This window comes from Dryas octopetala, chromosome 5 (assembly GCF_963921425.1).
Source record: "Dryas octopetala chromosome 5, drDryOcto1.1, whole genome shotgun sequence".
NCBI lineage: Eukaryota > Viridiplantae > Streptophyta > Magnoliopsida > Rosales > Rosaceae > Dryas > Dryas octopetala.
In genome coordinates this window covers 7,173,322-7,244,306 of record NC_141370.1, presented here as the reverse complement: position 1 = coordinate 7,244,306, position 70,985 = coordinate 7,173,322, and the positions used below count along the sequence as shown (strand labels likewise).

Genomic DNA, 70,985 nt, shown 5'->3' with positions numbered 1-70,985 from the left:
CCTGTTAAGAGCTTATTCGCATTCTGTCTCATCATGGTTTTGGTTAAAAGTTCAAGACTACTTTATGAGAATTGAGAATGCCATGCATGTTTTGCGCATTGATCCCCTAGGTGGGATTTTCATAGAGTTCCCAAGTACCTTGCTTTTTTTAATGGCAGATGCGTCATTTCAAGGGATATATGCACGTCACTAATCAATTGTGTGCAAGGAAATCAAAAAGTGCCCAAAATGTTAAGCTTCAGTAGACAATTCATTTGTTTTATCTCATGGTACCTAGTTGGGTGGTTCCAACTTTGACTGCATTACGTATGTGGTATAAATTAATCAATCATGATCATTTATAGGCAGTATGTTTGTATTACATTATGCATTTTTATATGTACAGTAACACTTTATCTGTCGAAATTACATGTCTTTGCCTGAGAAACTTAGAACTTACTGCTCTCCTCTTTCATCAGGGTCTAGCATTGGTTATGCACAAAAACCGTGAAGGTCCAGCTGTTTTTGTGATGCTTAACAACGCTTTAGAAATTGCGCAACGTGAAAAAAGAGTCATTGAGGAGAGGAATATAAGAATTCTGATTGCACAGATGCATGTTGTAAAGGTAACTCATAATCAGTCCATCCTTTCATTTCCTAAACCCATTGACTGGAGGGTGGGGGTATTGGATGTCCTATGAAAATTATCACTCTATTAAGTGCTTGGAATTGTATTTAAAAGATTTTAAAATTGAATTGCTTGTAGATAAAAAATTATTGTTAATCTATTGCCACATAGGTTAGTGAAAATCACAATAAATATGGTTTTTTATTTGTGATATTTATAGGTTTATGTCTTCTAGGGACAATTGGAAGAAGGCTTGAATAAATTTAGAGATCTGGTCAAAGAGGATCCTCGAGATTTTCGGCCTTACCTTTGCCAGGTGAGTTCATGTTATTTCACTTGCTGCTGCTGGTTAGACTTTGATTTTCATTAAAATAATAGTTGACTATCATCCCAACAACTTAAGCTTTTATTACCATGTTAACAGAACAAGAGATCCTAAGTTCAAATCCCTGCAATTGCAACCTCCCAATTTATGTTGAATTTTACATGTTGGGGCCTCTAGTGGTATAGAGAGTCCCATGTCTGAGGAAAAATTTTGGAATATAAAACAGTGGTTGGCCCATGTCCTAACAACTTTAGTTTCTAGGAATAATGGAAAAATCAACAAAACTTAACATTTCTAATATGATAAACCTCCTTTCTCTTAGTGACTGATAGCTATTATGCTTGATGTACTTGTAATTTTCCTGTTGGTTATTTTAGTTTAAACAGTCTGTCACCTAGGTGGAATGGAGCACCTCAACTTGTGTTTGTCTGCATTACATTTGTTAAGACAATAGATTTAGTAGCAGGATTGATTAGTGTTTCTAGAAAGACACTCCACCTAGTACGTGTTGCTTGGTGCCTGTGTTACCCAAGTCTGTTAGGAGTTTAGATAGCATATTGTCTTTTCAAAATCAAGGACGAAATATTCCCTTAAAAATGCTACTCTGCCCATGTGTCAGTATAGAGTCTCTCTCGCGCAAAGATTAGTCTACTAAAACACAGAAGTTCTGAGCATAGACAAGTCATGCTTTTATACCAGTTTGAGGAATTATTCTGCTTTCTTTATGGTAAATGGTTCTTTTCCAAGCATACCATGTATTGCAACTTGTTTTTCACGTAATAAGATATTTACTTACCATTTTGCATGAACGGAAGAGGTGGGTTTTAGTTAGCTTTAAAAGTGCAGGTTGCAATTCGTGGGACACTGGAATGATGGAATTGTTTTTTGCTCCAGGTCTTAAACCAAAAAATAAAAGAGAGAAGAAAATAAATACCCCCAAGTGTTCTCAGAAAGTTTGTTGATCTGTGAGAACAGTGTTGATTGCATACAACTAAGGTGTTTAAACAGACTAAAAAAAAAAATGTATTTAAAGGCACAATGATTACTAAATATTGGAAATTTGTGGCAGGGAATTATCTACAGTCTACTTAATCAAAAGAAGGAAGCTACAGAGCAGTTTGAAACATATAGGGCCCTTGTTCCTGAAGAATTTCCACAAAGGGGATTTCTTGATGATGTTGTGTTGGCAGCCAAAACCAAACCCGGGGAACAGTTTCAGAAGGAGTTTGATGCTGAGTTTTCATACCGGAAGTAATGCCAACAATTCTTTCCTCTGGGATATGCACCATTGGGGTGGGCACAGTCCGGTTCAGCTTGGTTCACCCCTGAAATCATGAATTGGACCGGAGATGCCTAGTCAGTTCGGTTTGGTTCTAAAAATAAAAAAATATGAGAAAAAACCAAACCAAATCAAACCAGATCATTCAGATTCCGGTTCGGTCCAGTTTTGGGCCCCAAGCAATTTGTTTTTTTGGGCCTAAGCCCAATAAATTAGTAAATTACTAGAACTTCCTGGCAAAAAAAGAAAATCAAATTATTAGAACTTGACCAAAAAATTAGCTGGTTGAACCAGTTTTTGAGCCCAGCCATTTCTATTTAAATACTAATTGATGAGAAGTGGCCAAAAAAAAAAAAATACTAATTGATGAGTACTAAAGTCTTGGTCGCTTTCTTGAGGCCCCTTCTGTGAATCCTTGTATGCAGTTAATGAGTATTGGCAAGAGCCAAACTAGATTCATTATGATAGTACTGAATTTACTCGCAACACACTTCTCCGTGTGTGAGGCAAGGCTTCCGACCTTTGCGTGGGTGTGCCACTATTCGACTTGGAGTAGCCGAATAGAAAAATATGCAATTAAAAATTAATGAAAATAACTTTGTAGCACCAAATGAAAAATATAACCTCTAAAATTGATTGAATGATAGAAAAAGGAACGGAAAACCTATCTAGGTTCTTGCATATGATCAACTAAGACTTTGGGCATGAACGACAAAAAAATAAATAAAAATAGAGCAACACAACTTAAAAAGTTGACTAGGCTCATTTTAATTCGGTCTAAAATTTTTCTAAATTATAAATTTCTAAATTTTGGGATATTACAAAACGACATTGTGGGGATTCTATTGTTAGAGTTCCTAGTTAGTTTGGGAATATTGGTTAATATAGAAAAAGAGAAGGATCTATGATGCTCTATTTGGACAGGGACCCTCATACAATATTTAGAGAAGGATCTATGATGCTCTATTGGTTCATAGTCGGGTGTATGGACGGCGACCCCTCCTCTTTGGACAGCGACCCTCACGGCCTCACTTTTCTCAGGCTGAGAGAAGCCGCCCACTGTTAGACTGGGTCAAACCAGTTCAATAGCTAGCTTAATTTCTTCCTTTTTTTTTTTTAATATGTTTGTTGCCTAGCAAAAAAGACGTTGTTTTTGGCCAGGCTTTTTTTTTTTTTAATTCATGCTAAAAAAAAGTCGTTTTGAGCTAGAACTAGAAAAAAAAAAAAAAAAAAAAAAAAAAAAAAAAAAACTCTTCAAAACTTATTAACACATATGTGTGCAGTGTGCCCCTTACTCAGTCACTCTCATTCCCTTCCTTAATAAAACTTCCCTAAACCCACACCACACACACCCAACCCACTAACCCAGCCTCTACCATTGGAACAACCTGCCTGGTCCCTAAAAGTCCAGATTTTGGCGGAGCTTCTTCAAGTTAGGGTTTTTTGAGGTTTGATTTTGGGTTTTTAGGGTTTTGGTATTGGGTTTTTTTTTTTTTGGATTTGGGATTTTCAATAATTTGGAGTTCATGCTCTCTAGCAAGTATAGAATTTGGGTGTTGCTCTGTAAAGGAAGTTCATATAGTCCTTGAAATTATTCACCGAATGCTCAAAAAATGTGAAAGAAATTTGAAGCTGCAAATTTGGTACTAATTGTTGGGTAAATTGTGTACTGTTTTTAAGCTGCAAGGTACTCATAAATGAGTACAAGCTTGTACTCACAATCAATCACATGAGTGCATGATGGGCCCCACTACCTTCTTTCTCATGGTGGTGGACCTCATTATGAGCTCATGTGATTGGTTATAAGAACAAACATAGTACTCATTTTTAAGTACCCAAGTATTTTCCATTACATAAAAGGGATAATTTAACAAAAGGACTCATAATATACTTATTGTTGAAGTTGAAGATATGATATTCAATTTGTTCCAATTAAGAATCTCAAACTTTTTATTTGGCTCAATTAAGGATTTTCGATCAAAAATCCCAATTTTGAGCGAGCAAAAACGTCTCCCCACCCCCACCTCCTCCCTTCTCCAGTCATCAGCAGTCCCTACCATCGGCGACCCAGGCTCGACAAGAACTACTCTCCTCCCACAAATTCGATCATCGACGACATCAACGGCGGTATGTTCGTTGATTGAGGTGCCCACCCAAGAGTATTCTGACTATAAACCACATGCATCCGGAAGGAGTCTGCGGATGTTTCCCCTTCTAATATATGTAGATAATATATTAAGTTTTTGGGAGTTGGAAGGAAGATGAATGTTGTTTGATTGAGGACCAAGTTTCCATGGATCAAATGGTTTCCAAGGTTCAAATGGATTCCAACTCTCCATTGATGGATAGGAGCACTGGTTATACTGTGCGGTGTTTGGACCCAAATAATATAGATATCATGTATCTATCTTCCAATTACAATATTGTGATGTGCAACATTCTTGGAAGAACAGTAGAGATAGCTGCAGATGTTCCAATGGTTGATTCTGATTGTCTTTGGACATGATTCTACACATTTGTGCTCCCATTGTGGCCTACAACAGTTCCTACACTAGTGGGGATATATGCTTGGAAGCTGCATAAAGAAGACATCGCGAGAAGTGCAATGCATGCAAATAAAGGGGCGGTGATTGCTTCAGTTCCAAAGAGAGAGACTGGGGGAGTTGGGAAGAAGAGTGTGGGTGGTGCTAAGCTGGGGTTCGATAATGAGAATATACTTGAAGTTTCTTGGTTAAGTGAAGATTACACAGCAAAGAGGTTGAGAGACTTGTTCTCCAAGTTCGGTGAGGTGAAAGATATTGTCATCAAGGGTTATAAGAGTGGTTTGGCCCAGTACTGTCATGTTTACACTTTCTTAGTTTGACTTCTTTTTTCCTAATGCTGTAGTTACTTATCATAGGTGTTATTAATTGTAGGTTGTGGCAACAAGAACTGTGTCTGGTGATCTTTCTAACCCGTGGTTGGTTCTGCCTGTTCAACCAGTTTCAGTCACAATGGCTCCAACAGCTCCGAAGTCTGGTGAACCTGATCTTGGGGTCGGCTTTCAATCATTTGAAGATGCTGTTAATTTTGAGGAAACTCCAATAGGTTTGACTTTGGTTCAACCATTCTTCATTGGACTTGGTAAATTTAAGTCACTAGCTTGACATGTTAATGTCACTAACAATTAGCGTACCGGAAAGCTTCAATGAGGCCTCTTTTCTTATCATAGAAAAAGTTCTCCCATTATTTTAGGGAAACTTAGAGTTTCAATCTATTTTATGAGTCTTTCTTAGACTAAGACCGGTAGTGATTTAGGGTTTTTAATTAAGTCCTTTTATTTTTTTTTTCTTTAACAACTTTATGTTAGGTTTTTAACTCCAAGATTTTTGGTTTCGCTCAAAATCTCGGAGTTAAAACCTAACATGTAGCCTCTATAAAACCCACTCTACACCCTAGGAGGGGAAAAACCCTTCAAATTGGGGGAAATACCCTTCAAATCGGAGAATGACTTTATTATGAATTAAAAAGATTTTCTTATAAATTATTATGAATTAAAATAATTTTTTTATAAATTTTAAAACACCCCCGGTCTCCATCTAAAAACTATTTTTTTTAAAGGATCTAAGTCTAATTATCTCTTATTTTTACTGTGCTGTTGCTGTTGCATTTTTGTATTAAACGTTTTTGTTCTACAATTTTACAAATTAACCTTTTATCAGCTTTGAAAGAATTTGGTAGTTTCTCTTATCAAAGAAAGAAAAAAGGGATGTAGTAGTTTTAAGGCAATCAAGTTGGTTTTTCTACTGTAGGCTGCGCAGAAGCAAAAATGATTCAGAAGCATGAAAGGATGATGATACCAAAAGCACTATAAGCAGAGTTGGAATATAGAAGGGACTCAGAGGGGCCACAGCCCTGCAAACTTACCGTGTAGAGTGGGATGAACTCTTACTAATGTCATTATTAGTGCCTGGATTGCTCTGGCTTTAAAGGGACCAAAGTATATAATTTGATTCTCATCTTTGTAAAATTGTACTATTTGTGTGAAGTTGCTGTTTTATTTTGTCTTTACCGTCATCCAAACGTGTAAGCTTGATTTTTAGAGCTAAAATGACAATGCCTTATAAAAGTTATAATTCAAATGACCATATTATTAGACTATACAAAGAGTTATTCCAAATTATAACTCAAATCTTTGGAGAAAAGAGAAGCATACATTTGACTGGTTTGTATCATACGCACAGTAAGAACTAATGCCATATGATATGAAGTAACACATGCTTTTACATTGTCTTAATTCTCTTGCCGGTACACAAAAGCCTTACTGAATTTTCTAACTCTACAAAGCCCATTTACGAGAATGCTATAAGTAACATGGTTGGGTTCACGTATTAATCAATATTCGATTGATTGGTCTGAGGTTATCGACAAAAAAAAGTCACTTCTTTTCTTTTTGTCCAAGTTACTTCTTTTTTTGTCCAAGTTTCTTCTCTTTTTGTCTAACATTCATCAATTTCACCAGCTTACACAAGTGCATCAAGCATGCAATTATATGTGTAAACATTAGGTGTCAAACCTTTCTGCATTAACTCTTCCATGATTAGAAAAGCTTCATCAATTCTGCCCGCTTCTCAAACCCATCAACAAGACTACTATATATAAGTTATTCAATTCTACTCCTTTTGACTTTGCTTCTTCAAAAAGTATGTATGCTTCATCAAGCCTATCAATCTTGGCAAGTTTATCAATGACAAAACCATAAGTAATTAACAACAGTGGGTTGGTGACCCTTAGTTTTCATTTCCTACAGCATCTGGTAAGCTTTATTCACCTTTCCACATTTGCAGAATCCATCAATGATGGCATTATAAGCACGGGTGTCCAAAACACAGCCTTGGTCCTTCATTTGCTATTTCAGCTTCGTCTTTGTTTTTGTTTGTTTCGTGAGAAAATGTAGGTGACAAAATAGAAAATAGTTGCTCATTCTGAAGGAATGGGTACTTGTAGACTTGTAGTTTCTTACACTTGTGCCTCCTTCGTCTGAAATTTTTAAAAATAACATGAATTAATGAAAAAAAATATATAGAGAACTTGAAACAAATAATAATAACAAGATGAAAAGGAGGTAAGTCTTGTAATCATGTCAATCGCACTAAACACTAGATAGTTAATCTAACTTGAAATACAAAAAAAAAAAAAAAATACATAGCCACTACAAGAGAAAAGGGTTTGGGAGAGGAACGAAATTCGTCGTCCAAAGCAGAGAGTTTCGTCGCCCAAACATTTGGGCGACGAAATTGGTTCGTCGAGCGTTTGGACGCCCAAAAGGTGACGCCCAAGAGTTTGGGCGACGAACTCGTAAATTTCGTTGCCCAAAGACACCTAGGGCAACGGATATTTTTCGTCTCCTAATACATAAAATTCGTCGCCCAAAGCATGTTTAGGCGACGAACAAATTTCGTCGCCCAAAGCTGGTTTGGGCGACGAAATTATCCGTCGCCTAAACAAGATTTGAGAGAGGAATAACTAATTTCCTCGCTCGAACGTGCTTTAGGCGACAAATATCCTTATTCCTCGCCCAAAGCATGTTTAGGCGACGAACAAATTTCGTCGCCCAAACATTCTTTGGGCGAGGAATAAGGGTGTTCGTCACCCAAACCATCTTTGGGCGACGAAATTTGTTCGTCGCCTAAAGATGGTTTGGGCGAGGAACAAGGTAATTCGTCGCCTAAACCTTCTTTGGGCGACGAACTAAATATATTTGATTTAAAAAAAAATTTTTATTTAAATTATATATATGAATTTAATATTTTTTAAAAAAATCTTTATTTAAAAACTATATAAAACAAAATTAATAAATTTATATATCCAAAATATCCATACAAAGTATAAACAATTTAATTAATACATACATACAAATAACTAATGGCCCCCTAGGTCAGTAGCATCATCGACACCGGTGGAGGAGTCTGGCATGCACTGGTCAATGTTGGGCGGCAGCACAAACCCAGGTACAATCCTGGCCAACTGGCCAAACATCTGCTGCATCTGCTGCACCTTACTCGTCAGCTCCGCATATGCCGCTCTCGATTCTTCTAGTTGACCCTTCAACAGCTGCACTTCAGTGGTCAGGTTAACTAATTCTGCAGATGGCTGAGATGGAGACCCGGCGCTGAGATCACGAACCCGACCCGCTCCCATTCCGCGTATCTCCCTACCACGCCTAACACCCAGTGTCTCCGTCATAATACGAAGACCGGCATCGCGATCGGGGACTGAGATCGACTCCAACGGAGTGTCCGGAGGGTACTGGCTAGCCACCTCCTCCAAATAACTCGCCTTCTTGGCGAGCATCTCAGCCTTCAAAATATTATACACAAGTTAGGAATTAGGAAATCAAATACAAATATTTAAATTTGTGAAATAAAACTAAAATATAAAAAACTAACGTGCTTCGCCTTGCCCTTGTCGTTGCCGGGTCGGGCATAAACATCCCCGTAGTTGTCGACCTCCGGAAATTGCGAACCAGCCTGAAAAAGAATGTAATGTTGACAAAAACTCAAACAATACTAAGGAATATATATATATTAAATTAAATAATATATAGCGCACCTGACGATACGACTCCACCCGGTATGAGAAGGGCATGGAACCACCATGATGATCAATCCTTGCGGGCGCTTTCCGGTTCTGAAGATTGGCATTCGACTTCCTCTGCTAAATATTAAGCAAATTGTAAATGCACATATTAGTGCATACACAATAAAGGAATAACATAAGAAAAAATAATTTTGAAGTCCTAAAATGATATAACATACCAAAAATTCCGAACTCTGAAAATGAGTGCACAACCACTGCCACTGATCAAGCCGAGCTGCCATCTCCGGAGGAGGGCTGGCCAATGCCTCAGCTGCCGATCCAAACATGTTATATTCTCTGTGTAGCTCGTGCTTCCATTGTGTGTAAACTTTTCTCAATAACTTCTCCATATACCTAGCTACATCCGGATCCTCCATCCGAATGTCATAGTTTACCTGAAAAAAATGCAATTATCAAATTGTTAGAAATGATCAAATTAATCATTTTATATTAATCGAAATATACTCACAGAAATGGAGCCCATAATGCTCCTCTTGATGGCGTCATCAACCTTTTCCCAACTGGGGAAAAGCATGGGGCATTCACCACGGATAATCGATCCGACAAAGGAAGCAAAAGTACTATGGACCTCCTTGCTCGGTCGTAGGTGATCTTGCTCAAGAACGATTCGAATCCTCTCGTTCGTCGTGCGAGTGATTCGCGACGCCTTCAACCCTCTACTTATCCCCCTCGTGGTTTTGGTACCTAGAAAAGCAAATATAACATATTAATTTCATAGTAATCTTATAACATCTAAATAAAATTAAACATAAACACAAGTGATGTGAAAACATTTTTCTTACTCTCTGAAGATGAGGCAGTACGAGTAGATGATGCAACATTATCATATGCACCATAACGGCACTACAAGAAAAACCTTAATATATATCAGTGATAAACCGATATCTATTTAGGTTTTCAACCGATATATTGAGTGCTGATATCTATTCTCCCATTTTACATATCGGTTATGCACTGATGTCTATACTATATTAGATATCGTATTTGTTTGAAAATCTGATATAATATCCCACCATCGTTATCAGATATTAATCATTTCTGATATCTTAAAAACTGCATACCGATATATAAGATACTTATGATATCATTAGTAATTTTGAAACCGATATAAAAAATGTATTCAATATCGTCTTGGTACTTAAAATCAGATATAAAATAAGTATAGCATATCGGTTTTATACTTAAAATCGGATATAAAAGGTGTATAACTTATCGGATTTGTACTTAAAATCGGATATAAAAGGTATATTCAATATCGGTTTTGAACTTAAAATCGGATATAAAAGGTGTGTATAACATATCGGATTTGTACTTAAAATCTGATATAAAAGTATTCTTTAGATATCGGTTTTTTATTTTTTAAATGATGTTGAAACTTCATTCCTTATCGTTGCATTTTTACATAATCTGATATGCAATAGGCTTCTAATATTGATAAAAATTAATTAATAAATATGCATCCACGCAACAATTACTAAGTTTCTAAAGTAATCCAACTTAAATTAAATTTTTTCATTCATGTAAATGAATCAAACATCTAAACTCAGTAATGAATTTAACAAAATAAGATTACAAATCCATATAGATTTATGGATAGCCCTCATCATGTATACCCCAAAATCACTATCCATCTCTAGCTAGCTAGATCCTAATTAAACACATGCCAACATGTACAAAAATAATGAAGGCATGACAGTGTAATTCAACTAGGCCTAAATTCTGCCTATACAAAAGATTTGAATGTGAACTAGCTAGTATATATCTTCATATCTACAACAAAATGCTCAAAAAGGTACCAAAAACATGCATGTGACTACTAAATAAAATTCATGGAAACATAATCTCCCCACTCAACCCGGACTTCATTTATTTGTTCCTGTGTGTAACTGCTCCTCTTGCTCTTCAGATTACTCCACTGAAAACAAAAAAGAAAAGTGCATTAATTAATAAATCTATATGAGCAAGGATCCCAAAGGGCATTAAGAAAATATAGGCCAAAAGCATTAATAAGATTGCAGCAAGTATTGAATTTAGATGGCTAGCTGCACATATATATGATTCAGATGGCCTACATTTCGCAAACCATCAGCCTAGAGTTCAGCAATAATGCAAGTAAAAAATAATGGACTTAGAATTATGATAAGTCAAGTGTTTGATCCCTTCCAATGAAACCAAAAAAAAAAAAGGAAGACGAAGAAAACTAATATGTGAAGTCACACGCTAAAAATGCAACATATTCTACAGAGTATGTTATTTTACAAAAACTGCATATTTTTTTTTTCTTATAAGAAACAACTTTCATTAATTAAAAATGAAAGGTACAAGCTAGCAGAGGACAAGGAGTCCGCTGATCACAAGTCTAAACCTGAGAGAAGAAAATAGACAAACTACACAAGAACTGAAACTAAGCAACACCAAAAAGAACAGAACCACATGAAATAGTTATTTTACAAAAACTGCATCTTGATACTAATTCCATGTAAAACATTGTACAAAGTATCACAAAGAACAGAACCACATGAAATAGTACTACTCACATATACATGAGCTTTATAATCAACAAAACTTCCTTTTTTGATTGGAAACAAAATATTATTTCAAGTACAAACTTTGTGACAAGTTGTCCACTGAAAATAGTAACACAATGAAATCTAGGCTACAAAACATTACAATTTCTTCCTTCAAATGGGAGAGGAGATCCTATCAAGGCAAAGATACTTAATCTATTGAAAGGGTAAAAAGAAATTACATTGTTCGGTCAACCAAAAACCACATTAGTGGAGATTCATTGATCATTGTTAACTGGGTCAGAGAAGCACACAAGGGACGTTCAAGGTGGAGATCATAGTAAAGGACAGATTACCAGAAGGATGAAGCTGTTAACTATGGCTTCAGTTTTTTTGTGAATACTTATGTACATGATAAATAAATGCATATATTATAGAATGTTGACCCCCACAATTTAAATTTTTGGGAAACAAGCAAGAGTAGTGATAGTATGTTCAAATTTTTCTTTCTATCTCTTTTCTTGTTTTTTCTCGGCCATGTGGATTTTCTTTTTCCTGTAATTTATGTGCATGACTCATAAGTCATGTCCTTTTGCAAAGGTAGAAAGTTTATGGGATCAAAACTTCACTTCACAGTTGACAAGCTTTTAACTATATTATATACATCTGCACATACAAACAGACCCAATGCAGAGTTGAACCTGCTTAGCATGTATTGTGTATCTGATAAGGCACTGCAATCTAAAAATGACTTGCATATAAAAATCAAACAAAAAATTATGTGTACCCTATGAGGCCGCAAAGAGGATACGATTGACCTTAGAAACACAGAAGAAAAATCTCAGCAAATCTAGTTCAGCTGTTGAAAATGCAGCTAAAAATTTTGTGTTGATTGATCCAATTGAGGATGCACCTTAGAATAAAAAGGCATCCAACAAAAAATAATAAAGAAGATATTTAGAAGTCCCTCTTTTCATTAACAAATATATATCTTCCAAACTTCTTGGAAATAGATTATGATTGTGCAAGATATACTCACCATAAAGAAAATCAGAGTCAAGGGATTCAGGCCATTTATATTGACCTAAAACCTAATAAAAGATAAAAGATTTCATAAGATACCGGCAATAACATTGTAAATTTAGAAAAGTCACTAAACAACATCAGTTGCATAAACTACTTAATAGTGAGGAAGAATATGATAATCAATGATGTAATAAACTGTTCCAGAGATTTGATGACTGAGAATTTCACTTCCATTACCTCCTGCAGCCGCCAAAGGCCTATACACCTTTGAATTGCAGCAATCAGAGAGCATAAAGCAATAACATGTTGAGGTTGCATCATCTTTGATATATCCTGAAAATGAGGTCCCTGCAAAATCAGCACCGTGTCTTTAATATATGCCACTCCTAAATCTAAAACATCATATTTTCATTTTGATTGAGCTCCAAGCATATGTATCCTCAAAACATATCCGATAAATTCAGAATATCATGCCTGTGACACATGCAGTATCAGTTGTACTTTCTTGTTGTTTCCTCCTAAAGCTGCTGCAAGGGCTTCTTTAGGACAGACATAACCAGAGAATCTGAAGAATCCAATATCCCACAATGGAGAGACCCATTTTGCAACATTTCTAGGAAAAAATCCAAGTTGAACGCAATCTACTACAAGAAACAAAGCAGTAAGACTACTTGGGTAGCTAACAGCACGAACGGTCACAACTTAAAACCACATTCACACATTTAGAGGACTTGGGACAGATAAACAGAATAATTGTGATGCATGCAGTCAGAGCAAAACAACCCACATTCACACAATTTTATGATTAATTCTTCAAATAATATCCAATACCAAAAATATAGAATAAGAAAATCTTACAACATGAGGGTGTTTCTGGAACAAGCAATGTGAATTTTACCTCCCTCGGAGAAATCGTTGGGGTTCGGAACAAGAATGCTCACTGCATTTGCATCTGCAGGTACATTTGTGTTTCTTGTTAAAACAATTGATAACTTGTTTGCACTTTCACATGATTTCCTTAGGAATGAAGCCAGTTTCTTAAGCTTTGCACCATTTGTGTCTGTTGCATTGTGAAAGATGTAGCTTAGACCAACCACAGATGCTTCAACTGAACCAAGGAATTTCACACCAAAAGACCCTGATGCACCATGATCAGCCTGACATGAAAATTATTGACAGAATTAAAAACCAAGTTTAATCAAGCAGCCATTAAGAGACTAACATGAAGTCTTCCCTATCAATACTGATGAAATGCATCCACTAATAAAATTGAGTTTAATCCATCTAAAGAACTATCATTTATCCTTGAGAATATGGGATTTACTGAATTCCCTACCCGAAGGGGAAATGAAATGATGAAAGACTCATGATTTAGATGGAGACAAAAGGGAAAACACAGAAAAAGCTTGCACTCACATAAGGGGGGAGGTGGAAGTTTAACTTCCACGAAAAACACTGAAACATATTCCTATCACTTTATCCCATGGGTCAGATGACTTTCTGTGTAAACTTTCAAGCAAATGGACCAATAAAATGATAAATATCTGTGATTATAGATAAGGAAATGTTAAAGTGGCATTGACATTTGTTGACATTTGCAGATCAGCTTCCCATTCAAACAAGAAGATGTAGGATCACACACTTTATATATGAAAGAACTTACACGTACAAAGTGCCTAGATTCTAATATATAGGGACTTTTATAAGAATGAATTCCAGGTACTGAAGCAACCAAACGTCCCATTGCCCCTCCAAAATCATACTTTGCCAACTCAACAATCCACTGGGCCTGACTAGGTACGTCAGTCAATAAAGATGCCGTAAATCCAGCCAGCTGAGAAGCAAAATCTGATTTTGTGTCTTGATTTATTTCCCCATCTTGAAATTGAGTAAATAGGGATGAATAATCAGGTGCCCTTCTACGAGGGAAATCTTGCCACCAGATGGTATTGGTCACTGTGTTCCACTGCCAAGTTGCTTGATGAGGGAATGAACCACTTGGTTCTCATTACATATAGATTGACAATTTCTACCATTTTCTTGGCTCCGATTAGCTACTTTTGGGAAAGGCCATATCCCAGCACAAAGTCAAAATACAAATCCCTGAGAACAAAACTTGTAAACATAGCAAGATAGTTTCCTAGCAAATCTTTCTCAGTAACAGATCCTCCTAGTGAATTAAAGACGTGACAATATCCTGTTCCAAAGAGAGAGAAATTGAAAACCAAGAAAACCCCTAATTTCGAGAAGCAAACGAACCTATGAAAATCCCTAATTTGAAGAAAAACCTAAACAACAACAAGAGCGAAGAGGACAGAGAGATAGCGAGAAGAGGACAGAGATAAAGAGAGAACCCAGGAGAGATGAGACTGAGCTTACCTTTTGACGCCGCAACCCAGGAGGATGAGATAGTTCGTACTTGACCGCTGACGGCAACTTCGACTTCGGCGGCAAGGTCTGAGTGAGAACGAGACGCGTGAGAGAGACAGAGATCGAGAATGGCGGCAATCGAGTGTGTGTCTTAGTTTGTGTTTGAGAGGGTGAGAGAGCTTGAAGGAGATGTTTGCGCGCATAGAAGGGAATGTGTGTGTGTGGATATCGTGACTGGGGTTGGAACACTTAGCCAAATTTTTAAGTTAGGGGAAAAAAATTCCCCCGTGTTTTTTTTTGGTGAGATATAGATATCAGATTTGACTTTTACATATCAGTTTTTTAAAAAACTTAATCAACAGGGAAAAATTAAGATATCGGAAAAAAAAAATAGTGATATGTTAATGAGTTTAGATATCGTCTACAAAATTAACCGATATCTAAAAATATACGATATCAGTTAATATAAAAACTGATATTAAAAAAGTGATGTCTATTACAGTTTTTCTTGTAGTGCGGTGACCACGTCGGGCCCTCCGTGCCGACTGAATCGCAGACCCAGTACTAGATGAGAGATCTGGGAGTATCGCCGGGGTCGATTCGCTCTGGGCTATGAGGTCGGGTTGTACTGCAGGGGCGGGCTGGGCTGCTGGGGCGGACATGGATGCTGAACTAGACCTCCGAGATCCACCCCTGTTCGAGATCAAACTCATCTGCACAATTCAATAAATATTTATGTTAGTAAAAAAGAAAACTAAAGTAATAACTTACTAATCTGAATCATCATTATCACTTACTAATATGAATCACCATTATCAATTACTAATCTGAATCACCACTAGAAATACTCATTTCATCATCATCATCATCGATACCATCAACATCATCATCTTCATATTCATCTTCATCTTCATATTCATCTTCATCTTCATCTTCATCTTCATCTTCATCTTCATCATCTTCATCATCATCATCATCGATGAAATCATTAACATCAATTCGGGGAAGTGGCCTAAGATCAATTGATAAGGCATCGATCTCAATTGGAGGAACGTCATGTATCTCGACTTGTTGTATGATAACATCATTGTTGTATGGATTGGGTATGGTTGAAGATGAATCCTCTTGATAGGCCACGTCATCCTGATTTTCTTTTTCCGGAATATCCCATATATTTCGATTCTGAATCATCTGAGCTACTTTCCAACCCACACCCGCCTTAGGGTCATCCAGATAACATACTGGTTTTGCCATTGTGGCAAGAATAAATGGATCATTCTCATACCATCGAGTGTTTGTATTCACAGATATTAAGTCGTAATCGAGTTTAATAATGTTGTTCCTATTCGGGTCTGTATTAAACCAATGACACTTAAATAACACAACTTGAAAGCGATGCGAGTACAAGACTTGATGTACACTCGTCAGCTTGCCGTAGAAATCAACCGTGCCAGTCTCTAAGTTCTCTACACAAACCCCGCTATTTTGAGTGCTCAAGATGACATCTCGTTCTACAGTTAAAAACTTGACTCCATTCACATTACATCCGGAAAACGTTTCAACCCATTGAATACCACTCGCCAAACTCATTAACTCCTTGTATAACGGCGAATTATCATCAGTCAGCTTTTCCATTTGGTAAAAGACAATGGAATTAATATATTACAAAAAATTTACAAACACATGAACGAACTGATCATTATTGTCAGTAATCACTTACATGTTCCTTAAACCATTTAGGAAACAATTCCCGATGCTTTTTCTGTACACGTTCCATGTCCCATCTTGGATAGTCGCGCTTCATTAGTTCCTCATGCTCAATGCGTAAAGAGTCAACTTCTTCGCAATTGTTGAGTATGAACCAATGAGCCACCTCCATATCGTGTTTCGAGAATTCAACAGCTGATTTAGGGGCTTCGCCAAATGGTCGTGTAATTTGAGAAAAGACAGAAAGTGTCTCATTTTTTTCACCACCGTCGTCGTTGCGTTGGGGCCGATTGAATGACGTCTTAACACTGCTGAGATACATTGCACAGTACGTGATGGATTCATTTGCAATGTATGCCTCTGCTATGGAGCCTTCGGGGCGTGCCCGGTTTCGGACGTACCTTTTGTAATTACCCAACATTCTGCAAATGTAATTACATAGTGAGAAAACTTTTATGAGTAACATAGAGCTGAACTTGGAGAATAGTAATGAAATAGTTTAGGAATTGTTACCTTTCTATTGGGTACATCCACCGATAACTGACCGGCCCAGCAAGAATTGCCTCTTGCGGTAAATGTATCATTAAATGAATCATTATATCAAAAAAGGCCGGTGGAAATATTTGTTCAAATTTGCATAGGATGTACACAATCTCATCTTTCAATTTTGACATGTCCGATACGCGCAACGTCTTAGCGCAGATATGTTGAAAGAACCTCGACAACCCAACAATCGGTTCAACCACATCTTCGGGCAAAAACTTTCGAATACCCACCGGAAGCAGACGTTGCAATAAAACATGACAATCATGACTTTTCAAGCCCAAAATTTTTCCAGAGTCGATTTTCACATTTCGAGAGATATTGGCCGCGTATCCATCTGGAAATTTGACCGATGCAAGAAACTTTAAGAATTCTTTCTTATCCACAGGCTTCATGGTATAAAATGGATGTTTCTTTATCATTTTATCACCTTTCTTCGTTAACCACAAATGTTTCCTGATGCCCATTTCTTACAAATCTTGTCGAGCCTTAATTGTGTCCTTTGATTTTCCCTCAATGCCCAAAATTGTCTCCACCAAACTTTCGCACACGTTCTTCTCAATATGCATTACATCGAGATTGTGCCTGATTTTCAACTTGGACCAATACTCCAACTCGAAGAATATCGACTTGTTTGTCCAATTTAGATGTGCAGGTGACCTTGGCATATTTCGTTCTTTGTTAGAGGGATGTTTACCAATCCGGCCAAATTCTAAGTTATTCAACTGCCTCAAGATGTCATCACCAGATAATTCTTTAGGTTTCACGCCCATCTCATTTTTTCCGTCAAAGGCCTCCTTACTGTGACGCCATTTATGATCCTCCGGCAACCATCTTCGGTGGCCCATATAACATACTTTACCACTGTGCCAAGCGGAAGTTATATCTTTATTACAAGTAGGACATGCCATATAACCCTTGGTGCTCCAGCCTGATAAATTCCTATAAGCTGGGAAATCATTTATTGTCCACATGACTGCCGCACGCAAGGAAAACATTGTTTCGGTGGACTTATCATATGTCGGCACACCATTTTGCCACAATTCTTTCAACTCATCAATCAACGGCCGCAAATATACATCGATCTCCTTGCCAGGGGATTGCGGTCCTGGAATTAATAGCGTCATAATTGTGAATTCTTTTTTCATGCATTTACAGGGAGGCAAATTATAAGGAACCACGACCACTGGCCAAGTGCTGTGAGATGTGCTCATATTTCCGAATGGATTAAATCCATCAGTAGCAAGTCCTAATCTGACATTTCGTGGATCTGCTGCAAAACTCGGATATATCTTGTCAAATTCTTTCCATGCGCTTCCGTCTGCAGGATGTCTCATCACATCATCCTCAACCCGCTTATCTTTGTGCCACCTCATGTCACTTGCAGTATGTGTCGACATGTACAATCGTTGCAACCTTGGCTTAAGTGGGAAATAACGCAACACCTTTTGCGGAATCTGTTTCTTTCTCTCTACAGACTTGTTCTTATATCTCGGTTCATTGCACACAGGGCATTTATCCTTCCCTTGGTGTTCTTTGTAAAACAATACACAATCATTCTTGCATGCATGAATCTTTTCATATCCCAAACCGAGATCTTTCAACACCTTATTCGCAAGATAATGGGTTTCAGGTATATGATTGTTTTTTGGAAGCATTCGTTTCAAAATCCCCATCAACTGATCATAACTTCGATTCGAATGTTGATTAAGTACTTTCCAATGCATTAACTCCACAACAGCAGTTAGCACTGAGAACTCTTCACAACCAGAGTACAATTCCCGCTGAGCTTGTTTCAACAATCTCTCGTACTTATCAAACTCTTCTCTTTGGACTTCGGGCAACCCATCATCTTCATCCATATTATCGCTCTCTGTATCATCCTGACTGACTTCGTGATCTAGCGATGCATATGGATAAGCATCGTTTATTATGCCCATCACTTGGTCATTATCATCAGCAATAGATTCAGTAGGCTGCAGAATTGTTCGGGTCTCCGAGGAAGTCGAAGCATAAACTCTCGGTTCACCATGATAATACCATGTCGTATAGTTGTGTGATATCTCATATTTCACAAAATGAATTCTGACTTCACGCACTGTCTTCCATAAAGAGTTGTTACAATTCCGGCACGGACACCTTATATTATTCTGAGCATTGACATGTTCCTGTGCAACTTGGATAAATGACTCGATCCCATACAAATATTCATCACTAACACGATTCGTATTACGTATCCACTGTCGGTCCATGATGCCTGTTTCCATATTACACGACAATTAGAAAACGATGCGTCACCATTCGTCGTCTCCTTATGCCTCCGGTAAGGGCCCTATCCCATTCGAGAATGCACATATGTGTCGTGGTTGTTGGCTCACACGACGTAGTTTCGATCTGGGAAAATTTTGGCAGCATCTCCCTATGGTTCTCCAAGTGCACGACGTAGATATTTAAAACAAATATCTAGTATGCACTCGAAGAACACATAAGGAGATGTTGCCGAAATTTTCTCAGATCAAAACCACATCACATGAACCGCTAACCACAACACATAATTGTGCACTCCCAAACTGTCCATGGGTAATTTGGACAATTCAAGAATCATATTGGAGCGCAGTCACGCCCAGCGCCCATGCGCGCGTCCAATAGACTCTCGAACGGGTCTAAGGTGAATTTAAATTTAGTGTACAAAGTTATCCACTGATAACTTCGCACGACTAGTTAAATGTACAAAGTTATCGATTGATAACTTCGCACAAGCGCTTCGTGCCACATGACCTCACCCAGTACTCGAGGAGTGCTGGACTACGTCATCGGAAATTTTGCAATTACAACTAAACTAAATGTAACATACAAACTAAACTATAATTAATCTAACAATATACATATAAGCATACAAACAAACTATTAAATTTTAGCATATAAAAACATACAAATTAATTAATCAATTTTATAATTAATTTTAACATACAAACTAATTCACTCAAAAATTTAATACAATTATATATGAAACATTAAATACTAAATCATACAAAAACTTAACTAAAAGATAGATTAAACACATACCTCACCAAAAATGCAATTATCCTTCACAACAAATGCAACACTATCCTTCACCAAAAAAATAAATCATTGTCAAATATGAGCCCAACATCAATCTAAATTCAGATTTCACAACCAAACTACTAAATTAAAAAAACCCACAACATTAACTAATTACCACTCAAATCAGAAATTTCACAACCAATTTATGCAAAATCCACAACAAGTACAAAATCCACAATATTAGAAAACATAAAAAACAGAAAATACAAAAAAAAAAACAGAAAATACCATAAATACAAAAAAAAAAAAACAAAATACCTGTGTGGGGGGGGGGGGGGTGTTGAGCTGGTTTCGGCTTGGAGGGGGGGTTTGGGTGAGCTGGTTTCGGCTGGGGGGGATGGGTTTCGGTGGGGGTGGGTTTTCGGGGAAGGGTGGGTTTCGGGTGGGGGTGGGTATTCGGGTGGGGGGTGGGTTTCGGCGGGGGTGGGTATTCGAGGGGGTGGGTTTCGGCGGGGGTGGGTTTTCGGGGGGGTGGGTTTCGGCGAGGGTGGATTTTCAGGGGAGGGGGTGGGTCTCCGATGGGGGGGGTGGGTTTTCGGGGAGGGGTTTTGGGTTTCGGGGAAGGAGGGAGGAGGAGGAAGGAGGAGGAGGGAGTGGCCGGCGCGCTGAGAGGGAGTGAGAGCTGAGAGCTGCGGGAGGAGGAGGGAAGGAGGAGGGACTGCTGCGAGGGCGAGGGAGTGAGTGAGAGAGAGTGACTGAAGTGAACCCAGTAATGGGTTAAACTTAAAGACTTTGGACGACGAACATGAATTCGTCGCCCAAAGTAACTTTAGGCGAGGAATTAACAATTTCGTCGCCCAAAGATACTTGGGGCGACGGAATCAAGTTCGTCGCCCAAAGTCGTTGACTTTAGGGCACCGTTTTATCCCGCCATAATTTCAGAATTTGGGCGACGCACCGTTCGTCGCCCAAAGCTACATTTCGTCGCCCAAAGTTGAATTTTTTTTATGAACCATGATTGTTCATACGTTCAAGCTCCAATACCAAACTTCTAGATCTCCAATTGACCTAATATTTTAGAGGAATGATCTTTGAGTGACAAACTAATAAATGAACGGTTCAGATCGTTAAAAACACAATCGACATATAAGGTTCTACATATAAATCAGTGGATTTTACACTTAAATAATAAAATTCTATTAACTATTTCGTGCAAACCTTGTCGATTCAATAATTGTGAAGACAATAACGTCATTACAACAATCATAGTCGTTCATCATATATGTTCATACTCAAAGATCAACCCTGGAAAAAATCGGCTCAATCGGAGTTCATCTACTCGTTCGATTATTATTATAAGAATCAAGATCGTTCATACATCCTAAATGCCAAACCTAACTTCTACATCTCCAATTGAGTTAATTTTTTGCATGGATGATCTTTGAGTGGGGCACTATGGAATGATCGGTTCGGATCGTTAAAAACACAATACAAAAGTGATCTTCTACATACAAATACACTTGAAGAGTATAATTATATTAACTTTTGGGTAGAAATTTTGGCGATTCAACAATTTGTGAAGACTACAATGTGATTTCAACGATCGGAACCGTTCATTCTATTCGTTTATACTAGAAGATCATCCCTGCAAAAAATCGGCTAAATCGGAATTCATCTCATACTTCGATTCGTATTAGAAAATTTACAATCGTTCATAAGTTCAACCACCGTTACCTAACTTCTACATCTCCGATTGAGCTAATTTTTTGCATGGATGATCCTTGAGTGGGGAATTAAAAAATGAATGGTTATGATCTTTGGAAATACAATCGTATCGTATGCTATTACATATATAAAATTGTAAACAAAAAAGTATTCTTACTTTGGGCGAGGAACTGCAAATTTCGTCGCCCAAAGTTATCTTGGGCGAGAAACTTCACAATTCGTTGCCCAAAACGACTTTGGGCGACGAAATGTGAAGTTCCTCGCCCAAACCATTATTACAAAACAATCATTCCTACATTCGAGCTCTGATACCAAATATTTACATCTCCAATTGACCTAATTTTCTGCAAGATTAATATTTGAGTGAGAAACTAATAAATGAACAGTTCGGATCATTGAAAACACGATCGACATATGAGGTTGTATATATACATGAACGGTTTTTGCACTTGAAGAATAAAATTATATTAACTCTTTCGTTAAAACCTTGTAGCTTCAATAATTGTGAAGACCACAACGTGATTATCACAATCAGAGCCATTCATCATATATGTTCATACTCAAAGATCAACCCTGGAAAAAATCGGCTCAATCGGAATTCATCAACCCGTTCGATTATTATTATAAGAATCAAGATCGTTCATACATCCTAAATGCTAAACCTAACTTCTACATCTCCAATTGAGATAATTTTTTGCATGGATGATCTTTGAGTGGGGCACTAAGGAATGATCGGTTCGGATCGTAAAAAACACAATACAAAAGTGATCTACTACATACAAATACACTTGAAGAGTATAATTCTATAGTTTTTTCATTGAAACTTTGTCGATTCAAGAATTGTGAAGACTATACTGTAATTTCAACGATCGGAGCCGTTCATTTTATTCGTTTATACTCAAACATCATTCCTGCAAAAAATCGCCCAAATCGGAATTCATCTACTCCATTGATTAGTATTAGCAATTTCTTGATCGTTCATACATTTGAGCACCGTTACATAACTTTTACATCTCCAATAATCCTAATTTTTTGCAATGCTGATCTTTCAATGAAGAATTAAAAATTGAACGGTTCGGATCGTTGGAAACACGATTGCATTGTATGATTAACATACATATAATTGTACCAAAAAAAAAAAAAAGGAATGACCCTTTGGGCGACGAACATAATTTCGTCACCCAAAGAGTCTTTGGGCGAGGAATATGTATATTCCTCGCCCAAAAATGAGTTTGGACGACGAAATATTTTGTCACCCAAAGTATGTTTGGGCGACAAATTTACGTTTTCCTCGCCCAAAGACACTTTGGGCGACAAACATGTATATTCCTCGCCCAATGTATTTCTCAATTAATTGTTTGTCGCGTATGTTTAGGCGACGAGATGAGTTCGTCGCCCAAAGTTACTTTGGGCGAGGAACGTGTTATTCGTCGCCCAAACCTCTTTTGGGCGACGGACCTGTTCGTCGCCCAAACCTTTATGACATTGAGCGACAAATGTTCTTGTTCGTCGCCCCAAATTTCTTTGGGCGACGAATATATTTTGTCACCCAAAGTATGTTTGGGCGACAAATTTACGTTTTCCTCGCCCAAAGACACTTTGGGCGACGAACATGTATATTCCTCGCCCAATGTATTTCTCAATTAATTGTTTGTCGCGTATGTTTAGGCGACGAGATGAGTTCGTCGCCCAAAGTTACTTTGGGCGAGGAACGTGTGATTCGTCGCCCAAACCTCTTTTGGGCGACAGACCTGTTCGTCGCCCAAACCTTTATGACATTGAGCGACAAATGTTCTTGTTCGTCGCCCCAAATTTCTTTGGGCGACGAATATATGTTCGTCGCCCAAATATGTTTTTCTTGTAGTGCTAGCAGACACATAAAGTAATCTTCAAAAGAAATTTTCAATCACAGGAAAGTTGATAGTAAAGATTCTCATTACACTGTACAAAAAGCTGTATGGCATATAATAGTTTCAGCTGTTTGTTAGAGTTAGCTGTTGTCCCACATCACTAAGAAACCACTTGGCTGGGGTGTTTATAAGTGTTGGACAATCCTCCCATCTTGAGCATGTTTGGGAGGTTGAGTTAGGTAGGCCATGGGCTTCTAGCATTAGTAATGTGATATTATATATATTTTTGAATGACAATGAATATTTGTTTTAATAATTTTATATTTTTAATCAATACCCGAAATGTGGCTTTGCTAGACATTGCTTCTAAGTAGAAGAATTTTAAAGTTTCAAAGATTGGACAATGATCTCTTTCAAATTGTATCCAATGTAAGTTACATAATCACTACTAGGAAGTACCCCATTAGAGATCAGTGGAACACTGATGTCTATTAGGTTTGCGACCGATAAGGGCAGACGTGATATCTAATGTACCCTATTTTCAATATCGGTTTTTACCCGATGTTTATAAAAACTTAGACATCCTATTTGTTGAATTTCCGATATTGTTAATAATTAATATATATCGAATTTTCAAGTTTCCGCTATCTATATGAATGGATTCCGATATGTAATGTACTTTCAATATCATTAGTTTTTTAAAAACTGACATTAAAGTGTATATTACATATCGGTTTGGTTATATTTTTCGATATTGTAAACTCAGCAAAAGCTATGTTTGGTAAGTTGTTACATCACTTTTTTTATTAAAGCGATATTTAATATTGTTAACACATCAGAGTTTTAAATAAAACCGATATATCTATATAGATTAGATATCTGTTTGTCCGTTGTTTCAGATATTATAAGTCTTTTAAACATCATGTTTGAGCTACCATGTGATATAAAAATTATATTAGATATCGCTATTATTTTTTTTTTTCGATGTATATGCCTGTATAAATATCAAATTTAAGACATTAGATATCAGTGTTGAACGGATATTGTAAATGTTTTTTAATTAAAAAAAACAAAATTAAAATGGATTGTTAGATATCAGTTTGTCCTGTCAAATATTTGATATAAAAATTCGAACATGCACCATCCAATTTGTGCAATTTAAATGCTTCCATCAATTTCATCCAACATTCTCATACAATATTTCCAACATCCAATTTCAACCATATTCAAGTTAACAAAAATAAATTACAAATCCCTCAACAAGTAGGGATAACCCTAGCTAGCTAATCCATTTTTAACCCCCCTAAGAAACTTCAAAAATCTGCACAAAATATAAGGCATGGCTAGTTCTAAATTATGCACACTAGTTAGCTAGCTAGCTAGTTCTAAATTCTGCCTTTTCCTTTACAAAAGATTGGAATGGCAGCACTAATACCATATCCACAAAATGTATGTCAAAACAGTATACCAACATGCATGTCTAAAAATAATGCTCGGTGACATAGTCTCCCCACTCAACTCGGACTTCATCAATTTAGGCTTTGGGCTTGGGTGTAACCAGTCCGCTTGTTCTTCGTCTTAGACCACTGAAAACATTAAAGACAAGTGCATGATCAGCCACCAAAAGATATGCAATTATATATTCAAATGATAAAAGTTATGGTCTTGCTGCAATCCCAAAACCTATACATGACAAAGTGCAAATAATATATATAAGGCTAGCTGCATGCTATCAGAGCCACCTAGACATGCAATTATTCAAATAAAGAAGCTAGGCAGCTGATAGCAATCCCAAAATCCAAAAGGAAGAGTTGCATGTGATAGCCCCCAGCAACAAGCTTAAGTACATGTGATGGTCCAGCAAGCTTTAAAGTTCAATTTACCAGATTTACAACAACCAAAACCATATCCTAGTTTCCTATCAATCCAAAACCAGTTTCAAATTTAAAGATTGAGAAAGCCATATCCAAGTTTCCTATAAATTAAGCTGCATATCCATGAAATTAAAAAAGTCAATTGCATGCAGTTGGAAATTCTAAAGACAAGGGGCAGTTCCAAGTTCAACATGCAAAGTTGCAAACATTCATGCAAAGGACAAATATATGCAGGGCAGTTCAAGCCAATCAAACACCATATCCAAAGGCAGTGCATGCCTATATATATAATTTCAAAATCTCCAAAATAACAGATTGATGACATAACCAAAACAAAAATGCAATCAAAATTACATCGGATAATAATTTATATATACTGAAATAGTCAAAAGGATTCTAACCATGGTCTCAAAGGCAAGGTTTGTGTCCTCAATGATCTCTTTCATGTACCTCATCACATAATATGCACATTCAACACCACCTGGTTGTTTAGGACACTACATACAAGCAAAAGTGCAGGGTGAATGGCTTCTTTAAGTGCATAAATGTGTCGTGTGTAATATGCCCAAACTATTCATAAAGGCAGTAAAGAATGGAAAACTATGATTACATAATCTGATAAAATATCCCAATAATAGAACACACTACCAGATCATCCTACTGGCATTTAACTCTGCTCAAGCCTTGAGTTTGATTAAGTATAATATATGTATCTTTTCTCACCTTTGCAAAGGATCCATACAGCTGGACCAGCAGTCTTTATAGGGACCTAGTGACGTGGTGTAAGCACTGCAAACAGGAAAGAGATGCAAGAATTAGGAAGTAACAAAACAACTTGAGTAGAGAAAATACCAAACACAATCCTTAAGCTCCTCAAAAAATGCAACAGCTAAGAATAGACAACTATATAAAAAAAATAAAAATAAAAACAACTTTTAGTAATTTTTACAATGACAATAATGATAGCTGACAATGAAAAATCCTCACATGGTCCATCCAAATGCAAAGAGAGAGTAACAACAAAACTACCAAGTTCAATCATTTACAAGTTAATTACGCATACAGAAAGAATAAGAGCAATCTCATGTTACAAATGAAGTCAATACTGAAATCAAACAAGAGGAAGCCAAAAAGATAATAGAAAAAACCAATCATACAGAATCAACAGCGAAACCAAGCTACAGAAAATCAATTTTTGGATTAAGTGGATGACAATTGTGCATACTGCTTCCAAGTATTCTATAAAGGAATTCTGGGTATCTATGCAGTTAGATGTTAGATTCACACTGCTTTTTCTCTAAAAAAGTTTTTTTACATGAAAAAAAAAAATTTGTTGAAACTGTTAGCAATCAAATCTTCGAATCTATTTTGCAGTTATTCCATAGGGAATAAATAACACATAGCTAACTTCGAATAAAGTCAATAAACACAGCTCACTGGTACAATGCTGAGGCATTCCGTGAAGATGAACCCTAATAGAGTCAGCATTAATAGTACTTATTGTAGTAATTATACCGATAAAAAAATATTTAAAATCTCAAAAAGTAGTTATTAGAGAAAGTGGTATGATTAGTTATATCAGAAAGTTGTCAGAATGGGAGTCAGAGATGGCACTTTAGAATCAATTAATCACCAGAGACAAAATTGGATTTTCACATTGGCCCAACCAATAGCTTTTTAGGCTGACGAGGTTCCTTCATTGTTCGTACCCCACTCTTCGTCAGCCTCGTTACCATTAATGAGTACAGCACCATCCGTTGAATCAGCGTCTACCACAACAGGCTCCTCCTGGCTCCCTTCCTCCTCTCCATACTGTTCATCTGCATTCTGTTCCCCATACTGTTCATCTGCAGTCTGTTCCCCATACTGTTCATCTGCAGTATGTTCCCCATTCTGTTCCAAAACCTGTGGTAAAACAGATCACAAGCAGAAATGAAACTTTAGTGTTTAAAAGCCAATTCATAAAGCAAAAGCAAAGAGAAACTATAATATGGGTTCTTTATGCAATGAAATCCATATCAGCTTCATACAAATAAGTCTACAAGTTAGAAGACCTAGCTTGTACCAATCATATAGACCAAACATTCAAATATATTAACTAGAAGTAGTCCAACATGCAGATCACATAAAAAAGGACAAATATGTCCTGAGACAGGCAGGAAATCTGCATATCTTATCATGCAAATATCAACGGTTTAAAATAAATTCGCAATGAGAAATAATATCTTCCAGCAAGCAATATAAAATTTGCATCCATTGTCTACCTCATGATTAGCATCTCCATTTTCAAGAGGTTCCTCTTCATTCAATTGCATGTTCCTGAAAGCATCCACAAGGGTGACGTGTGCTTTGTCAACATGGTTTATGTACTCCTCGGCAGGAGGATAAACACCCCTAAAAAAAAACAATCAAAAGAAAGCTATTAATACAACAAGGCAAATAGCGTCAAGCCAAAAGAAAAAAAAAATAAGCTGGAGATGTCAAGAAACTTGTGCTAAAACAAAGGATAGAAGGTTGACGTATGTGTGTGTGTGTGTGAGTGAGAGAGAGAGAGAGAGACAGAGAGAGGGAGAGAGAGATACCTTGTCTCTGAAGCTTTAGATTCTACAGAAAGAGCAACTTGCCAATCCTCAAACAAATTAGGATACTCTTCAGGATCAGCCAAAGACTCAGCAGCTTTTGGATTAACCTGCAGGTAACATAAATCAAAATGTAAGCCACATAATGTATTATACTTGAGCATACCAAAATAAATTACAATGAACCCATTGACCATTGTCTATCAGTGTGAAACCATTAATAACATAGCACCCAATATCAAAAATTGAAGGATCATAAGAAAATCACAGTAGAAAGATTGAATAATGTGGAAAGATGGTTACACAAACAAAGCTGCTGTGAAATTGAGAATTAGTAACACTGGAAATGATGGCACCTATATTTACTAAAAACAAAATGATGACAACTATTCTGGTGAAATTTTTCTGCAGAAATTAGTTTAAAAATGAGCCAAGTTAATTGTTCTTAACTTCGATAGTAGAATTAGTACCTTACTTTCCTAGAAAAACTGCATGCAAAGGAGATATTTGCCTAAATATTTGCAATAACAAAATTGTGGATGAAAAAAATATATATATATATTTTTAAAAATAAACTCTGTTATATGTGAATGTCAATGTGAATTTGTGATATCTCTAAGCTATTATAAACTGTGATCAATCATTTATATGTCCCCCATCGATCATCATTATTATGTTATGTAAAGTGCAGACAATGCATAGCAAATTTACTATCTCTAGCTATTTATCATAGATGGATGAAAAGTAAAAGCTAAGAAAAACATATATGTAAAGAAAATAATGGGCATACCAGTTAAGCTAAATCCCTTTGTATCTTTGTTATCAATGGCAATGGAATTCTGAATATCACACTTGCCAACAACAACACAGGAACCCCATATTAGTGTAAGAATCAATACAATTGACCCAGCTAGCAACCCCATTCCAACTGAGACCTGACTTTGAGCTGTTTCTTTACTCCCCGAAAGTCCCGATACTGAAAAGAAGCAATTTAGAGCTAATTATTAAGTACATTATGTTGTAGACGTTGCTCAGATGCACAAAAAGCCAACATGGTAGCTAAGACTGATGTCAAGCTCCCAAGTCGACAGAAACTGTACACCTACCAAAGCTCCTGTGGTGCTGAAACCAAAAGCCAGAATTAGCACAAATAAAAACCCAAACTTCCTAAGTTAATTCACAGAATCAATCATGCCAAGAAAACCACAGAATAAGCCCCTAATTAAAAGAAGCAAATGAAGCATTAAGCCCACAAAAAATTAACGCTAATTTGAAGAAACAAATGCACCAGATCCCTAATTTCATGAAGCATACGAACCTAGCTAAGAAATCCATAATTTGAAGAAAAACCTAAACAATAGAAAAGCCCAATTTTGAAACCCTAATTTCAGTAAAGAGAGAAAAGGACAGAGAGAAAGAGAGAACCCAGGATGAGATAGAGAGAAGATCGAGGACAGAGAGAAAGAGAGAACCTAGGACGATGACTAATCTTACCTTTTGGCTGCAACCCAGGACGATGAGTGTGGCAGAGAAAGCTCTTGAGGGCCGACGATATGGCTAAGGTCAACTACGAGACGATGACAAGGCCGGACTGTGAGAACGGCGACGCCACGATGAGGGCGTGGGTGAGAGAGATCGCCGCCACGATGAGGGCGTGGGTGAGAGAGAGAGAGAGAGAGAGAGAGAGAGAGAGAGAGAGAGAGAGAGAGAGAGCTCGGGGTGAGAGGAGTGTGAGAGGAGTGTCTGAGCTATAGTGTTTATGTGTTAATTGTGTTTGAGAAGGGGGGAGTGTCGGGTCTAACTTAAGTCAAAACACTTAAGTTGTAACAAAAATTTTTATATTTGATTTTGAGCTGAAACAATTAATATCAGTTTATGGTTTAGATATCGGTTATTGTAGAATTTTAATTTTTACCCAAAAATTTAGATATCGAATTTGAAAACTTGGCGATATATAAATGTATTTAGACATCATTTTTAGAAAACTAAAAATCCAACTGATATAAAAAACTTTGACAATATCAATTTATTTAGGGATTAATGTCATTTTGCTCCCCAGACTATTACACATGTATCAGTTTACTCCCCAGACTTCTAATTTGGAAAATTAAGGACCCTGACTTTTTCAATTTTGCCAATTAAGGTTATTCCGTCAATTTATACATTTTTCATCTAAAATGTCGAGATGATCAAGAAAAATTTAGCAAGAAATAAAAGAGGAAAAATGATGCATGAGGAAAAAATGATAAGATCTAATTGGAAGGGACCATTTTGCCCTCAAAGATTTGGATAAAAAATGTGTAAATTGACAAAAGAACCTCAATTGGCAAAATTGAAAAAGTCAGAGTCCTTAATTTTCCAAATTAGAAGTCTGGGGAGCAAACTGATACAAGTGTAATAGTCGGGGGAACAAAATGGTATTAATCCCATTTATTTAAAACCGATATATTTTTAGTGATATCTAATGGGGTACTTCCTAGTAGTGAATTGAGGTCACCAACAATCTTCCACGAACCCAAAGACCGCAATACGACCTTATAATCTTCAGGGGTGGTATCGTATTCGAATCCATAAAACAGGTGGGATTATTGAGTATAACAATATCAACAAATTTTGATCATACTCCTTGCAGAGTTGCATATACTATTTTTTTTTTTTTATTATAGGGAAGGGAGGAGGGTTTGAACCCGAGTGTATAAGGGGGAGCTATTGTCCTCGGCCAATTAGGCCAACCCCATATCACGGGCTGCAGATACTTTATATTTAGAGACTCAATTTACTTCTTTCAGAAACTTAGTTTTGATACCGTTTGTTAGTATTATTTGACATCACAAAAGTCACATAATATGCCAAGGTTGATAATTCACCAATATTTTTTTAAAAAACCCAAATTATTTGAGAAATTTTATTCAATAACCCTTTTAAATACTTCTTAAACTTTTTTGACCCCCTAGCCCCAAATCTTACTTTTATGACCCTTTTGCCTGTGAAATTCTCATAATACCCTCCATATAAAACCCTTTTTTTTTTTTACTGTAACTTTTTTTTTTTGTTTCTCTTCCCTAGCCAACCATTGCCTCTTCCTCCTTCCCTTCCCAGCCAATCACTGCTCCCCTCACCGCCCCAGTTGCCGGCGCTCCCATCCCCCGCCGCTGCAGCAAACCCAGAAAAATCCCATGAAAAAAACCCACGTCGCCCAGCAAAACTAACAAAAAAAAACCCTTCGTCGCCCAGCAAAACCCACAAAAAAATTCATAAAATGGTTGATTCTTTGAGAGATCAAACCTATCAAAACCCAGCAATGGAAAAGAAGAAGATGCAAAAAATTCAGATATGAGTTTTTAGTCGACACATGGTCAAATTTTTGGTCGACACATGGTGGTGCTATAGCACTTAGTGAATAGTGCGGTAGACATTTGGTGTGTCGACAATGTGGCGACCACAAATTCGACCATCTTTTCTCATCTTCTAGCTATAGCACATTTCACCAGATTTGAGTTTTCAAGTTTTTTTTTTTTTTTTTCTATATTTGGATTAAGGAGAAAGGGAGAGAGATAGAGAGAGAAGATGATGGGTCGTTGGCCCGTGCCCACCACCATCCTCGACCTCCTCCACCGACCTCTCATCTCTGTCTCTCTTTCTCTCTCTCTCTCTCTCTCTCTCTCTCTCTCTCTCTCTCTCTTCTCCCCGGCCCCTTCCCTCCCAACCCATTTAGAGAAAAACTCAGATCTTGGTTTTCGAATTTTTTATTTTATTTTATTTTTTTCAAATTTGGGTTGGGAGAGAAGGGGAGAGAGATAGAGAGAGGAGATGATAGGTCGTTGGCCAGTGAGGGAGGTCGCTCTCCATGGCTGGTGCGGGAAGAAGGTGGAGGAGGGTTTGGCTGCTACAGTAACTTGTCGAATTTTTGGTCGACACATGGTGGACTGTGGTGACATTTTCGTATATAAAGGGGTATTTTGGTTTGAATAATACAAAAAGGTCATTATTTAGTTTTGGGGCTAGAGGTCAAAAAAGTTTAAGGGGTATTTAAAAGGGTTATTGAATAAAATTTCTCAAATTATTTTGTCTCCCCAAAAAACTCATCTCTGTCTCTCACTAATTGGTAGGGGTGGGAATTTAAACCGTGCATTGGCAAAATCGACCGGACCACACAGGTAAATCACCGAAAAAAACCTCGTTGACAAAAAAAGTCAACACTGAAAAGAAAATTGGACCGAACCAATTCCACATCTCATTTAACCAAACCAGAACGGTCAAATAAAAAAAATATTAAATATTTATTTCTATATTTTACACACATTTTATACATATTTATACTATTTTTATACATGTTTATACCATTTTTATATACTTTATACACATTTTTATACACTTTTTACACATTTATATTTTATACAGATTTAAGATAATAAAATTAATATTAACCTAGCTATATTTTAGACCTAAAATATATTTTATATAACCCTATGGCCTATTTCTAGATATATAATATAATAATAATGTTTTAGTATATAATTTTAGTTATACCCATTACTCTATATAATAAAATTAGTATATTCTTTATATTTTATATACTAAATTTTTTAATTTTTTATAATTCTAGCCTCTAGGGTATAGTATATACTGTATAGGGTATATGCCCTATGCCCTCTGCCCTCTGCCCTATACCCTATACTCTAAATCCTAAACTCTATTAAATATCCTATATATACACTATAATTAAAAGTTGAAACTTAAAACCCAAGCATACAATTCTAATTATAAGATATATGATTTAAAATTTATGGTATAAGGTTTAAAATATAGTATAAGATATTATGGTTTAGGCCCTTTAGGGTATTTTATATATTCTACTCTATATAGTCTAGTTACATATACTAGTTTGCCCAACCAAACTCCAATTTGCCCAAATGGTCAAACCCCAATCTGCCCAAACCCCAAACCAAATCCAATTGCCTAAACCCCAAAACATATGTTTTATATAAATTATAAAACATTAAAACATATGTAAATGTAATAAAATGATGAAACCCCAAACCAAACAACTAAAACACAAAATGACAAAAATAAAAAATTTAATGGGAAAAATACATTTTTAGTCCATGTGTTTTACTTTGCAATCAATTTTGGTCCTTGTGTTTTTAAAATTGTCAATTTGGTCAATGTGTTTATATTTGCAAGCAATTTTAGTCCACCACCACCAATTATGGCGGCAGATTTGTAGTGAATTTCACCTATTATGCCCATTAGAGAGAGGAAGAGAAAGAAAGCTAATGGGGGAGAGAGGGATGGAGGGAGGGTGAAGATGGTGGTGGTGTGTTGCTGTCGGTGGTGGAAGGGAATAAAGGGATGATTTTGGTGGTGGTGGATTAAAATTGTTTGCAAACATAAATATAGAGACAAAATTGGCAATTTAAAAAACACAAACACCAAAATTAATTACAAGGTAAAACCAAGGAATAAAATTTCGGGTTTAGAGGAAATTTCGATGGAAATTGTGACGGAAATTTCGATGGAAATTTTGACGAAAATTTCGAAGATTTTTAAATTTCGACAGAAATTAGACGGAAACGATGGAAATTACTATCAAAATACGGAAATTTAGAATGAAACTTTACTATATGTTTAATTAACATATTATCTACTACATTGATAAAAAACATTGAAGAAACCAAATTATATAGTAAGTTTCATGTGATATAAGATGCATATAATGCGCGCTGAAGGTAAATACTGTGAAATAAAATTAGTATAATGAATAAATAAAATTAATATATTCTTTATACTCTATAATATATACACTAAATCCTATATATTTTATAATATATACTCTATATTGTTTAAGATATCGTATAGGATATTAGGGTTTAGGCCCTTTAGGATATTTTTAATTATTTTTTATATAAAAATGTATTAGAGTTTATTGGTTTAGGGTTGAAAAACAATTAAACAAAATCTCAAAACGGCAAAACGAAACCCCAAATCATTTTTTTTTTTTCAATTGCCCAAAAACCTCAAACTAGGATATGGTATATGATATTAGGGTTTACCCCTTTAGAGAATTTTAAATTATTTTTTATATAAAAATATATTAGAGTTTACTAATTTAAGGTTTAAAAACAACTAAACAAAACTCCAAAACTACCAAACGAAAACTCAAACCATTTTTTTTTCTTTACAATTGCCCAAAGGCTCTAAACCACAATCAACCCTAAACCTTTTAATTTTTTTCTCTTTTTTACTTTTTTTTTTCTTTTTTTTTCTTTCTTTTTCTTTCTTTCATTCCCTTTCCTTTCTTTTCCCCCGAGTCTCCAGCTCCACTGTGTTTCTTTCATTCTCTCTCTCTCTCTCTCTCTCTCTCTCTCTCTCTCTCTCTCTCTCTCTCTCTTTCTCTCTCTCTCTCCAATCCATCACCACTTTCTCCCTCATCTCCCCCTGCCGTCGCCACCCCTGTCGACCCCCCTGCCGCCCCCTGCCGCCGCCCCCTCCTCTTTCTCCCTCGATCTCCCCCCTGCCGCTGCCCCATTTTTCTCCCAAAACCCAGCCTCCTCTCCAAAAACCCAGAAGTCCAAAACCAGATCACCGGCGAAAATTTCGCCGAAATTATCAAATATAGATTTCGATTTCGACACCCCACAAAATCGAAACCTGAAACCCCATTGACCCAGTGACCCATCCTCTCGAAACCTCCTCACTGTCTCTCTGAGTCTCTCTCGCAGACTCTAGTGGTATTGGTCACTGAGAATAGTCCCACGACGTGAACATGGCTAACAGCAAATACGAGTATGTCAAGTCATACGAAGTCGACGACGAGGTTTTCCTGCCCAATTTGATCCTTGTTCGAATCGACGGCCGAGATTTTCGAAGGTGCCTACCTCTTCCTCACTCTTCGCCCTCAGTAATGTATGTGCATGCCTCTCATTCTTCCTGTTTTTTTTTGGAAGGTTTTCTCAAGTGCATGAGTTTGTGAAGCCAAATGATGAGGTAGCTTTGAATTTGATGAACTCATGCGCCATTTCTGTGTCAGAGGAGTTTCCAGACATAGTCTTTTCATATGGGTTCAGTGATGAGTACAGGTACTCTGTCTCTGCCATTTACACTAACTTGGGTATATGTATGAGAGCTTCAGTTTGTTGTACCCTGGTCATTGCAGCTTTGTCTTCAAGAAGACGTCCAAGTTCTACCAGAGGCGTGCCAGGTTTCAATTCTCAATCTATAATTGTTATAACAATGCTTATTGTAGCTGTTTCATTCTTGGGTTGTATTTAATTTCTTTTTGGTGAAATCATTTATATGCAAATTGTTTGTGCAGCAAAGTAGAGTCCATTATTGTATCTTTCTTCACTTCGGTATATGTCACGAAATGGCGAGAATTCTTCCCTCATAAGGAGTTAAGATACCCACCTTCATTTCATGCACAGGTTATACGTTGTGCTTCAGTGGAAGTCCTCCAATCATATCTTTTGTGGAGACAAAATAATTGTAAGTACTCTCACAAATGGTGTTTCGAGTATGACAATTACTATAGTCATCTTGACATGATAAGTCTTGATTCATGGAAAACTTTCAAAACTTTAAAGGAAACCTGTAAAAAAAAAAAAGATAGATTTAATTTCCCATGTACTTGTTGTGTTCTGCAGGTCATATGAATAACCTGCATAACACTTGCCTATGGGAGCTAATTAAATGTGGAAAGACCGAAAGCGAAGCACTAGAGTTTCTAAAGGTATGAGACTTAATTATAATTTATATGCCCTGATTGGCATCTTGATATGCATCTTTATATGTGGAACAATATATTTTACGTAAGAGGCTATATTAAACTGTAGCATATGTTCCTCTAATTTTCCTTCTCATTGTACTCTTATTTTGTATCATTTTCTTTTTAACATTTTGTTCGTTCTCATCTTTCCAAATGGTCAAATTTTCCTAGTTGAACTACTTGGGATGGCGTATAGCATGTGGTTAGATTTTCCATTAAAAATTAATTTTAAATGTTCAAACTGACATGTTGAATGTTCATATTTATAGTTCCATTTTTTTTTCTTCACTTATGGTGTATCTTTGAAATCCACAGGGCACCAGTAAAGAAGAGAAAAATGACCTGCTTTTTGAGAAGTTTGAGATCAACTACCAAAAATTGAACGCAATGTTCCGTCAGGGATCATGTGTTTTGAAAAATGAGGTTATCTTTTATTTCTATAATTTATTGATATCAGTAATCAAAGCTTTCAGTTTCTGTTTTTAGGAGGTTTCACCCTACTGAAAAAGTAGAACTCTGATGCTTTTTAATATTTTCTTTTCCCATTTTTTGAGCTAATGGTGTAAGTTGAGATTGCTAAATAAGAGTCCTTTAATGATACGAAGTGGAGGTTTCATTATGCATGCACTCGCATAATGCATATTTCAACATTGCTAGTGTGTGTAGAATAAATAATAATATACATATTAAAATAGCGTGAGAGAGAGAGAGAAGAAAATTTGAGAACTGGAGAGGAATTAAATTTGTTACTCGAATGTGGTTGCCCTTTGTCTAGTCTTAAAAATTACTACACTACTTCTGTAGATTTTTGTTTGTATTATAAACTGGCTTGAAAATTCATATCATTAATGAATACTAGTTATCTGACCAAAAGGAAAAAGGAAGACTTGTTAGGTCATTATGGATTGGAAATATTTGACAGTTTATACGGTCATACCTAAAGATGATTTGTATCAAGCAAGAGCAGAATAACTGTCCAATCTCGGTTTTAACAATTTTTTTAATAGACATACGACAACATCTGATTGGCATTTTTTTTTAGTTCATGCACCATCAAATTAGCATTTGGATAAGGGTCTCAAAGTTGTTTTAGTTTATACAGCTACAATATTCTACTGTTAATTTAACACAACAGCTAGGGTGTTTTTTTGGTGTACATAGTTCTTTGCAAGGGGACCCTTTCCTGATTTTTTTGAGCTTTCTTGGTTGGCTGCATAATTTTGTTTTTGTGATTTGATGCTTTCTAGAACTTGAAGTGTCACATCGAGATCTAAGAAGAGATGCTTGGCAAATTGACAATGTTTAGCTATTGTTCTTGGACTGCTACTTACACTTTAGGCTGTAGTATCTGCTGGCTGCCAATCTGACCACAGTCCATTAAATTTCAACTTGAATAATTAAAAAGCATTTGGGTGTCTTTATTGATACAAAAACCTGTGATTTTAATTTACTGATGAGAAAGAGTTTGGTTTTTTTGTTGAATGCTGATCAGTGATCACTATGTTAGAATTTTATCTTTTTATTTTTTCCCCTTTTGTTTTTTATTTTTATTTTTTTTATTTCATATGTTTGATTTTTATTTGCTTTCGTATGCATGTTGTTCACGTTACCTTGTAGATGACTTTTTGACTTCTTATTCTGTGATATTCATGGTACTTTATTCAGGCGATTGATGTTGTGAAGCACAATGAGAATGGTTATCCAGTCAAAAGACTTAGGAAAAAGTCATGCATAGTCCATTCAAAGAATATAGCTGGGAGAAGTTTTTGGAGCAAGCACCCAATTCTTCTGAAGGAGCTTGGTAGTTTTACAAAGGACATTGGGAAAGTTGAGCCAGATTATGTTAGGTCCTTCCAGTTTGAAAACAAATTGATCCCTTCAACTTGGATTGTTATTAGAATTGATGGTTGCCATTTTCACAGGTGAGAAGGTAACCTATGGTTCTTGCAGTTAGTCTAAATGTTTTAAAAAAGATAAACAGATACTTTATTAAAGGAAAACAAAAGAAGTACAGATTGTGGACAATGTGTCCACTTCAGCAGTACATCTGGCCAATTCTGCACCTCTGTTACTCTGAATACGTATAAGTTATAACTCAGACTAATCAAATTTTCTGCAAGGATGCATGTGATTTTGTTGATGATTGCCCTGCTAAATTCTCTAAATGATGCTCAGTGTTCAATTATTTGGCTCTTGGCAGGTTTACTGAAGTTCATGAATTTGTGAAGCCGAATGATGAGCAAGCTCTCAACCTTATGAATTCATGTTCAGTGGCCGTGGTAAAAGAGTTTCAAGACATAGTTTTCTCCTATGGAGTCAGTGATGAATACAGGTATAAATAGAAGTTTAGCGGAACTTTTGATCTACACCATTTGTAATCTGATTGTTCCTGTTATTTGCAGCTTTGTTTTGAAGAAGGATTCTCAGTTCTATCAAAGGAAAGCAAGGTTTCTCTTCCATCATCTTTCTTATAGTTCCTTAATTATGTATGCTGTTTATGAGTACTCTGTATGGGTCTATGTGGTATAATAAGTTTCCATTTGGAGATTAAAGGCGACCTGCCAAGCACCTAAAAGAAAAATTCAACTAACCAGGAAATCTATTATGATGTAAGAATGTTTGATGAACCGTCAATAAATGGTAGAACAATAAGAAAATTAAGCTGATTAAGGTGGTCGACTATTTTTTATTATTTGACGAGAAACAATTGAAACCAATAGAAAATATAAAGTACAGTCCCAGTGGAAAATATTTCCACTATAATAAATATAGTTCAAAACTCTAAGTACCATACAGAAGAAGTAATTAAAAAAATCAACTCTTAATAGTAGATTTTCTTGATTAGAAATTACTTTGTGGTTCAGGTTTTAGAGGATTGTTAGATGTATAGATAAAAATCATTGACAATGCATTCATACCTCTGCATGTATAGATGACTAATATTTCTATAGTTATTTTATAAAACTATGGTTATTATCGGTCATGCTTGCTCCCATCCCAGGAAAGTGCTTCTCTGTGATTCGCTTTTATACTGCACTTTTCCCTCCCTTTATTTGATAAAACGTGTCTTGTATATAGGGGTTCTCCTGTCAGAATGTTTTTTTTATTCTTTGAAGTACCTTTTGGTAAAAGAAAAGCCTTTTGGGCTTCAAAACTCCTCCAGAAAATTATGTTCTCAAGTCCTATCCTGAATATTATGTTTTTTGCTGGGTCCTTCCTGATGTTTATACTTGAGGCACATTTTCCCCCTTAAATCCAATTTTTCTGCAGTGAGATTGTATCTGCCATTGTGTCATTCTTCACTTCTGTGTATGTAATGAAATGGAAAGATTTCTTCCCTCAGATAGAGTTGAAGTTCGCTCCTTATTTTGACGGGCGTGCTGTATGCTATCCATCATCTGAAATCCTTCGAGACTATTTGGCATGGAGACAAGTTGATTGTGAGTATTTCAGCTATAAATTTTCAAGAAGGGAAAAAAAGGATAACTCTTGAAGTTTCTAATCAGTAAAAGCTATAAGCTTCCATTTGAACATATGTACATCTGGATAAGGTTGTAAATACTCTGGACTTTTCTTTTGGGTTGCAGGCCATATCAACAATCAATACAATACCTGTTTTTGGGAGCTTGTTAAGTCGGGAAAGAGCAAAAGTGAAGCTCAGAATTTTCTAAAGGTACTTAATCTGTGCTGAGTCTATTTTGAACACAATTTTCTTCTCTTAAGATCTATTCTCCATGTTTTTTCAAATGACTTATTTTTGAGCATCCTTGCACTTTATTTCAATCTGTTTGCCTACCTTTTTCTTTTTAAAAATGTAATCCCTATTGCTGTCTCAATGGATATCTCCATACTCCCTGATTACAGACAAACTATACAATTTATTTTCTTTAGAAAGACTGTACACCAACTAACATGTCAAGGGATATGGGTGGGTAAGTATTGATGCCTTAAAATCAATTTTGGGAATTTTTTTCAATCAGGTTCACCTCAATGCCAGAAAAAAAAAAAAGATTAAAAAAGGGTAAAAACTACCGAATTGACTAATGGTTGATGTTTGAAATCACATTGTAGGTGATCATAATGTCTGCCTACAATCATCGAGCTGAATTCTTTTTTGTTTTTGTTATAATGCTCTGTTTTTCCTAATATTTCATATCATAGTATTTCTCTAACTGTCATATAAGTTGGGATTAGCATCTCAAGTTTTTACTTCATTGAAGATGTTTGTTCAAGGAGCTGGTGACTGGATGCAGCTTAGAACGAGCTGATTTAAACTTACTTTTTAGGCACATCTAGAAATGTTATCTTTGGAAAAGCTACAACTTGATTTGTCATTTTAACCTCTTAAATTATTTTCTGAACTTTTGAAAAATATAAAGGACACCCTATTCTAAAAAGATTGTTTGTACATAATATTAAAGATTTTTCTTCTTATTGGAACAATACTATTTTAAGGTGAATCTTTGCGATTGAATTATATTTATCTTTATAATATGTATAATTTAATATTATTAAAACACATTTATCAATCATCATATAGAAAATGCCAACTATACCCCTTATTACTTTAAATAATTTTAATAATAGATCTGAAAATTAGGATGAGTTTTCCCAAAATTAAAATTAATGATAATATTGCACATTGTGTGTGCGTTTGGGATGCTTCTAGTGTCTAGAAAGATATCAACCCTTGCTAACTGCAGGCAATTCATTAGGTATTAAATTGTTTACAACTAGAAGTAGATACCACTTTATTTATTTAAGCAAAGCCATTCTGTTTTTTCCTTTTTCAGAATTTCGGTGCATTAACATTTTAGAATGTGCTAAATTAAGAATTTTTGATTGATTTTTAAAGGTATTAACATCACAGTAGAATTATTTCTTAATGAAGTAAAAGCTTGAAAATGCAAAGAAATGAACCCTTAAGATAAGGGATCTCATTATAATTTTAGAAATTTAAGGTGTTTTATTGAACTATTTTCAAATGGTTATTTAGTGTTCATCTGCTTCTCTCTCTCTCTCTCTCTCTCTCTCTCTCTCTCTCTCTCTCTCTCTCTCGCTCTCTCTCTCTCCTTTAGAAAACCAATGTTTTTAACTCAGATGCGAACAAACCTTTGCGACTTGCAAGTGGCCCCAAGCCAATGTCCACTGTAAATCCTATATCAAGGATTCAACAATAAAACATCAAGTGTGTTTTTGATTTACTTCTATTAATCTTGTCCTATGTTAGTGTTCTGACGGGAAAGTTCAAGGTGTGTGTTTGTGCCTAATGGTCTTATGCCTAAGCTTTGTAATATATGCTTCATTGTTGCATAAGAAACTAAGGCCAAAGTTATTGGGTTAAGGGTTAGGGTGGTGACTGGTGAAGCACTTGCTTTCCATAAATGTAGCTAGCATGTCATACTGTTGAGACTCCTATATGAACACGCAGGCACATGTTCATTTATGTACCATTGGGACTAGGAATACATAGTGTCAGTTGTCTAGAATCATTTTGTTTGAAGATGTGAAACCCTTGGGAGCAAGCCAAAGTATGACTTTCAGTTATTCCATTATTGGTGATCTAGTGTATTAGTAGTTTATGGACAGAGTTCTTTTGTTCTTTTATGTTCCTTCAGGTTTCTGGCAAAATAATAAAACTAAGAATAATAGTGGTAGATCATTGGTGTCTACGGGTTTTTCTCTGTACATGGTCGGAATGCTTTCCACCAATGTAAGTACTAGAAAATGTCCTCTCTCTCTCTCTCTCTAGGGAAAAAAGAAAGAGAGAAAACTCAATGTTTGGCCAGTCTCAATATATGCCCATGATTACTTTATAGTTATTTCATTACATTTATGTAGTTACTCCAGAGTCCATGTTATTTTTGGGTACTTAGAGTCCATGTTTTTATAATAAAGTATCTCACGTAATTTTGTTTTTTAAATTTTGAATTGCCAGGGTACCCAAGCAGGAGACAAAGATAAACTGCTTAAGCAATTCGGTATTGACTACAACAACTTACAAGTCATGTTCCGCCAAGGTTCCTCCACTTTTTGGGACCAGGTTGTCTTCCTATCCTTATTGGACATGAAAATTTCAAAGTGCAATATTTCTTTATTATATTAACGTTTCTTTATTATATGGTGTCAAGGAAATACCTTCACCAGTTAATTTTAAATTTTGCCCACATAATAAAATGATAGGAAAACATGGGTCAGAGCCTAGACTAATTAGCTCAGCTTGGCCTCTCAGAAAATCCATGTGGCCTCTTAGCAAAACCATGTTTACAGGGCTGTGAGTTGAGACCACGTGGACCAGATGGTCAATTTGCTTCGTAGTGCATCTAGTTTATGCTAGTTTGACAGCCCAACCTTTTTCCCAAGATTAAGTCTAGTATTGACCATTGTACCAGTGTCAACAAATATATCTAATTATTTCCTGTGGAAATATGATTTATAGAATATGCATAGTTTCATCCTCGTTTCATCATACTAAGGTAAAATTTAACTCAAACATCAGTTGGGACTTGGGATATCCCCAAGTTGATTGGGTTTAGTAGATATTTCTACATGCATGTAGGGTACAATACTTACGACAGAATCAGACATCAGTTAGTCTTCATCTGCAGGTCATTCTTCTAGTAGGTTTGTGTGCCTTACTTCATGGCAGCCTGGTGTCCCTACATAGGTTTTCCATTTCATTTTCATATAATTTCCAGAAAAAGGGAATTTAGGAAATTATTGATAAAACTTTTGGTTTAAAAAAAAGCCCCTCTACGTAAATTTTAAAAGTTACCCACTAGTAGATCTTTCATAGACAGAACAGTGAGTATTTTGACCTCTTTGAAAGATTAGCACTCTGGCCAAAAAATCAAAAAGATTAAGCACAATATCATCATTGGATCTGAAAAAGCCAAGCCTAAGTGTGAAATATATGGAGCATACCCTTTATATCCTTTTCTCTCTTCTAAGAAAAATATAAATTGGTGGACTTCTATTCCCCGTATTAACTTAAACAGTTTCCATATTTTTCAAAATACGAAGTGGTGATAAAATAAGGAAAAGTAATTATTTATGCTTTTGTTAACTTTTTTTTTATTTGCCATTCGGAAACACGTGTCTATGAAAAGCAAGACCCAGTTATGAGTTAGGAACTTAGAATGCTTTCAAAGGACTGGCCTAACTCTTGGTGTGGAGCCTTGAGTAGATAACACAATGTTCGAAGTACTCTCTGGCAAAAAAAAAAAAAGCATTCCAACACTCCTAACTAAGCTAGCCTATCCCAATAATTTATCACATGCTAAGTCCTTTGTAATTTTTCCTTTGATATTTGGTTTTCCTTTTTCAGCCTTTATATTTCTTTTGCATGCAGGAAGACAATATATTGATACATGAGAATAAAGCCTCTGATGAAAATTCTCGGAAAAAAGTGATTGTAGAACATTGTAATATTATTGAGCCAAGTTTTTGGGATGCGCACCCAACCATTCTTTACCGGTAGCTGTAGATTCTATGAAGCAATGACTCAAAAGATTCTTACCAACATAAATCTCTAGCAAAATTCATCACTGATCTTTTACTACTTAAGTAATGCATTTTGCCAGAGATATATGGAGACGTGTAGACTTTTATCAACTTATAAACTGATTCAGGAAGAAAAGCTTCCTCTGTTATGTTTATTTGTAAAGTTACTTGAGGACATTTAGTTGTTAGAAATTCTGTAGGAAAAGCTTCCTGGTTTATTTCCAAATGTATGTACTAACTTAGGCAATGTGATGTTAGGTTGTGCATGTATGCATGAAAACTATAAACTGATACCTCGAGGCTATGGTTGTCCTCGGAATTAAATTTGTCTATACCAGATGTGGTTAGATTATCTTTGTTTGTTTTAGTTATGTTTTCTTTACTGTGATTTGTGAGGCTGGTTCTGGTGCGGTCCAATGCTGTTAATAGAAGGGGGAGACCAAAAATTGTAAAAACAGTGAATGTTACAGAGAGGCAGAGCAAGTTTTCTTGTAACGTATCACTTTTGCTATTTGATGGCAACTAGAGACTCAAGGGACATTGCTCAGGCTTGAACTTGAGGATTTGTCCTAAGAGGTGGATGGATTTTATCATGGGTGGTTCTTTTGGTACCCAGCACATTACTCGTTATACCTCCTAAAACTTTCCTTTATCATTTTACCTTCACTTCCATTTTTATTTTTGGCCAAAAAGTTTGTAGTGTGGTATAGTCAGCTGCAATGGCCAACCAAGGGAGCGGAAGCGGGTGACGGGGCAGAGGAGGTCACAATTTTTCTTCAGTTTTTTTCCCCCCGAAGTTCAGGTGAATAAGAGTCAAATGAATATTATGATATTGGAGAGAGGAATGTTGGCACCCAAGACACTGCATTCACTTTGCTCCATTGTTTCTGATTCACAGGAGGAAACAAACATGACCTAGAAATGATAAATAGTGTTATAAAATAAGAGAGAAAAGCTGAAGAGAACAAGGGAGTGAAGGAGAGAAGAGTGTTTTTTATACACATCAGGTTAAAGTTACTTGGATCACTCTTAAGATTCCATGTTTTATACAAGAAAGAATTTTGATATATACAAATTACATAAAAATTGCAAATATATAATTGTGGATGGCCACATAAATATCAATATTTATTACATTTGGGGGAAGACTATTTTTGAACAACAAAGACTACCAAATCTATACTTTTTCTTATATTTTTTCTTCTTTTTCTCAAATTAGAAATGCGAATTCAGACATAAATAAGAAAATAATTTAAAGTGCGGATTCAGACAAAAAAAAATTGGATTTGCGGATTACTTGGCTCACACTGGTTCTACCAGTTTCAGTGAAGATCCATTGTTTAACAAGCCTCAAAAGGTCTTTATATTTTAATTTATTGTTCATAATGTTTTGATTGAATTTTTTAAGTTTTTAAGCTTATGGCGTTGGGAAAAATAATGCGACAGTGATAGTATGTAGTAAAGTTCCTTTTTCTAGCCAAGAGGAACCTATAATTAGTTTTATTTCAGGTTCATGGCAACAAGGAGCACCAGTGGTCTAGTGGTAGAATAGTACCCTGCCACGGTACAGACCCGGGTTCGATTCCCGGCTGGTGCATTAATTTTTTGGTTTTTTTGTAATTTTTTTTGAACTGCAAAAATTTTGTAGTGGGATGGAAATCTTTAGTGTAATTAAATAGGAATTCGGTGATATATATTATATCATAATATCAGTTATTCCACAATCCTTTCTTTAGTGTCAAGTGAGAATCTTTAGTGTAATTAAATGAGAATTCAGTGATATATATTATATCATAATATCAATTATTGCACCAACTTCAGATTGTTCTATGCAACTATCATTTCTTTATAGCTGTGGACTCTTTTTTGCAGACAAGAAAGATGGTGGGATGAGTAAAAAATAGAAAAGTAAGTACCCACAAGTGACAATTTGACAAATGTGATTCCAACTTTCTCTAGCCACGCTATAAAATATTAAGGAATATATGTTGATGTACTTCAAACACAGAGCTTGATCCATTACATGAATTGAATTGAACAACGACTGAGTCACAGAGCTTGATCCATCTCTAGCTTGCTCTATTTTTCACACCCTCTGCTTTAGTCTCACAGTGACCACATTGAAGTCAAACCAGCAAAAATGCAGAATCTCTGCCCCCAACCAGAAGAAGTCATAGCCAACAACGAAGACCTTCTTACACAAATCCTCCTGTGTTTGCCAGCTCGATCTCTGCTCCGCTGCAAATGCATCTCCAAGCAATGGCACTCTCTTATCTCAAATCGCAAATTCTGTGACCGCCACACCCTCCAAAACCCAAACTCTAAGATCTCTGCTTTCTTCTTCAACAAGTCAAAAACTAAATCCTACTGCATATCTCTTCCTCACAATGAAAACCCATCCGGGTGCCCCCCAACACCTCTTAATTTCATCCAAGACCCTGCAGGCATTCAGATTCTGCAGTCCTGCAATGGCTTGCTCTTGTGCGGCTCCTGCTGCCAAGTAAACACAACACGCAGATATTATGTTGTCAATCCCACAACCAACCAGTTCTTCAAACTTCCAGCTACTAGTAAATCCACAAACATTTGGTGTGTTTCTTTGGCTTTTGACCCTTCCAAATCGCTTCATTACAAGGTGATATGTGTTCGAAACGCTGCTGCATATTTAGACTATCCACAATTACAAGTTGAGCTTGAGATATATTCGTCAAAGACTCGGAGTTGGAGGTTGGGCATATCTACTTTCCTTGATGCAGTTGATGCATTTGGTATAGACTTCAGCCACGGGGTATACTGCAATGGCGCTATTCATTGGATTAACAGGGCAGGTGTGTTGTTACACTATGACATAGATGAAGCGTGTTTCAGGGTGGTGCATAGTTTACCAGGTTATGAGAATGGGGAGCATAGATATTTTGGTGAGTCTGGTGGCCATTTGTATCGTGTTGAAACTTTTCGGCCTTATATTACTCAATTTGTTGTGCTTGAGATGGAGAGGGACTACTCTGGCTGGTCTGTAAAGTACCATGTTGATCTTCACCTGATAATATCCGCGTTTCCTGAGATGGTTCGGGACTACTATGACCCTAGTGACTGTTACTCGTATTCATTTGTTGTTCTCTTTGTTGCACTAGAGGAAAGTGAAGAGGATTCAACTCTTTTGCTGCATATTCCATGTAAGCTCATCTCATATAATCTTAGAGATAAGACCTTTAAGAAACTTTGTGACTTAACTCCCATAGGCACTCAGACTAAGAAATGTTTACAGGTTGGATGGAGTAGTTATCATTACATGGAGACTTTGGCTTGTGTCTGATCGTATTTCTTTCGAATACAGACTTGTGTTTGATTTTAGCTAGTTGTCTGAATTGTCTATCCTACATTCAATTTCATTCATGTGAATACAGACTTGTGTTTGATTTCAGCTAGTTTTCCTTGCAACTATTCATATGCTATCTTCAATGAATTTACCCTATCCATACAATGATTCTCAATTTACATTGTTTAACTTACAATGACAAAGACAACTCTACAAAATATAAATACATAAAAGTAAGCTTAATTGAGCTTAAAATTAAAAGACAAACAATAATGACTTACTGAGGAAGCAGGAACCTTAATCAGATTCTTTGGCCAAATTGATCTTCCAGAGCAAAAAGCAATCACATGTAACATTTAATTACCAGCCTTCTCACATTGTTTTGACAACCATTAAATCCAGGCCTCTATTGGGAGTCTATGACTCATCAATGCACAAGGGCATTTTCAATTTCAAGCATCCGCTAAACCCAACATGCATACCCCTGTCTGATCTTTAACTTCTATCTGATAATGCAAACGTGAACCCCTCTGGAATTCCTAAGGGAGGGTCCAAACATGAACAATTATTAACTGTATACAGCTCCCACTCTTTAATTCCACACTTCGCCAAAGCAGAAACCAACCTCCTCCTATGCACATCATTTAATAAAACAAACCCCAACTAAGATCATCAGCGGCATCAACAATTGTCCAAAACTCATTCGAAACAACCCTGTTGTCCAAGACACTGAAGTGGATTGTCCCAGGGATTTTACTTCTCTTGACACAATACTTTCGCCTCCTCCAAACCATCTTCCCCTCCAATGTTTTCAGCCGGAAAACTGGTTCATACCAAAACGATCCTCTTGCCTTCCCCCTGTAAAAGAATTGGAACTGGCAAGAAATTGATCATAAGCTGGGTTCTGCCCTGCCACAACATGCCAACTTCAATTCAAACTCCCCAACCAACCAACAAAAAGATCTTCGGCAGTTCATGGCACAAGTCCTTCCCTTGAAATTTAACCATGGGTGGCACATAAGGTATAAAAGCTTCCATCTTACAGATTATATTTGTTTATTAATATACGTTTGCTTATCACATGCAGGTTGAGACTTGGAAGGTATTAACTGAATTTGGATTTGGATTTGTGTTTTTATTTGATTATATTTGCTCAAGAAACACAAATATGGAAATTTAATGCATTTAAGCAATGACATGACCTTGTTCCATCATTTTTGTTCAGGAACAAATTACATGACTATTGTTGATCAAAACATGTGAGATATCTTTCACTTCCTTATCACTCTAATCTTAGAAAGGAAAAACTAAAGTCCCCTGAACATCAATGACAGAGCTCACTAGCCACAAAGAAAGCTAGGATATTACTAAGAAGGAAATTTGTGCTAAAAGAGAAAAACATTTAGGTAAACAAGCATAATTAAATAACTAATAATTTACAAGGAGAATGGGAGCTTACATTGTTCTTCCCACTCTTCTTTTGATGATGCTGCATACTTGCAGACCTTAAATTGAGTGGATTGAAAGGTAAAAACATGATTGTCTTGTCTAAAGGCAAAGGAAACAAACACAATCATAGCAAGTTCCGAGGTGACCTGCAAAAAAAGTAGGTTTTCAGAAAGTAATAACAAAACTTAAAAAAATTAAATTGCAATATTCAAAATGAGATAGCAAGTTCATGCAAAAGGGATCCATAACAGATATCAACAAGGATGTCATTGTATCTACTAGGCAATGTCTAGGTGCAGTTGCATGAAAGTGAAGTATTTAATAGAACAAAGTCTAATTAAAAACAAGCTAGGCTTTTGATGGAGCACAATTAAAATGATTTCATTCAGTTCTAAAATTAAATAAAGAAAACAATATAGTAGTAATGGATAAGATTACAAAATCCCCCAACTTTGTCTCTTATGATTCTCCTTAAGGAAACACCATCATACTTCCCCAAAGCCCAGTAACTGATCATCCATGGTTTTAGGAAAATATAAGCCATATAAGTACATGCAATAAAAGAGCACAGAACAGCTCTGCATGGCTTTAGAACATTTGCAATCATAATGATGAGTATGAAAGGAGAGGGGGGGGGTTGCCAAATAAATGAAGAATGGCTACAAGCCTCTTTAGCTCATCAGGCATCTTTCAAAAAAGAAATATTACTCAAGTGATCAAGTAGTCATACATGTAAATCAACAAAAAGTTCGCTCTTTCATTGGGGCAAATTAGTAAATGATTTAACTCAAATTATTGAGCTAGATTAGACAAAAACAAAATATCACTACTGTTGTTATAATGTAATATTATATATTGACAGTGTAAGATTTTAGTACCTTATAACAAGGAAAACAGTCAGATTTATAATACTTATAAAACAATCATCTTATGCAACTAAGCCTAAAATTTCAGTAGTACAACAGTAGTCTTTGTAATGTATATTATAGTGAGAAAAATATTACGCTAATTTTATAAGGAATAGTCTGCATATGTTTTCAGCTTTTTTTTTTTTTTTTTTTCTGTGGTTATATTGCTTTCAGAAAAAAGCACTAATTAAAAAAGATTAAAATAGAAAAAGGAAGACCCACTTATAAAAGTATCGTTTAATTTACCCCTTGAAAATTGCCCCCAATTTAGTGCAATATTAAGCAAGAGTTGGAATTGGAAATATGCATAATAACAAATATTACTGATATGCTAAAATAAGAAGAGCTTTATACCCCATTTTGTAATGCTGATAATTATTTTGTTTTGATAGGCACGTTTGAAAGCACATTAAGGCGAAGTAAGACAGAAGGTCCCCCATAGAGAGGCACAGTTTTCTTTTACTAATTACATTGAGGTTAGGCAAATCAATATGACCCATAATAAACAAAATGTTCTGTTTGACCGGTGTAATGCAATAAATAAGATTTTCCTTATCGGGTTAACATATTAACATCTCCAATGAACCCTTTTGAATCTGGTCAAGATTACAAGCTTAAACTTTTTATTTAAAATCATCAGATAAATTGACGGCTAAAAACAAATAAGTCCCATAGAAAAAAATAAAACATTTTGCATCAACAGTCTTCAATATAACTGAAATGGGGGGTGCGCAGGGTCATGACAAGGGGAGAGTGTTGGCGTCATCATCATACTGATAATTTAGTAGTTACCAAAGGGGTCCTTAGATGTGACACATTTATCTCAAATTTACCACAAAATTCATGAACATATCAGAATGCCAGTCAAAATCAAAATGCATTAACTTGAAAATAAAGCAAAAGGTCCCATGTCTATGAGCTTGTTTGCTCACATCAGTAAAAACATCGATAAATCAAACCCTAGTATTTGATAAAAACTAACACAAACAATTTCTACTCTCTAGATGCACTGCACTTACTACATGCATACAAATTCTATAGTTGAAGGCACTTTTTCCTTAAGCTGGTGCATAGCATGATCTCTTGCCTTTGCTTCTTCCTTAACATCTTCATTTCTCTTATCTGCTCCAGTATGATGATGGCGCCAACGCCGAGCAGGATCAATAATAATTTTCTCGAGTGCAACAGCATTCTCTATCAAGTAGATGACATGTTCAACAGCATTTGTACTACCACGATACCCTACTAGTTCTACTACCTTGATGTTATGATGGGGGCATTTGGCAGCTTCCTTTATTTTTGTTTTATTCTGATCTCTGAATTCCAACTATGCCAAAAAAAAAAAAAAAACAAAAAAAAAAACAAAAAAACAAATTTATTAATGTACATGCAAAAAGAACAACATGAATCATCAAGTCTAATTTACCAAAAAAATAAAAAAACAGAACCACCATTGATTTCACAAGTCTGTAGACCAATAAACTATGAAAGAGAACATATCTCCAAGCATAGGATACACAAAAAAAACATCACTGGAAAGAGAGAAAACTAACTAACAATTTCTTCTATTCTACTGAAAATTCAAAAGAAATTCAGCATTGCTTTTGTCTAATATCAGGTTTCCCATCTTTTCTCAATTATCCAACATAAAGATGTTATATTATATCATCTTGTCATATAACAGACGTTTGATTAAACCAAATGCATATCATATATGGGTCCATCCTAGGCGAAACACATGAAGATAAGATTTCACAAGGCAGAAACAATATAAAAGAAACCAACACAAATATCAGACCCCTCTTATCTTCTTCTTCCCTACCATATCTAGTCCCTTCTTCAGAGTTTCAAAACTCATAAAACCATGCCATTCCCTCCCTTATGATTTATGTTTTTTCATTTGAGGCGGCTGAAAACTCATCATGAGCACAAACCACCATATGAAGACTAGCTTTTTCTCTGAACCTGCCCATATTGTTGCTCAATACCAGTTTTCTGATGAATTTCAACAAGAAATAAGGTGAAAGAGGAGGGAGAGGGAAGATTGTTCTAGTAAATGTAGAGATTAAAAGTGACCCTCGTACAATGTGTCTGCAGAAAGTAATCTTCCCAAAAAATACATAAAATAGTGGTTCTTTTGTTGAATGAATATTCAAAAGTTAGATGTTAGAATATCCAAAGGTTAACAAAGTGTGTCAAAGTGTGTGTCCCTTGAACAGGACCCATCATAAATAGTACAAATGCTGATTCCCATCTTCATTAACCAATTCATAATTTTCCAGAATCAAGTATCATACTGAATTACCAGCACAAAATATTAGCATGTTTTATCAATCCCGCAGAAAAATTCAACAATACTATTTGTGTTTGTTGTTTGATATTTTTTCTTTAAAACTGAAAACAGGATGAATAGAAGGTGAGCAAAATAACATACAAATACCCAATGTATCTACCAAGTATGAATAGATACCTTCAACACAAGTCTCTGCAAGCCAGGAGATGCCTTCATGAAAGAATTTAACTGACTAAGGCCCCAATAATAATCTGCAAGAACCACTAATTCCAAATGCTTGAGATTTGGTAATATAGGCAATACATTCTTGTCGTAGCCCTGAAAGCCAAACGAAGAGTAAGGAGAAACATTATTGAAAAAAGGAAAAAGAAAACAAAGACATCATAATTACATATACTAACCACTCCATTGTAGATATCCAGCTTGAGAGTCTCTAGCTGAGAAAGACGACATGAAAGTTGGGTGAAGGCAATACTCATGACATCTCTGGTACAGAAAGCCCAAGAAATGGATACCTCAACCAGAAACGGTAGATTACTCAGAAGCAAGTTTTTAACCAATCCATCGTAATTAAGTGACACAAGGTTTGCATCACGAATCTCAATGCTATCAAGGCCAAATCCTTTTATCACTAAATACTTCAATGGAATCGATGGACCGACAACTCTTACATTGGCCAAACTTTGAGAAGAACACACTGATAATCGTTCAAGGACTGGACAGTTAGACAAGAAGTATTCAAGAACTTGTTCCGTCACATCAACTTCTTTGAGATGAAGAACTTTGAGGGACTGCAAGCCAATGTATCCGCAAGGGTGTCGAGTTGGAATGTTAGAATATATCAAGTGCTCCAGAGCAGAACCATTACCGAGACCTAGTAATTCTTGGGGAAAAGTATAGATATCATCGAGTTTACCAAGACCAACAAAATCCAACTCAAGCACTTGAACTCCCTTTTCCAAAGCAAATTGTACACATTTATTAATGGAGTTGGTGAAATAACAATTTAGAGGAAAGCAAAGCCTGAATCGTTTGATGTTTGAGGCTCTATGCTGATCCAACACAGAATTGACCCAGTTGATGTATCTACAGCTTTTCTGGTATTGTAACTTTTTTTCGAGCTCAATGAAGCCGAGTAAAGTTTTATGAGCATCAAAATTGAAAGTGGTAATATATGCCCACACATAGCGCCATCGCTTAGAGAGGATGCTAGTAGCTGCTGCTTCGTTAAGCGGCAAATGAGACAATATGGTAGCAAGAATTCCATCTGCCAACTCACTGATCCGGTCCACCAAATTGAACTCATTCTGGTGAATTGAATTGAAATTGCCCAAAGAAAACAAAAGAAAAAACATCAAAGGAGTAAGTACTAAAGGTATAATCAATCATATGTCTTTAATTTCATGGCATGGCCTCATTAAATTATTAAATTTATTTTACAAAAAAAAAAAAAAAAAAAAAAAAAAGATAACCCAAATAACGATGACAACAATATATTAGATATCGGGGAACAAGTTAAAAAAAAATTGAATTATAAGAGAAAAAGATGCGAATGATGAGCATACTCAAATTCAAAACCAGTCTAACATCGTATCGAACAAATTCAAAAGCTGAGCATACTCTTTTCGGCATTGAATCTTCCAGGCGCAGTGGGCTTTCCCTCTTACTACTCATGATATCAAAAGTAGGTCGGTTCTGTAGGAGTGCGAACGAACGATTTTGTAACCCTCGAGAATTTTATGGCAGAACCAGAGAAAGATAGAGGGGGAGAGACAGAGAGAATGGCGCGCTTACAGTTGCAGGGGTTCTTTGTTTCAGGTTTTTATTTTCATATTTGGGCATTAATTATAGGGAAAATTTGAGGAAAAAGACTGCAATCAGTGTATCGGAGTTAAATCAGGACTCCTCTTCAAAGAGAGCAGTTTTGCTCACCTTCTTTAACTAGGGTGTATGCTCACCTCCCTTCTTAAATTATGACATCTGTTTAAAAATTTAACTAAAGTTAACATTTGTATATTTAATTAATTTTTATTTTTTTTTACATAAAACTCTCTCTCTCTCTCATCTGCATTCTCTCTCCCCGACTTATTTCTTTCCTCTCGCCTCTCTCGATCTCCCCTACTGCTGCCACCCCCTCTCACCCCTCTGTATTTCTCTCTCTGCCTCCAGCAACCACCACCCTCAGCAACCCCCAATATCCTCAAAATCCCACCCCCAGCCTCCTCCCACCGAAACCTCCCAAACTGATGTCATGATTAAACTCTTGGCTGACAAAATCAACTATATGCATGTTGCAGTACTTAGCTACAAGATCGCATCTCACCTGCATACTCACTTTCCTTGAGAATTAAAATAATTGAATTGCACCTTTGACAATACCTTTCCAGTTCCAGAGCATGAATGCCATACTCCTGTGATACTTATAGAAGCGACTAAAATCATATAAGCAAATATTATTTTTCTGTGATACCTATCTTTTACCATATATGACTTAATTATTTTCCTTTTTTTTTTTTGTATTAGCAGAGGAAATATTACGTCATGCTTCTGTTAGCTTCAATCCAAATAGTTATGTTAGCGAATATGCCTAGCAGATCTCTCTTTCTTTTGTTAATTAAAACCCATCTCCTCAAAGCACTTGCTTACCATGCCCCAAAATTTCACTTAGAAGTTGGGACTAATTAAACTCTTGGTTGACATCATTTTGGGGGGTTTCGGTGGGAGGAGGCTGGGGGTGGGATTTTGGGGATATTGGGGGTTGCTGAGGGTGGTGGTTGCTGGAGGCAGAGAGAGAAATACAGAGGGGTGAGAGGGGGTGGCGGTATTAGGGGAGATCGAGAGAGACGAGAGAGGCGAGAGGAAAGAGATGAGTCGGGGAGAGAGAATGCAGAGGAGAGAGAGAGAGAGTTTTATGTAAAAAAAATAAAAATTAATTAAATATACAAATGTTAACTACAGTTAATTTTTTAAACAGATGTCATAATTTAAGAAGGGAGGTGAGCATACACCTTAGTTAAAGGAGGTGAGCAAAACTGCTCTCATTAATTTTGGATGAATTGGTTTTATATACCTTATTGCCATTAATGCTTTACTGGAATATCCAAGCTTATTACCGATTGAACAATTTATTAATTAATTTATATACATATACTCTTATATACAATTGTTCATCATATAAGAGATGTAGATCAAATTATTTGATCCCACAAAAGAGATCAGAACATACAATTCTTTGATCGATACAAGGACCAAAATTCTGAACCCGAAGTTTCAGATATATCAAAATAGATGAACCTACAATTTATGGATCATAAAATTATGAACCAGAAGTTTCATAATTAATATGATTATAATATAATTTTCTTATGCAATTTTAATGTCAATATTATTTTAATTATGTTTATGTTCCACTATCCGTTCTATATTATTTATTCATACATAAATGAGATAAGGGCCTGAAGTTCCTTATTCTCAACATTATAAAGACTTGAAGTTCTTTGACCTTAATTATTATAAAGGTCTGAAGTTCCTTATCATTCGATCCAATCGAAACCTGAAGTTTCATGACTCAATCGAAACCTGAAGTTTCATGATGATTGGTCAATATTGGAACAATATGCAATGAAGTACACGTTCGATGATAGTGCAAATATGACATATTCGATCATTGAGGTCTTGATATTGTTGAGCACTCAATTTTGCTTTATATATGATATACACGACGATTATCACATATTATATTAGGACCTGAAGCTCCTTAATTTTGATTAATCATTTAATCATACGAAGATTTGAAGTTCTTCCATTTTTATGAGGACCCTAAATTCTTTTGTTCTTATCATGTGATCAAATCATAATCTTGAAATGTCTTGTTTTTATTATATATAATAAAGACTCGAAGTTCTTCAATCTTTATCCAATCATGTAATTAAATGAGAACCTGAAGTTTCTCAATCTCTATATAAAAATCATGACCCGAAGTTTGTTGATTCATATTATTGGAACCAGAAGTTTCCATAGTCTATTTTAATGTAATGTTTTACAATTTCTGCTTTAATTTAATCGCTCTATTTATTTTCTTATTTTAATTCTTAACTATGCATTATTATTTTTAGGGATTAATACCATTTTGCTCCCCCGACTATTACACTTGTATCAGTTTGCTCCCCAGACTTATAATTTGGAAAATTAAGGACTCTGACTTTTTCAATTTTGCCAATTGAGGTTCTTTTGTCAATTTACACATTTTTTATCCAAATCTTTGAGGGCAAAATGGTCCCTTCCAATTAGATCTTATCATTTTTTCCTCATGCATCATTTTTCCTCTTTTATTTCTTGCTAAATTTTGCTTGATCATCTCGACATTTTAGATGAAAAATGTACAAATTGACGGAATAACCTTAATTGGCAAAATTGAAAAAGTCAGGGTCCTTAATTTTCCAAATTAAAAGTCTGGGGAGCAAACTGATACATGTGTAATAGTCTGGGGAGCAAAATGACATTAATCCCTTATTTTTATGGACATGTTGTCCTAAACATCGAACCTGAAGCTTCGAGTATAGATTTCATTTTGAACTTGAAATTCTAATTAATGCAGCCTCAACCTTGAAGTTTTGAGCAAATTATTTTGGCATGAAGTTCAAAATATATGAATCTTGTTAAGAACCAGAAGTTCTAACATAGTACAAACAATAGGAAAATAAGGACTTGAAGTCTAAATATGAACCTGAAGTTCAAAGCTCGAACATTTTAGACTTGGAAGTTTTAAATTAAATTTAAGTCTATGTTTTGAATCTGGAACCTGAAGTTTCAGAAATATGTTAATGTGACATGATGTTCATGTTACGACTCTTGATGAGCAAATATTTAGAACCCGAAGTTCTAACCTACTCCAAATTTGAGGTTTTGGGAATACATGAAAACATATTATTTGTATTTAATTTGCCAATATTGATTGAACTAGAAGTTCAGATCTATAAATTTAGATGTTGTACATTGGTAATTAATGCTTTCCATTATGTACACTAGTTGGCTATATCATTTTCTTTATATAGAATCTGAAGTTCTAAATCTTTGATATGTACTGTATTTATGCCTCCTATCACGGAATGGAGAGATCAAACTTATAAAGAAATTGATATTCTAACGTATACAACGTGAAGTTCCTTATTCCTTGGTTTTACTCAAAACCTGAGAAATTTGAAGTTCTCGAAAAATATGATCAGAACATGTAGTTCTACATTAAATAGTCAAATAAGAACTTGAAGTTCTTTGACATTGTTTATTTATCAGAAGTGGATGAAATTTGGAGATGCGATAGAACCTAATGTTCTTATGATTGATTAAAATTTGTAGTTCAATGTGCATTACTTAATCAAGTCAGAACTTGAAGTTCCTTGATTTTCATGCTCTATGTTATACAATCAAATTGAACCAGAAGTTTTTTGATCTATTATTCCATGATTTAGAACTCAAATTTTTCATAACTCCATAACTTTTTTTATGAACCTGAAGTTCTTGATTAAGTTTAGATTAAGCAAAAAGTCTCTATTCATATGATTCATTAGAGCTTATAGTTTTGTGCTTACACAAAATTCAAGAACCTGAAGTTCTACCTATATTTTATATAGAAACTTAAAGTTTCATCACTTCCATTTAGAACAAATTGGTAGTCCATCAATTTGGCAGAAAATGGTTTATTACACGCCTGAAGCGTGACAAATCTATAGGTTCCAAAGTTTAGCTCCCCAGAAGTGGAGAGTATATGAAATGGTCCACACAAGCCCAATTAATTAAATTTAAAGATCCATATTCTGTACACAAATCATCCTAGAAGAGATGACAGTCCCTGAAGAGACTATAAAAGCCCCTGAAGAGGCATGTGTACCGATTACAAAGATATATATTTATATCTAAAGCATGCAAATGAGAATTGTGAGATCGTTGATATATTGATGATGTGTTTTGTCTATGGTAGCTACTAAAAATCATCATGTGTTATAATAATGTGGAACCACGTTTACTATAAATGTCGACAAAATTAAATGATTGGTCAAACTGAAAAGAGGCAATTCCAATAGAATTGAACATCATTATAAACGTGGAATAATGAGAACCATAGTTCAGACACCAAAGATGTTAACCCTGAAGGTTATAGAATGTTTGAAATAAAGTGAACAAAATCACTATTTATAATGGCACAAGGTTTCTCTAAAAAAACATGGGATTGTGGTTATATACTCTCCTGTTATAGATGCAACCGCATTTTAACAAATTTGGTAAATTTAATGTGTTCATTGCATATGGAGAAAAACCTTTAAAGATTATGAAATGCCTGAAGCGCGCATATCGCCAGAAGCGATTTCCTACAAGATATAGGACAAATTACTAAATCAAATCCCAAATTGAAAGTGCCATAAAATATTATGTGCTTGAAGCAAATCTTTGAAGGATTGAAAGAGCCTGAAGCTCAAAGTATGTACTCAACCTTAACACTATAAATATGGTCAAAACCCGAATTCAGAAATTGATTACTTTGATTAGAACCCGAATTCGGAAATTGTTGCAACATATTCAAACTTTTGAATAAAGTTATGAATTAATTGAGACTCCTGAAGAGCTCATAAGATTATTGAATGCTTGAATATTTGATTTGATATTAATGACCTTGGGAAATGAAAATAGTGTCTCGAGCTGCAGATCGAGTATAGTATTGGTGAAATTCTTATACCCAACGGTTATTTGGTCTATTGGCATTAAGATTGATTACTTGCTTTCTAAGGATATGGAAGAAAGATCTTTGGTCCCAAAGCACCATATCTTAATGTGCCTTATTCAACTTAGCACAATGCAGTAGACCGAATATAGCATTGATGATTGTGTCATGTAATTTTTCCAATACTTAAAGTATTTTCATAATAATTCATCTCTTTTAGAGATAATTGTTTCAAACCACTTTATTTAGTGGAATTATATTTTGTTTGTATTGCTCCAACCTCAACAGAATTTCAACATATAATGACAAACATATATCCCCTGATAGTATGGAAGCCATATTCATACAGGCATTGTCAAACTCCACTCTCTAGAAGATGAGATGTGAGATATCATTATTTGCTGGATTATTGAGCCAGTCAAATTAAAGCTTGTTGTTATCAGGAAGAGCATCCAACCATTTTGCGTGTTATACTCTTTTCCCTTCGACTAGGTTTTTGTCCCATCGGCTTTTTCCTAGCAAGGTTTTAATGAGGCAAACGCATCCAACATTGTAGCAGTGATATTGCAAAAATTGCACTCTTTTTTCCTTCGCTTTGGTTTTGTCCCATTGGGTTTTTCAAAGCAAGGTTTTAACGAGGCAACATTCACTGATTGAAGAAATATATCAATATCAGGGGGAGCGTGCCATCAAACATTGTACTCTTTTTCCTTCGTCCAAGGTTTTTGTCCCATTGGGTTTTTCTGGCAAGGTTTTAATGAGGCAGTGTCGTGCGCCCATCATATCTATCAGAAACACATGAAGATTGTACTCTTTTCCTTAGCTAGTCTTTTTCCCATAGGGTTTTGACTAGTAAGGTTTTTAATGAGGCAATTGTCATAGCCAATGGACATCCAAGGGGGAGTGTTGTAAATATCATTAATTATGTGGCTGTCCATTATCATATTTAAAATATTTATCTTCTGTATTATCTAGAATAATTGTATAGATAATTAAGAGGAGTTCAATTCATTGTAAAATAGGAGACGTTAAGGGTCTATCCCAGGTCATCCAAGAGCCCATAAATAGAGGTCTTATGTGAATGAGAAAGATATTCTGATTCCTCCCTAATTAATAACCAGGCTTCACTTTGTATCCTATCCACCTAGCGTGTCCTTCCAACTCAAACAGAGACATGTAGTCTATGTTGCAATAGTCCCCCTATATAATGTGGCCACCTCGATAAGAGAGAACATTATTCTCTTTCATTAGTTTCCCACCATAGTGTATCTCTAAAGTAAAATGATCTAGATCACCTGCATTGTGAACATTGATTTCAGTTAGTGCATTAAATAGGTAAATGATTTCAACCCCAACAGTCATATTAGACAAGTATAGACATTTCTCTTTTTTAAAGGCCATATACTAGCAACCTAAGCACCAAGCAAAATTCTCATATGAAACCAGAAAAATTGGCAACAATATCAACCAAAAACCTATGGCATTTTGATTCAACACATATCATGTTACAAAAATAACTTAGATTAATTGAATAGTTTAATCATAAATCCATCAACTAACCTCATATTTTTTTTTCTAATTAACTACCAATTATTCAGTTAACTACTAATTATCTAAAAAATTAGCTATTCAAATAATTGTCTGCATCCAAGTACAAAGATACAGTAAATGCACTAGAATCCCCTTATCTCCACAACAAGCTACATCAAATTTATATCATTCATTGGTCTCATTTACCAGATGTCTGCTACTAAAGCACTAAAAGTCAAACCACACCTACAGAATCGCAGTCACATGCACATGGGCAATAAAGAAATCAATGCCACTCATAAAGAAATGAAATTTTTTCCACTAAAGAGACAGAAGAATAAAAAACTCAAAGGACTCAAAACACCCATCATTGAAAAACCCGAAAAAAAAATTAAAAAACATTAAAGGACCATATACTGTAGTTTGGAGGATCTCCATCCTTTCTAAAAAAGCTCGACAAGTCGTCCATCACGGTCAAAAGTGAAGAAGATTCCCTGAGATCTCTGAAAGTGAAAGGCAGAATTTGTCAAAGGCTAGAACAAGAAAACCCTAAAAAACCCTGCGCTCGATTCTTTCTATCTTTTTTTCAATGTCCAAATGTTTTCATTGTTTTTTGAAAGACCAAATGTTTTTTTTTTAAATGGGCAGTTGTTGGATAATCTTTTTATTTATTTTAATTTTATTTGAATTAAATACTGGGGTGAAATGTCGAATTTGGCCATTAAAGATGTCATGTGCTAGGCACGTGGTCTTTTTTTGACGGCCGTTTGCATTAAATTGATGAAAAATTCTTATTTGATCCTCAAATACACTTTTGAAAGAGAGAGCAGTTTTGCTCATCTCCTTTAACTAAGGTGTATGCTCACCTCCCTTCTTAAATTATGACATCTGTTTAAAAAATTAACTGTAGTTAACATTTGTATATTTAATTAATTTTTATTTTTTTTACATAAAACTCTCTCTCTCTCTCTCCTCTGCATTCTCTCTCCCCGACTCATCTCTTTCCTCTCGCCTCTCTCGTCTCTCTCGATCTCCCCTAATACCGCCACCCCCTCTCACCCCTCTGTATTTCTCTCTCTGCCTCCAGCAACCACCACCCTCAGCAACCCCCAATATCCCCAAAATCCCACCCCCAGCCTCCTCCCACCGAAACCCCCCAAAATGATGTCAACCAAGAGTTTAATTAGTCCCAACTTCTAAGTGAAATTTTGGGGCATGGTAAGCAAGTGCTTTGAGGAGATGGGTTTTAATTAACAAAAGAAAGAGAGATCTGCTAGGCATATTCGCTAACATAACTATTTGGATTGAAGCTAACAGAAGCATGACGTAATATTTCCTCTGCTAATACAAAAAAAAAAAAAGGAAAATAATTAAGTCATATATGGTAAAAGATAGGTATCACAGAAAAATAATATTTGCTTATATGATTTTAGTCGCTTCTATAAGTATCACAGGAGTATGGCATTCATGCTTTGGAACTGGAAAGGTATTGTCAAAGGTGCAATTCAATTATTTTAATTCTCAAGGAAAGTGAGTATGCAGGTGAGATGCGATCTTGTAGCTAAGTACTGCAACATGCATATAGTTGATTTTGTCAGCCAAGAGTTTAATCATGACATCAGTTTGGGAGGTTTCGGTGGGAGGAGGCTGGGGGTGGGATTTTGAGGATATTGGGGGTTGCTGAGGGTGGTGGTTGCTGGAGGCAGAGAGAGAAATACAGAGGGGTGAGAGGGGGTGGCAGCAGTAGGGGAGATCGAGAGAGGCGAGAGGAAAGAAATAAGTCGGGGAGAGAGAATGCAGATGAGAGAGAGAGAGAGTTTTATGTAAAAAAAAATAAAAATTAATTAAATATACAAATGTTAACTTTAGTTAATTTTTTAAACAGATGTCATAATTTAAGAAGGGAGGTGAGCATACACCCTAGTTAAAGAAGGTGAGCAAAACTGCTCTCAAAATTAAATGAACCAATGAATATATAATATCAATCAAACATTAATTGATAGAAACGTACAGAGATGTAAAGCAATAATGACATATTAGATATAGGCAATATAATTCATGAGAGGCACAATCGTAAGCAGTAGATATGGATATACAAGAATCAATTAATAAACATTTTAGATGAATCTTGAATAAGTATGGGAAAACAGTATGGACTATAATATAAACAACCATGATAAATCTAATAGCCCTGCTTTCGATCAGGCAGCCTTACGCCTTTATGTATTGTGCCGACCTCGACGTATTGCAGGGGTTTAATATAGTTCAAATCATCATTCTGTTTTAATATCATCAAAGTAGATTCCAACTTATTGATAACAAGTCAACAAGATCTAGGTGCAAACTCAAGAGGTAGTATAGCAATCATAAATTAAATAAGTATAATAGCATAGAATTCAACGAGATCAAAATTGCAAAACAAATTCCAATCTCATATCATAACTAAAGAACTCAACCCAAACATGCAGTATATATATATATAGTCGAAAAAACAAAAGAGATCAACCACCCAAAACAATGTGTAGGACATAATCATCAATAAACATATATAATCATTGCATTATAGCAAAGATTGGAGGGGCTTGCCGCTTGCGTCATATGTGTTGGGTGGTGGTTATGAAATTTCTCAAGAAAACCTCCGAACATATAAAGGTTAAATATACTAAGAGCAAGTCGTGCTGATAACGTGTTATAAAATAAAGAGAAATGTAAAGAAAAAACATAAGAGAGAATTAGAGAGGAATCAGAGTATTTTTCTCATTCACATAAGGCCTCTATTTATGGGCTCTTGGATGACCTGGGATAGACCCTTAAGGTCTCATATTTGACAATGAATTGAACTCCTCTTAATTTTCTATACAATTATTCTAGATAATACAGAAGATAAATATTTTAAACATGATAATGTACAGCCACATAATTAATGATATTTACAACAAGACCCACTTATAAAAGTATCGTTTAATTTACCCCTTGAAAATTGCCCCCAATTTAGTGCAATATCAAGCAAAGTTGGAATTGGAAATATGCATAATAACAAATATTGCTGATATGCTAAAATAACAAGAGCTTTATACCCCATAGAGAGGCACAGTTTTCTTTTACTAATTACATTGAGGTTAGGCAAATCAATATGACCCATAATAAACAAAATTTTCTGTTTGACCGGTGTAATGCAATAAATAAGATTTTCCTTATCGGGTTAATATATTAACATCTCCAATGAACCCTTTTGAATCTGGTCAAGATTACAAGCTTATACTTTTTATTTAAAATCATCAGATAAATTGAAGGCTAAAAACAAATAAGCACCATAGAAAAAAATAAAACATTTTGCATCAACAGTCTTCAATATAACTGAAATGGGAGGTGCGCAGGGTCATGACAAGGGGAGAGTGTTGGCGTCATCGTCATACTGATAATTTAGTAGTTACCAAAGGGGTCCTTAGATATGACACATTTGTCTCAAATTTACCACAAAATTCATGAACATATCAGAATGCCAGTCAAAATCAAAATGCATTAACTTGAAAATAAAGCAAAAGGTCCCATGTCTATGAGCTTGTTTGCTCACATCAGTAAAAACATCGATAAATCAAACCCTAGTATTTGATAAAAACTAACACAAACAATTTCTACTCTCTAGATGCACTGCACTTACTACATGCATACAAATTCTATAGTTGAAGGCACTTTTTCCTTAAGCTGGTGCATAGCATGATCTCTTGCCTTTGCTTCTTCCTTAACATCTTCAATTCTCTTATCTGCTCCAGTATGATGATGGCGCCAACGCCGAGCAGGATCAATAATAATTTTCTCGAGTGCAACAGCATTCTCTATCAAGTAGATGACATGTTCAACAGCATTTGTACTACCACGATACCCTACTAGTTCTACTACCTTGATGTTATGATGGGGGCATTTGGCAGCTTCCTTTATTTTTGTTTTATTCTGATCTCTGAATTCCAACTATGGCAAAAAAAAAAAAAACAAAACAAAACAAATTTATTAATGTACACGCAAAAAGAACAACATGGATCAAGTCTAATTTACCAAAAAAACAGAACCACCATTGATTTCACAAGTCTGTATACCAATAAACCATGAAAGAGAACATATCTCCAAGCATAGGATACACGAAACAAACATCACTGGAAAGAGAGAAAACTAACTAACAATTTCTTCTATTCTACTGAAAACTCAAAAGAAATTCAGCATTGCTTTTATCTAATATCAGGTTTCCCATCTTTTCTCAATTATCCAACATAAAGATGTTATATTATATCATCTTGTCATATAACAGACGTTTGATTAAACCAAATGCATATCATATATGGATCCATCCTAGGCGAAACACATGAAGATAAGATTTCACAAGGCAGAAACAATATAAAAGAAACCAACACAAATATCAGACCCCTCTTATCTTCTTCTTCCCTACCATATCTAGTCCCTTCTTCAGAGTTTCAAAACTCATAAAACCATGCCATTCCCTCCCTTATGATTTATGTTTTTTCATTTGAGGCGGCTGAAAACTCATCATGAGCACAAACCACCATATGAAGACTAGCTTTTTCTCTGAACCTGCCCATATTGTTGCTCAATACCAGTTTTCTGATGAATTTCAACAAGAAATAAGGTGAAAGAGGAGGGAGAGGGAAGATTGTTCTAGTAAATGTAGAGATTAAAAGTGACCCTCGTACAATGTGTCTGCAGAAAGTAATCTTCCCAAAAAATACATAAAATAGTGGTTCTTTTGTTGAATGAATATTCAAAAGTTAGATGTTAGAATATCCAAAGGTTAACAAAGTGTGTCAAAGTGTGTGTCCCTTGAACAGGACCCATCATAAATAGTACAAATGCTGATTCCCATCTTCATTAACCAATTCATAATTTTCCAGAATCAAGTATCATACTGAATTACCAGCACAAAATATTAGCATGTTTTATCAATCCCGCAGAAAAATTCAACAATACTATTTGTGTTTGTTGTTTGATATTTTTTCTTTAAAACTGAAAACAGGATGAATAGAAGGTGAGCAAAATAACATACAAATACCCAATGTATCTACCAAGTATGAATAGATACCTTCAACACAAGTCTCTGCAAGCCAGGAGATGCCTTCATGAAAGAATTTAACTGACTAAGGCCCCAATAATAATCTGCAAGAACCACTAATTCCAAATGCTTGAGATTTGGTAATATAGGCAATACATTCTTGTCGTAGCCCTGAAAGCCAAACGAAGAGTAAGGAGAAACATTATTGAAAAAAGGAAAAAGAAAACAAAGACATCATAATTACATATACTAACCACTCCATTGTAGATATCCAGCTTGAGAGTCTCTAGCTGAGAAAGACGACATGAAAGTTGGGTGAAGGCAATACTCATGACATCTCTGGTACAGAAAGCCCAAGAAATGGATACCTCAACCAGAAACGGTAGATTACTCAGAAGCAAGTTTTTAACCAATCCATCGTAATTAAGTGACACAAGGTTTGCATCACGAATCTCAATGCTATCAAGGCCAAATCCTTTTATCACTAAATACTTCAATGGAATCGATGGACCGACAACTCTTACATTGGCCAAACTTTGAGAAGAACACACTGATAATCGTTCAAGGACTGGACAGTTAGACAAGAAGTATTCAAGAACTTGTTCCGTCACATCAACTTCTTTGAGATGAAGAACTTTGAGGGACTGCAAGCCAATGTATCCGCAAGGGTGTCGAGTTGGAATGTTAGAATATATCAAGTGCTCCAGAGCAGAACCATTACCGAGACCTAGTAATTCTTGGGGAAAAGTATAGATATCATCGAGTTTACCAAGACCAACAAAATCCAACTCAAGCACTTGAACTCCCTTTTCCAAAGCAAATTGTACACATTTATTAATGGAGTTGGTGAAATAACAATTTAGAGGAAAGCAAAGCCTGAATCGTTTGATGTTTGAGGCTCTATGCTGATCCAACACAGAATTGACCCAGTTGATGTATCTACAGCTTTTCTGGTATTGTAACTTTTTTTCGAGCTCAATGAAGCCGAGTAAAGTTTTATGAGCATCAAAATTGAAAGTGGTAATATATGCCCACACATAGCGCCATCGCTTAGAGAGGATGCTAGTAGCTGCTGCTTCGTTAAGCGGCAAATGAGACAATATGGTAGCAAGAATTCCATCTGCCAACTCACTGATCCGGTCCACCAAATTGAACTCATTCTGGTGAATTGAATTGAAATTGCCCAAAGAAAACAAAAGAAAAAACATCAAAGGAGTAAGTACTAAAGGTATAATCAATCATATGTCTTAATTTCATGGCATGGCCTCATTAAATTATTAAATTTATTTTACAAAAAAACAAAAGATAACCCAAATAACGATGACAACAATATATTAGATATCGGGGAACAAGTTAAAAAAATTTTGAATTATAAGAGAAAAAGATGCGAATGATGAATTATCTAGGGTAAAACCAGTCTAACCTCGTATCCAACAAATTCAAAAGCTGAGCAAACTCTTTTCGGCATTGAATCTTCCAGACGCAGTGGGTTTTCCCTCTTACTACTCATGATATCAAAAGTAGGTCGGTTCTGTAGGAATGCGAACGAACGATTTTGTAACCCTCGAGAATTTTATGGCAGAACCAGAGAAAGATAGACAGAGAGAAGGGCGCGCTTACGGTTTCAGGGTTTTTATTTTCATATTTGGGCATTAATTAATAATTATACACCCGAAAGTTTTCCCTTTTAAAAAAAAATATATAAGTTCACCTCATACCTTCTTAGAGTATAGAATAAGATTTGTGGAAGTTACATGTTAAGTTTCAACTTTAAGAACAAATAAAAATGCATTTCCGAACACTAAAAAATGACCGCCAAGGGCTCGGCACTAGGTATATGTGAAAAAATTGAAACTAATAGACCAATATTATGTAATATGAAATTGTTACAATATTATTTGACTTTAATTAGAATTTTAAAAGACATAAAATTTTATTCAGTAAATTGTTAAATTAAAAGACCTAAATGAAAGTTTCCATTTTTTTTTTAATTCTAGTTGAAAAATAAGGTTGATAATCAACTCACGCGCTACAGTGAACACGAAATCCACCGAGTACTCGGCGAATAGTATTGAGCGCTCGACAATTGTCACAGTCAGACAGTAGCTATTTGAACTGCATTAAAATAATACTCTTAGATATACCTTATGTCTTTTTTTACATAACATATCAAAGACTAATGAAACCAACGTAAAACACAAAATTCAAGCTTATGAAGTCACATTCATCAGTGTTATAACGTAAAAATTACTGTTACTAATTGCCACTGTTCGACAGTGGCAATTTGACCAGTTAAAAAAAAAACAAGCTGAGTGGTCAGTAAAGTGGCTAGTGCTCAACACAAAAAACACGGAGAAAGTTATACATGGGCTTATTTGTCAAAAAGTGCACCTATTTGTAATTGCAACGAGTTTATTTATCATTAAGATCTTTAAAATGGACTTTAAAACCATTTACTTTATTTTTTATTGTTATCTTTGGACTCTACCGAGTATTGGGCCCAAAATTTCAATTTTGGAAAGGTCCTTTTGCGCATTACCATCCAAACTCTGGCATATGCGCACGTAATTACAGTTCATAAAAAAAATTGGTCAATTGCCACACATACTTTGCGAATGGTGCTAATGTGGCAGATACGTCAACTTTTTTGTTAAATATAACAATAATGCTAGAGGCATCACTTTTTTTTTTGGTAACCTATGGTGTCCTGGGCCAGCTTTCGCACACCAGATTAATTCTTTAGGCCAGTCAAAGGCAGACAATCCACACCAGGCCTAGGGGGTTTACAAGGGATTTTACCTCCCTTGATGCCTGGCTCAAATGGTCGAACTGGAGACTCAAATATAACCAAAGCTAACCACCTTATTGGACCCACTATACAATGTAATGTCAAAATCCGAACCGTCCATTTTTTAGGCCCTATTTCAAAGATCATCTCTATAAAAGATTTCCAAAATCAGAAGTCATTTTGCCATTTGATTATAATTATATATATATATGAGTGCTCTAAAGCTAACTAGTTAGTAAGTTAATACAAAACTAACCATGCTTTTGGGTCCACCATATCACTAATCTCATAATCCGAACCGTTCATTTTTTAGTTCTTACTTCAAAGATCATTATTGCAAAAAATCAACTAAATCAGAAATCATTTAGTCATCTAATTGTGATCAAATAAATAGATGGTCATTGTTTTCGAATTTAGGTTTGTCGCCCAAAGTTTCATCGCCTAAACTACTGTTTTTTTAAATGATATGGAAATTAAAACTCTTCGAGGTAAGAGGACACCGGTGTGGTGCTGGATAAGGGCCCTTCAACGATCAAGTTAGTAAGGTACTTGAATAAAAGCCAAGTAAATAAGCTTGGAGCCATAGATGACATTACCTTGATCTTGAGTATATAAGGGAGTATTTATAGAGGTTTGGAGGAAACCTCATGGCCTTAGTACTGTAAGTTTAATAAACTTGTAGTCACTGAGAAGTATACTCCTTGTGTGAATGAACTCCTATACTTAAATCCTTATTTTGGAAGGATATATTCAAGCCACGTTAATTCATATGAGAGTTAGAATCCTAGTAGAACGTAGAGTTTTTAGGTCCCATAGATCGCGAATTGCATGAGAATGTATAACACCCTGAATTTTCGACTTATGGTAATTTTGCTACTTAAGCTTTTTAACTTTGTTCTTCAATTTTGATTAAGGGAATTAGAGAATTCATTAACTTTGTTGACTAACCAAGACCTTTGACTGTGGTTCTAGAGTTTAGTTAAGTAAAACAAAATTTTGGAAAAGAAAAATTCAAGAGTTGGTGATTATTTTGTTTATTTTTATTGTTTGAAATTAAATTATGAAAGGAGGATTTTTCATAATTTTTCTGGAAGTGATTTAACTATTTTGAGGCTATAGATAATTAGTACTTATGGAGACGAGTCGGTAAGATTTTTCGAAGAATTATTTGGAGTCTCGAGCTATTTTTGGTGAATTTAGAAATTTGGAGAAATTAGATAACATATGAAAAAGAAATAAATTAAAATGGATTGTTGTCTGGGTAGACAACCACCATGTGGAGCATTGATTCTATCATTTTTGTTACGGTTAATTTTAGAAAAAGGACTCCAACTTAGGTGTTGGAGCTAGATCAGGACTCCTTTTTCAAAAGTGTATCCGTCAGGACTATTAAATCTCAAATGATGCTATTATGTCAAATCCGTTAAGGATAATTTGAGGAAAAGGACTCCAACTTGTGTGTCGGAGCCAAATCAGGACTCCTCCTTCAAAAGTGTATCCGTTATGACTAATACTTCACTTAAGCTTCAAAAAAGGGTCTTTCGTCAATTTAATGCAAACTTTGTTAGTTTTAAGGGTAAAATTGTCACTTCACTCACTATTAAAAAATATTTATAAAATTAATTATTAAGAAATAGAAAAAAAAAAAATATCTGCCTACCCTCTCCCTCACTCACTCCGGCAGCTCCCCACCCCGACCTCCCTCACTCCAGCAGGCTCCCTGCGCCGGCCACCCTCTTTTCTGTCTCTCTCTACCTGGCGTTTTAGATCGGTGGCTTCGACTAGGCGGGGCTGGGGCCGGGTGGGCTTGTGGTGGAGGCGGGGCTGAGGTTGGGGTGGGTGGGGAAGGGAGAGGTAGGATGGGAATGGCTGGGAAGGGAGGGGAAAGGCTGCGACGGGGCTGGGGATTGGTGGGCTTGCTATGGAGGCTGGGCTGAAGCTGGGGATGGGTGGGGCAAGGCTGAGGGTGGAGGAAGGAGGAGCTGCTCCTCCCATTTTTATTTTTTCTTTCAGTTTGTTTTTTAGTTTGTTTCTAATTTTGTTCTTTTTCTTCTTTTAGTTAGTTTTTTTTTTTTTATTAATATTGTTCTTTTAGTTTTATTTTTGTAAATATTTTAATAGTGGAAAATGTCAATTTTGACATAAAGTATAACAGATTTGACAGAAGATCCTTATTTGAGGCTTAAGTGAAGTATTAGTCCTAACGAGTATACTTTTGAAGGACGAGTCCTGATCTGACTCCAACACCTAAGTTGGAGTCATTTTCCTAAAATTAACCTAATCCGTTAACACTTTTCGTTAAAAATATTAAAATACTTTTTTCTCACTATTAAAATATTTAAAAATAAAAAAATAACACTAAAAGAATAAAATTAATAAAAATGAAAAAACAGAAAGAAGAAAAAATATAAATAATTATTTATAATTATTTTTCCGTTAACAATTATAATATTTCTTCTTCTATAATTTGTTTTTATTTTTTCTTCTTTTAGTTTTTTTATTTTTTATTAATTTTCTTATTTTAGTGTTATTTTTTATTTTTATAAATATTTTAAAAGTGAAAAAATAATATTTTAATATTTGAACGGAAAAAAATTAACGAATTTGACGGAATAACCTCATTTAAGGCTTAAGTGAAGTAATAGTTATGACGGATGCACTTTTGAATGAGTGTCTTGATCTAACTCCAACACACAAGTTGGAGTCTTTTCCATCAAATTTTCCCTTTTTGTTATGCTTCAAGCTCACAACATATTTGTCATCTTCGTTAAGTTTGATCTCAAGCATTGCATTGCATCCACATCTTTTTTCATAGGTGACAAATATGAAAAACTATCAACATATTATGATCAACTATCAACAGTGAGCATAATCATGATCTTGTGCCGTTATCAAGTTCACATTTTTTGAGGTCACAAGAACAATAAAACCTTCTCAGGCTGGATTGATAATCAAATGCACTCATCAGGGATAAAGCCATCACAAATCTTTTCATACATGACCACCGAAGCTGAAGGGCATGAACATCTAAATTTCCTTCAAGCTGACTGCAACAATTTCATAATGAGAAGGCGCACTGAATTTCTAAAAAGATGTGATTCAAGATGATTGCTTGCTTTAGTCTCACAGTGACCACATTGAAGTCAAACCAGCAAAAATGCAGAATCTCTGCCCCCAACCAGAGGAAGTCATAGCCAACAACGAAGACCTCCTTACACAAATCCTCCTGTGTTTGCCAGCTCGATCTCTGCTCCGCTGCAAATGCATCTCCAAGCAATGGCACTCTATTATCTCAAATTGCAAATTCTGTGACCGCCACACCCTCCAAAACCCAAACTCTAAGATCTCTGCTTTCTTCTTCAACAAGTCAAAAACTGAATCCTACTACATATCTCTTCCTCACAATGAAAACCCATCCGAGTGCCCCCCAACACCTCTCAATTTCATCCAAGACCCTGCAGGCATTCAGATTCTGCAGTCCTGCAATGGCTTGCTCTTGTGCGGCACCTGCTGCCAAGTAAACACAACACGCAGATATTATGTTGTCAATCCCACAACCAACCAGTTCCACAAACAATTG

At 35.6% G+C, this 70,985-nt stretch overlaps 8 protein-coding genes, 1 long non-coding RNA gene, 1 other non-coding gene and 1 pseudogene across 11 annotated transcripts in view; 5 read left to right on the top strand and 6 right to left on the bottom strand.

Annotated features, from left to right (window-relative positions):
* The window catches only part of LOC147283890 (Tetratricopeptide repeat (TPR)-like superfamily protein), a 3,980-nt gene extending 1,337 nt beyond the window's left edge, over positions 1 to 2,643 (top strand). Inside the window, exons 2-4 of the mRNA XM_086244804.1 lie at positions 459 to 605; positions 843 to 923; positions 2,002 to 2,643. Coding sequence (XP_086100930.1) covers positions 459 to 605; positions 843 to 923; positions 2,002 to 2,187 — 414 coding nt within the window. The 3' untranslated portion in view covers positions 2,188 to 2,643. The remainder of the gene's footprint in view (positions 1 to 458; positions 606 to 842; positions 924 to 2,001) is intronic.
* Positions 2,644 to 8,112: 5,469 nt separating this feature from the next.
* On the bottom strand, positions 8,113 to 9,071 carry LOC147283889 (uncharacterized). Its single transcript, XM_086245614.1, has 4 exons — positions 9,009 to 9,071; positions 8,803 to 8,904; positions 8,640 to 8,720; positions 8,113 to 8,550 (listed from the first exon to the last, which is right to left on the bottom strand). The coding sequence occupies exons 1-4, from the start codon at positions 9,069 to 9,071 to the stop codon at positions 8,113 to 8,115; spliced, it is 684 nt and encodes a 227-aa protein (XP_086101740.1).
* Positions 9,072 to 12,145: 3,074 nt separating this feature from the next.
* Positions 12,146 to 19,255, bottom strand: LOC147283888 (uncharacterized; annotated as a pseudogene).
* Positions 19,256 to 26,110: 6,855 nt separating this feature from the next.
* Positions 26,111 to 28,273, bottom strand: LOC147283887 (coatomer subunit beta'-1-like). Its single transcript, XM_086245613.1, has 5 exons — positions 28,256 to 28,273; positions 28,080 to 28,186; positions 27,762 to 27,891; positions 27,207 to 27,402; positions 26,111 to 26,286 (listed from the first exon to the last, which is right to left on the bottom strand). The coding sequence occupies exons 1-5, from the start codon at positions 28,271 to 28,273 to the stop codon at positions 26,267 to 26,269; spliced, it is 471 nt and encodes a 156-aa protein (XP_086101739.1). The 3' UTR covers positions 26,111 to 26,266.
* A 465-nt stretch (positions 28,274 to 28,738) lies between these two features.
* Positions 28,739 to 29,759, bottom strand: LOC147283886 (uncharacterized). Its single transcript, XR_015122541.1, has 3 exons — positions 29,571 to 29,759; positions 29,183 to 29,198; positions 28,739 to 29,052 (listed from the first exon to the last, which is right to left on the bottom strand). It is a non-coding gene; the product is annotated as an uncharacterized LOC147283886 (long non-coding RNA).
* Positions 29,760 to 34,551: 4,792 nt separating this feature from the next.
* Positions 34,552 to 43,822, top strand: LOC147283885 (tRNA(His) guanylyltransferase 1-like). Its single transcript, XM_086244429.1, has 13 exons — positions 34,552 to 34,946; positions 35,024 to 35,155; positions 35,233 to 35,277; positions 35,392 to 35,561; positions 35,720 to 35,805; positions 36,157 to 36,264; positions 37,507 to 37,763; positions 38,042 to 38,173; positions 38,244 to 38,288; positions 39,112 to 39,281; positions 39,429 to 39,514; positions 41,780 to 41,884; positions 43,193 to 43,822. The coding sequence occupies exons 1-13, from the start codon at positions 34,843 to 34,845 to the stop codon at positions 43,319 to 43,321; spliced, it is 1,569 nt and encodes a 522-aa protein (XP_086100555.1). The 5' UTR covers positions 34,552 to 34,842; the 3' UTR covers positions 43,322 to 43,822.
* A 1,048-nt stretch (positions 43,823 to 44,870) lies between these two features.
* On the top strand, positions 44,871 to 44,941 carry TRNAG-GCC (transfer RNA glycine (anticodon GCC)). Its single transcript has one exon. It is a non-coding gene; the product is annotated as a tRNA-Gly (tRNA).
* Positions 44,942 to 45,484: 543 nt separating this feature from the next.
* LOC147283883 (F-box protein At5g07610-like) lies at positions 45,485 to 46,660 on the top strand. Its single transcript, XM_086245612.1, has one exon. The coding sequence runs from the start codon at positions 45,485 to 45,487 to the stop codon at positions 46,658 to 46,660; it is 1,176 nt and encodes a 391-aa protein (XP_086101738.1).
* Positions 46,661 to 49,878: 3,218 nt separating this feature from the next.
* LOC147283882 (F-box protein At4g22280-like) lies at positions 49,879 to 53,236 on the bottom strand. Its single transcript, XM_086244942.1, has 4 exons — positions 52,934 to 53,236; positions 51,715 to 52,620; positions 51,491 to 51,631; positions 49,879 to 50,347 (listed from the first exon to the last, which is right to left on the bottom strand). Exons 1-4 carry the CDS (start codon positions 52,985 to 52,987, stop codon positions 50,039 to 50,041), a joined length of 1,410 nt encoding a protein of 469 aa, XP_086101068.1. The 5' UTR covers positions 52,988 to 53,236; the 3' UTR covers positions 49,879 to 50,038.
* A 9,822-nt stretch (positions 53,237 to 63,058) lies between these two features.
* On the bottom strand, positions 63,059 to 66,235 carry LOC147283881 (F-box protein At4g22280-like). Of its 2 annotated transcripts, none has more exons than XM_086245021.1 (4): positions 66,041 to 66,235; positions 64,872 to 65,777; positions 64,648 to 64,788; positions 63,059 to 63,527 (listed from the first exon to the last, which is right to left on the bottom strand). In XM_086245021.1, exons 1-4 carry the CDS (start codon positions 66,125 to 66,127, stop codon positions 63,219 to 63,221), a joined length of 1,443 nt encoding a protein of 480 aa, XP_086101147.1. In that variant the 5' UTR covers positions 66,128 to 66,235; the 3' UTR covers positions 63,059 to 63,218. The 2 variants fall into 2 exon arrangements, with proteins under 2 accessions (XP_086101147.1, XP_086101148.1); XM_086245022.1 differs by having other exon boundaries at positions 66,074 to 66,235.
* A 4,327-nt stretch (positions 66,236 to 70,562) lies between these two features.
* LOC147283880 (F-box protein At5g07610-like) overlaps positions 70,563 to 70,985 on the top strand; it is a 1,141-nt gene continuing 718 nt past the window's right edge. The window contains exon 1 of the mRNA XM_086245610.1: positions 70,563 to 70,922. Within this exon, the coding sequence (XP_086101736.1) occupies positions 70,563 to 70,922 (360 nt within the window). The remainder of the gene's footprint in view (positions 70,923 to 70,985) is intronic.

Coding starts and splice junctions, on each gene's coding strand:
- LOC147283883 (XM_086245612.1), top strand. CDS start 45,485: ATGCAGAATCTCTGCCCCCAACCAGAAGAAGTCATAGCCAACAACGAA.
- LOC147283889 (XM_086245614.1), bottom strand. CDS start 9,071: ATGGCAGCTCGGCTTGATCAGTGGCAGTGGTTGTGCACTCATTTTCAG. Junction 8,905..9,008: donor TTCAGAGTTCGGAATTTTTG/GTATGTTATATC, acceptor AATATTTAGCAG/AGGAAGTCGAATGCCAATCT. Junction 8,551..8,639: donor ACAAGGGCAAGGCGAAGCAC/GTTAGTTTTTTA, acceptor AATATTTTGAAG/GCTGAGATGCTCGCCAAGAA.
- LOC147283882 (XM_086244942.1), bottom strand. CDS start 52,987: ATGAGTAGTAAGAGGGAAAGCCCACTGCGCCTGGAAGATTCAATGCCG. Junction 52,621..52,933: donor AAGATTCAATGCCGAAAAGA/GTATGCTCAGCT, acceptor TCAATTCACCAG/AATGAGTTCAATTTGGTGGA. Junction 50,348..51,490: donor TGCAGAGACTTGTGTTGAAG/GTATCTATTCAT, acceptor TTTTTGGCATAG/TTGGAATTCAGAGATCAGAA.
- LOC147283887 (XM_086245613.1), bottom strand. Junction 27,892..28,079: donor TCTAAAGCTTCAGAGACAAG/GTATCTCTCTCT, acceptor GTTTTTTTTTAG/GGGTGTTTATCCTCCTGCCG. Junction 27,403..27,761: donor ATGGAGATGCTAATCATGAG/GTAGACAATGGA, acceptor GTTTTACCACAG/GTTTTGGAACAGAATGGGGA.
- LOC147283885 (XM_086244429.1), top strand. CDS start 34,843: ATGGCTAACAGCAAATACGAGTATGTCAAGTCATACGAAGTCGACGAC. Junction 38,289..39,111: donor TTCTATCAAAGGAAAGCAAG/GTTTCTCTTCCA, acceptor ATTTTTCTGCAG/TGAGATTGTATCTGCCATTG. Junction 39,282..39,428: donor GGCATGGAGACAAGTTGATT/GTGAGTATTTCA, acceptor TTTGGGTTGCAG/GCCATATCAACAATCAATAC.
- LOC147283881 (XM_086245021.1), bottom strand. CDS start 66,127: ATGAGTAGTAAGAGGGAAAACCCACTGCGTCTGGAAGATTCAATGCCG. Junction 65,778..66,040: donor TTGAATTTGTTGGATACGAG/GTTAGACTGGTT, acceptor TCAATTCACCAG/AATGAGTTCAATTTGGTGGA. Junction 64,789..64,871: donor TGGATATCTACAATGGAGTG/GTTAGTATATGT, acceptor TTTGGCTTTCAG/GGCTACGACAAGAATGTATT.